This window comes from Phyllostomus hastatus, unplaced genomic scaffold, assembly GCF_019186645.2.
Source record: "Phyllostomus hastatus isolate PE091 unplaced genomic scaffold, TTU_PhHast_1.1 phas_contig_86, whole genome shotgun sequence".
NCBI classification, from domain to species: domain Eukaryota; kingdom Metazoa; phylum Chordata; class Mammalia; order Chiroptera; family Phyllostomidae; genus Phyllostomus; species Phyllostomus hastatus.
In genome coordinates this window covers 11,338,988-11,411,076 of record NW_025333977.1, presented here as the reverse complement: position 1 = coordinate 11,411,076, position 72,089 = coordinate 11,338,988, and the positions used below count along the sequence as shown (strand labels likewise).

The window sequence follows — 72,089 nt, the reverse complement described above, 5'->3', positions numbered from 1 at the left end:
GCTCACCTAGGTGTCTACCACAAAGTTGCCTGGTGACCTCTAAGCCCCAGGCATCCCCTTAATCAACCTCAGTCCCTCCTGTATCAACTCCCTCTGTGCTGGCTGCATGTAAAGAACTTGGGAAGGTTTGTGAATTTCTTTGTCCGTGCAAGACCATAAATTAAAAATCATAGAGGTATAGTGAGGTCCTGCAGCCTCTGAGAATGGCAGGAGAGAAAAGAGGAAAGAAGAGGCTCTTCTGAAAGAGGTAGCTCTTCTGGGAAGTATGTAAATGACTTTAAGAAGCCCTGTGACTGATGATTAATCAAAGCGAAGAACAAGAGGATGGGAAATCACACGATGTGTACTCGTCCATATTCAAGTAAAGGCTGGCTAATATTAATATCCAGGGAAGTTCAGGATCAGAACCATGACCACCAAACATTGAGCAAGCACCAGGTCCGTCCCACCAGAGGCTCTGCGGGTTTAGGGATTTTTACCACCAGCGGCTGCAGCCTCTTCATCTCCTCTCTCTGCCCACCATCCTTGAATCATTGAAGAGCTCTGGCAACATGGTATCCATAGCAATAGGCTCCCAAAAGTATATACTCTGGAAACCGTCTCCCAGTTTGATATCGGGAATGTGTCAATAGAGGATGCTGCAGTGGAACTGGAAAGGGGCCCGGGCCTGTGCTCATTCAGCCAGCGGGACTTAACACCTTCCTTGGGCTGCCTTTCTCAGGATGCCATGTTGTTCTGCTTGAGAGATTTGTTCTGAAGTCAGGCTGCTTGGGTTTGAAACCTAACTCCATCACTTACCTGTTCTGTGATCTTAGGTGAATTACTTAACCCCACTATGCTTTAGCTTCCTCATTTTTAAAAATAGGGATAATTATCTACTTGTGGCCATTTTTAAAATATGGCTCTCAAGTTCCTCGACACTGCTTTCATTGACAGGGGAGATCCAGTTCCCTTCCCCTGAAGCTGGGCGGGCTTCTGACTGCTTTGATCAATGAAATATGGGGAACATGAAGCTGGCAGGAAGGCCATGGATTGATAGCTTTCGCCCACTGCCCTTGAGATGTTCATTCTGGGGGAAGACAGCTACTGTGTCAGGGATCTGACTACCTTGGGACAGCCCTGCCTGAGAGTCACATGCAATTGCTCTGCTTAGTAGCCCCAGCCGAGTTTCCCAGACAACTGCCAACTCTGTGAGGAGGCCAGCGTGGGCACCTGGGCACTGTCTGTTCTTCAGACGACAGAAGTCCCAGCCAACATCTGATCAGCTGCACGAGACAGCCCAAGTCAGAATACCCCCCTACGCAGCCCTTCCCAAATTCCTAACCCACAAAATTCTAAGCTAAATAAAATGGTTGCTTTATCACCACCATTAAATTTTGGGGCTACTTATTTTGCAGCAGTAGTAACCGGAACAGTACTCATCCCTTTATTATAAATAGTTCACAGAAGTTGTGAGAAATCGTTAGAACACTGTCTAGCATATATTAACATTTAATAAGTAGTAATACTTTTTCTCCAGGTCTAGATACTATTGCAGCACTAGAATTCAAACTTTCTGCTTACATTTTCCTTTTAAAAAGTTGGTAAACTGAGTATCAACTTAAACATTTTAAAATACAGAACATTTTCCTCATACATTTAAAAAATCACAAAGGATGGCAGGTCCAGTATACTTAAGTACTGTTATTTTCAAAATAAAGTTGTTACATCACTGTCTTAAATGTATCCAATGGAATTTAAACCCCATAGCTATTTGATATCTATCATCACCCATTTAAAAAATTCATGAGCATACTCTTTAGCAGTTGGAAATTTTACATTCTTCCTTTTTCTCCCTGAACTTGTTTTTCCAGTCCACTTTTATTTTGGACCCAGAATTTTATTTTGATATAAAATATTTGTGTACTTGAAAATACTTTAGATGTCCCTATCAAATAATTCTCTGCAAAACATATGAATATAAATAAAAATGTTAACTATCTTTTCTATGCCCATAAGACTCTTATAAAATGTCTCAGAAATTTAATTATTATGATAATTATTATTGGACATAATTGATCAAAATTACATTTTCTAAATTTTGAAAAATTATTACTTAACATAAAAAGTAAAATATTATTGAAAGTATATCTCTTAATGACATACTGAGATGGAGCTGGGATTTTTTTCCTGAATTAGGTCATGTATCCATAGAGTAATATTATTTATTGGCAGACTGAGGCAAGATTCAGCATCACTTGCATTCCCTTGTGTTTTTTTTTTTTTCATTTTTAAAGACGCATGTTCTGAGGAACTTGTTCATATCAGTAAGTTAATGGGAAAAAAAAGACTTTTTATTGTAGTAAAATTATTTAGTCCTTTAACTGTCTAATCAGATATAAATAAAAATCACAATGATGTGTCATTAAAAATAACATAATAATAATTTACCTACCGACAACTCTGAGAGGGGGAGCTTTTAGAAGGCGGTGACAGAGGAGTGACACGATCAAGTTTATGTATGAAAAAGGTCACTCTGGCTGCTATGCTAGCACAGCTCTAGGGGTCCAGGAAGCAGAAGGCAGGCAGGTGGAAGCTGCCGCAGTAATCTAGGAGAGATGGCTTAGACCAGGGAAGGTTAAAAATGAAAAAGTGGTCAAATTCTGTGCACATATTTTGGAGGTGGGAAGGAAAAGATTTCCTGGTGATTTGGAAGCAGTAAAGCAGTACAAAAGAATGAGAGGTGTTGAGAATGACCCAAGGATTTTGGCCTGAGTCACTTGCTGAGACTGGGGAAATGCAGAAAGATCGAATTTGCTGGGTGAGGGTTGATGTAACCAGAGGGTCGACTTTGTCTGTATTCCCATACTCACCATTGATTCCTTCCTGGGGGTCCGTGTTTCCATCCATCATCATTTGCTATAGTCTGAAGAACTTCCCTGAATATCTGTGTGGGTCTACTAGCAACAAACTCTCTATTACCTGAAAATACATACGTTTATGCCACCCTCATTCTTAAAAGGCATTTTCCCTGAGTTCTTTTTCCATTATTTTCCAGACATTTTTTCATTGTCTTCTAGCCACTATGTTTTCTGACGAGAAGTCAGCGCTCAGTCGAGTCATTCTCCTCTTTGTGCAATGTGTCACATGTTGCTGGTTGTTGCCACCGTTTTCTCTTCACTGTTGGTTCTGATCGGTTGTGCTGCGCTGTGCCCAGGTTTTCTTTGTACCCATGCTGCTCAGGGCCTGTTGAGCTTCTTGAATCTGTCAATCACTGCCTTTCACCAGTTTTGGGAAAGTTTTGGCCATTACTTTTAAAGACTCTCCCCTCTTTTCCAGAACTCAAACAACACATTTATTAGATCTTTCGATGTTGTTCTTTATGTCCTTGAAGGTTTGTTCATTTTCTTCATTCTAATTTCTCTCTTCCTCAGATTGGATAATTTTATTGATTTCATTTGAAGCTCATATTGTCATCTCTGTTCTGCCCAGTGCATCCAGTCACTTTTTAGTGACAGATGTTGCATTATTCAGTTCTAGAACTTTCATTTGGTAATTTTCTATATTTTTATTATCCTGATATCTCTTACCTTTTCATTCCCTGCAAGTGTATTTTCCTTCACCTCAATGATCACTGTTATAGTAGGTGCTTTTAAGGATTCCAATCTGGTCTCTCTCTCTGAACATTCTAAAGTTTTATACAGTCAACATACTTGATGAATAAAACAAACAGAAAAAATGAAGTCAGAAGGAAGAGAAACCTGCTCTAATATACCTCTCCTTGGCTCAACATTATTCAATGTTTCCCTTATATCAAAGAATAATGTTGAAACTCATTAGATTGATTTTATTTTTTCCTTTTTAAAAAAAGATTTTATGTATTTTTAGTGAGAGGGAAAGGAAGGGAGAAAGAGAGGGAGAGAAACACTAATGTGTGGTTGCCTCTCACGTGCCCCATCCCAGGGGCCTAGCCCACAACCTAGGCAAGTGCCCTGACTGGGAATTGAACCTGCCACCCTTTGGTTCTCAGGTCAGCACTCAATCCACTGAGCCACACCAGCCAAGGCTCATCAAATTGATTTTAAAGGCCAATCACTATCTGTCTCCAGTCTATTTTTTTCAATTCCTATCCAGCTGCTTCTCTGAACAGAGTGTATGTTCCAAATGAATTGCTTTACTCCTGGTTTGTATGCTGTTCCCATAAAGTGCCTGCTATTTCACTACTACATTTTTATCACTCGTCCCCCGACCCCTTATCAATAATGCCTTCTATCCACCCATTTCCCACATTCCTCATGGGAATTCCAGGCTGTCATTAGGCTTCCTCTGACTCCTTCCAGCCTGAAGGGGTCCCTACTCTTCTCAACCCTGTTGTCTGAACTAACAAAAGTACACTGTTTACACATGACTTTGTGACAACTTCTTTACTGCTGTCTTGGAGTATTTTGCTCCCTTTAGTGCATGTCCTGCCCTCTTTCTCCTGCCCTTTGTCTCTCTCCTTTGAAGCCCCTTCTGAGGTATCGCCTTTTCTATACACCTTCAGTGTCCTACCCACTGGGTCTCCCCTTCACCACCAACATAGGTTCTTGAAGGCCAGTGACAGGGCCAGGAAGCTGAAAAAGAAAGATTCTGTTTTTCTTTAGTTCTTGAAGCTTCTTCTGTTTAAATAATAAGAGAGAAAGCTCAGAGAATAAAGTCATGAAGTGGAGAAGGATATTTGATCACCTGAGTATTATTTTCCTCCTCTCCCATCCCTTGGGCTCAAAAGAAACTCGAGACAAGATGACAGGGGTTGGAGTGGACTTGATTAGGGTTGAGATGCTCCCAGGCCCCATCGACCCCATATCCAAGGAGGCGTGAGTGGGAGGGAAGCACTGGCTGAGGGAGGCATTTGGCCATGTGGGCCAGAGGGGCCTTCCTGCATGTTAACGTGGCTACAGGATGTATTGTGAAACTGGGACACTTCTCAGACTAAAGTGCTTCTAATCAATAATAATGATATAGAAACAGCAGGCAAAAACCAGCAATGTCCCCCAAACCAGAAGGTGTCATCATGCTACGCACACCCCCACCATGTGATATAAAGCCTCAGTGGCCCCTGGCATCAGAATGCATATAGAAATGACTGGGAGAAGCCAGCAGTCATGAAAGCTGCGGTTGAGACAAAGGAACCACCAAGTACCCTGATGTGGACCCTGTTGTGAAGGGAGGAAGTCAGGGGACACGCAGCCCTGAACTGCAGGCCGCTGAGGACCAGGGATGGTCCCACACCAGACGCCCCTCCCATGGTCAAGGCTCTACGTAGGATGCCTAGTACCTTAGATCACCTGAGATCACTCCAAGGAGTGGGGAGGCGAGGACATAATCTGAAACTGACTGCATTCAAAACTGACTATTTATGTTGAACTGGCAGAATTTTTGTTCTGCTCTAAATGGAAAGGAACATTTTGTGAGCTAGACACTGAGGAATGAGTGATGTTTTTGTATTCCTGCCAGCCACCACTGTGTAATATTTAAAATTGTTTCAACCCTCATCCTAAGACTATTGATACTCCCATCAGCTCCAATGTCCCCTGCATCCTCTGAACCTGGGCGAACCTATCAGCCTATTCCCAGGTACAGGAAACACACATGCTGGCAGGCGGGCAGGGCTGCAGGCACAGGCTCTGACAGCAGAGCCTACAGGGAGGAGCCTGAGATTCAACCCTCAAGTCTCCGCAGGGAGAACTGTCAACCACAGCCTTTTCCCAAGGAGGGCCACTACTTCTGATCAGAGTAACAATACTTATCATAATAACAACACTCACGCAGGTGAGATTGTAATCATCGTCACATGCATTCTCATCTCACTCTCCATTTCAGATGAGGAAATGCAGACCCAAGAGGTCGGTTAACTGACTCCACTTTAAGCAGCTCGGTCATTCTTATTAACTTTTAAACACTTAACACTGTGCATCACAATGTATTCCTACAGCATTTCTGCTGTTTTAATATGCTGCACATTTTCTTCAGAACATTATCATTGAAAGGAAAACGCAGCTTCTCTTGATAGATTTTAGAACATTGCTATTTATAATGCATGGAGCGACCTTCTGTGAAAACATTCCAGTGCTTAGCAAACAAAGCAAGCACAATGAGACCATCGATGAAGTGGGTGCTGTGGGCCGTGCCGTCTCTGCCATCACTGCTGTAAGGCAACATCAAGAAAAAAACAATATCCTGCATGAGCCTTTAGCAACCTCTAACAGACCCTAGACACTTAGAAATCTACATTTTCTCTACCTCCTCTCCTTGGAAAGAGACGTTCCGAACATGGTCCCACAAAAAAAGGAAGGGAAGAGTAGAGAGTGTGCAAAGTGGGAGGTAACTTTTTTGTTGTTTTTAAAAGTAGATAAGTTCTGATGATGGTTAGGCAACCAGGATCAACGACATTTTGTAATCTTACTGGAAACATTTGGGAGGTCAGACCAACCATAAGTCTGCCCCATACTTTTCCCTTTATTGGTATAATTCACTCATACTTCTTTCTTTCTTTAGACCTTGAAAGACCACTCATGGAGGGCACTTCCAGTTTATGAAAATATTGTGGGGATTCAGTATCCGTGTCACTCCACCCATGTGGGAGGGTTGCCGCTATGACAACTTTGGTCATGTTCCTGTTTAGTTCCTGTGGCCTTGGTTCCCATCCTAGGGGCTGACTCCGATTCAATCCCTCACAGTAAAAGTCACCCACTGAGGCTCTCATTGTGTGGTTTGGTATGGACCCAGAGATTCCTGCAACCCCACATGGGAATGCAGATAATGGCCCTCCTTCCTGCTGCATGGATTCGACACTCCGCAGGCCAGCACTGCCTCCGTTCCCCAGTCAGTCCTGCTCCTCGGGATTGCCATTTTGTGTAAGATTAGACTCAACTAAATATTTTAAAGAAGCCTCTTATTGGTATTTTCCAGTGTGATGATCACATTGCCCCAAGTCAGGAGAAGCTTCAATAATAAAATCCACAAATATTATGAATGAGGGAGTAAACGGCCAAAGTTAAGGAAGACATGTATCTCATCAGCTGTCTGATGAGAAGGGAGCCTGAGAGGTCACTTAAACCTGGAGAAGCAGAAGTGGCTTGACGAGCTTGCACCTCAGACAGGTGGGTGGATCCAAGCTCGGCAGCACAGGAGCTGTGTGACCTGGGACAGTTGTTTAACCGATCTGAGCCCCAGTGCACAGATGACAATGTTTCTGTGAGCACTGGGACATTCATTGTAAGTGTTCTATACAACTATAGACAATATTATGATTACATCTTGTCATTTATTGCTACATTAGTTTTACTTTAATACTGTGAGTATATTTCAAATGTGTCAAAGCATCCACCCATGCCTTATTTAAGTGTAGTAAGTGTACATTGAATCATTGGCCCATTTTTTTCTAAGTCTAAAAGATGATTTATACTGTGATTGCCCACTACAGCAGATCCTGGAGTGGTGTCATTTCATTGGGTATCACTTCATTATAATGATAATGAGCAACCTGTGAGTATAACAGGAGGAAGAATGGATGCAGATGCAGGAGGGTTTAGCCTTCATGGGCGGAAGTTCAGGAGGTTCCCTTTTAGTGGCCTCTGTTCTCCATGTGATGTAAGAATGAAGGAATCGTTTCACTCCTGGGGAAATAGGAGTCCTCAGATAGCCCATGTGTGTGAGGGGAGTGGATGTGTTCAGTCACTTTCCAGCAGGGAATAGATAAAACACTCAAAAGAGTTTAACTAAGGGAATTAATGAAGGGGTAAGTCAAATAGATGTGAGCTGGGTTAAGGGAACAAATAGGGAATGTGAAACACTCAGGAACAAGCTACCATGGCCAAGAGGAAGGAAGGGAGCTCTTGAGAGCTGGAGCCATGAAAGGGGAATTGCCCAACAGAGACATTAGTCAGAGGGACCCAGCCCTCGCCAGACCCATGGGGAGGCAGGGAGAGAGCAGAAAAATAGAGAACCTGCCTTCCCTGTCCTCTGCCCTCTGATTCTTCTACTGGTGCCTCCCTTGAGCAAACCCAACACAAAACTGTTGGGAACCACCCCGCCTAGTTTCAGAAGCTGTAACACCCACCAAGGCTAAGGCTGAGGGAATGACCTTGGACTGTAAGCCACCAAGGAGACAAAAGCTTATCTCCCTGGCAGGAGCACCACTTCTGCTCCTTTTACTTCACCCTGCCTGGCCCCCAATGCTTGGTCAGTTAGCCAATGATGGGTAAGATTCCCTAAGGGGGGAATGACCTGAGACAGGCATGATCACGTGGGAGGCCCCAAAGGAAGGACTTTGGGAGCTACAGCAAAAGGGGGTAATGGACCCTCACCCTTCGGCTTTGACAAGGCCTGAGTCCTTATTGTCTGAGAGAAATCTCCTAATCTCTTGGCTGCCTTACTTCCCTTGCTCCACCTAAGCCAGAAACAATGACAGAGGGTGGTGCAGCCCTGTGCTGGAAAGGGCAGGTTCCCCGGGCAATCAAGCCTACGAAAGAATATGTAAAATCCTGTGAAACCTGCTTTGTTTAGAATGCTCTCAATGAAATGATAAGGGTCCAAGCAAGAAGTAAGTTTGTTCCTCAAAGTTTTACAGCTCTTTAGCTATCTGACCCTGACTCAAAATAGGCCCTCAGAGTTCTTTATTATCTATTGTTTGATCCTTACTGCCTGGCAATGATTAATGAGCTTTACCTGAATTCTTAAAGCCCCCTGAGGAACAGGGTCTTCGCCCTTCTCCTTTGAGAGGTCGGCCACCTTTCCTCCCCAAGCAGATCATGTCTTGGTAGACTCATTCTCATCCATGGTAGCCAGGGTGGGGGAGGGGGGTGCCTGCAGGCAAAGCCCCCCCACACAAAACCAGAGAGCAAGGATCCAGATGATGTTGCCTGCAGAGATTAGACAACCAAGGCACAGAAACAACATAGGTGGAGACTCCATCCACAAGAGAAACAGCAAATAACCAGCAAGTGGAGAACATCTGGAATGGCCACTGTGGAGGATGCATCAAAAGGCTGCCTAAGAATTGAGCTTGCAGGAGGTTTGAGGCCAGGAACTTATAGTGGCTCTTACTGGTGCAGGCCTGGGGTTTGCAGTTCATGTGTTAGCGTGGAGAAATGGGATAGTTTGGTTGAACTGGATTTGGTTTTCAGACAGGTGAGTTGGAAACACAATAGAGGTGAGGAAGTTGACACTGGGAAAGCATCCATAAAAAATAATGAAGTATCAGATCTGTGAATATGAAATTGGAAAGAGGAAGTTATGTAGGAAAAAAAAAAAAGGTCAAGTTCATGGAGGTGAGGCCCAGGGTTAACATTGGATTTCACAGTCTTTATGAGGTTAGTGCATCTTTGGATAAATGAAGGTTGAGACCAACCCAGGGATTTAACCCTGCTTCTGGTCCTCTGGTCATGGGCATCTCTTTGAGTTATATGTATTTGTTGGGTTTTGTATGGCACATCATTTTTGTTGCTGGTAAAGAACAATTCCTCTGCTCCATGTAGATATCATTGGACTATAAATCACAAGGCCACATCACCCAGGCCTCTGTATTTTGAGCACTGTGGTACATCATTTACATGCTACCCTGTGCTCGTCCAAGGAAGGAGCCATAACTAAAAGAAGCACTCAGAGCCCTTGCACAGGACTTGATACATGGACACAGAGAGAGATGAGGTCTATTCCTATTGGATTATAAGCCAAAGGCTGTAAGCCGAGGTCTGCCAGGGTCCAACCTGGCTCTCAGGTAGAGGAAACTAAAAGGCCAACATTCAAAAAGGAAACAAGAACAGAGAGATATAGAGATTGTCTGAGCCCCTCATCCAGCCACACATGGATCTAGCCCTTAGACTTCCTGCTTTCACGTGACAATCTCTTTAGCTGCTTTTTATTGGGTTTCAGCTGGTTTTTATGGAGCTTCTGCTCCTTTTCACCAAAAGGTCAAAAAATACAATAATCTGGACATGTCAGAAATGCCTCATTGGGCCATGGAATTGGCTGATCTTTCAGAACTCCAAATAGGATTTGGACTGAGCCTCTGGACTCTTCTTGTCCTCAGAAAGTTTCAGACGATTAGCCACCCTGAGGCTCACTTGAGGTGTCCCTAACCTCTGTTCTTCTGCTTCCCTCAGGCCCAGCCCCCTGGAGGCCACAGAGGCCACCCAGCTACTTATGGTCATTCCACCTCCTTTGACCTTGAAACCAATTCAGTCCAATGTTGGAGCAGCTTATGAGTGAACGGTGACAACATTAAGAACCACAGAATTGTAGACTTTTCAGACCCTGGGTAAACTGACACCAGGCTGGTCCTAAGAGGCTTGCCCATGATCATCTAATTAAAAAGCAGTGGAAGAGGCAAGGGGAAGGACCTAACAGTTGTTGAAATGTATTGAGTTCTTAGTGCATGCGACGCTCTGTGGGATTTACTTACATTTCCTCATCCTCCAAATCATCTTGCAACGTGGGCCTGTCACTGCCATTTTCTAGATGAGGACATCGAGGATGATGGGTTTTCAATAACTTGCCAGAGACAAGTAAACGGCTGGGCTGGAGCCCAAGCCCTGGTCTCTGCCCTAAAGCCTCCTGGTCTTCTTTAAACTCTGCAGTGACCTGCTCACTTCCTATTGCAGGGAGAATGAGTATCTGAAAAGGGTTGTTTTATAGCTTTAATTTGAAAACTTCTCAAGTGTTGTAGATACTGCCGGGATATAGAGGAAACTGGCCTTTCCCATGATCTCACATCCACAAAGTATTTCTAGTGGTGACCGTCAGGGAAAATCTTAGCCCACATCATGGCCATAAAGAGTAAAATGTGTTGCAAAAACTCCAGGCTTCCAAATAACTTCTTCCATCATTACAATGGAACAGGAAGGGGGAAAAAGAAAATAGAAGACTCCTTCACCGTCAAAATAAAATGTAGCTGACTTCTGCCAAGGCAGTTATTCCTGGAATGTCTAAATATTATAGCAGAGGCTGTGGCTGAAAAGTCAAGCATTTCATTCCCTATGTTTTGGCAAGAAGCCCTTTGGAACCTCAATTCAGCGACAGAGCAGGAGGGGAAATCCTTCTTCTGAGGACTGTGCAAAATTCAGTTTTATTTGAAAGAACATTCTGCCATCTCCTTGCCAGGAGATGTATAGCATGCATCATAAGTAAAATACAATGACTCCTAGGGCCCCAGTTTCTTCCTCGGGCCTCCAGGCCCTCCCCTTCATCTTCAGCCTTCTCCAGCTCAGCTCTAAAGGGCGTGCCCGGGACAGAGAACAGGTCAGAAGGGCACAGCGCTCACCATTCCTCTGACTCCAACAACCTTAGACATGTGAATGTTCCCAGTTCTATTATTATTATCTATCGTTAATATAACTCACCTATTATTCAACACTAACCACGTGTCGTGAGTTATGCTAAGCACTCAATGTACATTTTCTCATTTAAATGCCACAACAACTCTATAAAGGAAGTAGCACTATGATCTCCATTTTATAAATGAGGAAACTGAGGCTCAAAAGGGTAAGTAAATTCCTTGAGTGAAAACCTCTGTTTTGTGCCTCCTGGTGAGTCAGAGTGGAACTATCTTCTGAGGCCTCTTTGGAGAGAAGGGAAGGGAAGGAAGAAAGCCAACCTTTTTTTTTTTTTTACCATCTGTTATGTGTCCTACACCACACTAGGCACTTTGGTTCTTGTCTCTCTCCTCACAGCAAGCCTAGTTTATGTAAACAGCCCTATTCTCTATAAGAGTTAACTAAGAGAGAGATCAAGTAACCAGACCACAGTTAGTAGATGGCTGAGTGACAACATGACACAGATCTCCTGTTCTAAAGATCCCTTTCCACATACGTCATATGTGTGCAGATAATTTAAATCATGGCTCTAAAATATTAGCTGCAGGATCTTGGGCAAGTCCCTGATTCTTAGTTTTTCACTTTTAAAAGGAGTAATAACCCCTCCTGAATGAAAGGATAAAGTCAGCACCATTTGCTATCCTGGCACCATTTGCTGAGCAGGCCTATGACCTTGTTAAACATGACTGCCATTTTACTTTTCTGAGTTTATGTCCTAGGACTGGAAATTACTGGAAAGCTGGAAAGCAAGAGCAAAATGTGACTACTGCCCCTCACAGCCACAGGCAAAAGGTAACATTGGAGCAAACCACAGCTAATACAAAACCACCCAAACCTCCTGTGTTCAACAACCCCAACAGCCCAGGGGTCACAGGACAGCAACCCCCCCGCTTTTTTAACCCAACTATAGTCCAATGAAAGTTCAAAGCCCCCACCTCTCAAGGCTGGCATATCTCTCCACACCACGCCCCTCTCCTTTATTGGAAAGTGAATAAAATCTTTACTCTCTACACTTTCTTCTCTTTGTGAATTCTTTTGCAGCCTGTGTCACCAACCACCCATACACTGAAGGTCCACTAAGATCATATATGAGGATCCTTACTACATGCCACTTTCACACACACACCTCCCGTCTCTGGCTTCTGTGGCACCTAGTCACACCTGTCAGATCCCTCTGGGCAATTAGGGGCTTCTGCGTGGGGACTGTATTGTGAACCCTACACATTCTGCAGAACCCACATCTTGGGGTGGGCCTGGCATTTGCCTATAATTTAGTAAGTGTGGACGATCGAGGATCTACTGTTTCCAATCACAGGGACTAAAGATGTTTTTGGAAAGGCCTAATTTCCTTAAGGGATCATTCGACCTGCTGGTCACCTTTGGATGACTTCAGTGTCTATTACTAAAGAAACCTGGGCAGAAACTTTGCCCCCTCTTTATAATCTAAACTCCCAAAGCAATGCCCCCCATCCAAAATATCCATTATAGTTTCCCTCTGAAGAGCTACCTTCTCCAGCAAACACTTATTAGATTTTATTTTTTGAAATCCCATTTTTACCAAAAATTTAGGAAAATACATAAAGGAAAGGACTCTCATACTCACCTCCGTGGCGTTCGGCCACAGTAAGAACTAAGCGGTCCCAGAGTTGCAGATCCACTCTCTGGTCCTTGGGCCAAGCAGACATGGCCTAATATGTGTCTTGTTTGTGTGAACCACACAAGTGAGAAGCCCATTGCACTGTCTGCGCAGTCAGTCACTGATGGTGCAGGTCAGTCAGGTAGGGCTTTTACAGAGGGTCACTCTGTAGGATCATGCCCGAGTCAGTACCATTGGGTACATCTAGTATTTGGATGAGGAAATTTAGATCTGCATTTCTCTTGAGCTAAGCATTTTACCAATAACACAGAATGTAAAAACAAAAGTTCTCAAAGGGTTAAAAAAATACAACATGTTTTGCTCACAAAATATTCAGTTTCACACTAGTTCAGTAGTTCTCTGGCCAGAAGCATCAACATCACCTGGAAACCTGTTAGAAATTCAGATTCTCAGGCTTCAGAATCAGCATATATTTTAGTGGTCCAATCTCATGTCATTTTACAAGAGAAATCCTATGCTAGCCAATAGAGGCTCTGAATATCTGTTCACTGATGCCCTTCTAGAGCCAGGGACCTACCACAGAGCCTGAAAATAACCCCATAGTTGTGATCCCTGAAGCTCCTGGACATCTGGTCAACCCCAAGCACCAGGAATGGGGGTATAGAAAGTCAGGAAGCAACCTGAAGGGGACAAAGGGAGACCAGGACCTATGCCAAACCCAGTCCAGGCTCAGAGCACACTGCTCAGTTGCCACTGCAGGCCCTGGCTGGAACTAGGCACTGGAGAGGCACTTACACAATTTTGAGAGAGATATCTCAAAGCACAGGGACCCTTGAGACTGTATGAGGCATAGTGGGGACAGGAGCAGTGGGTGACTCGAGGAGCCCCGCTTGCCTAGGTCGAAGGACAATAATGCTGTTGGCTTCTGTCTACACAGACTGGCCCCTTACTGATTCAGACCAGCCTCTACTGCCCCAAGGCCAGTCTCTATAACCTCCACAGAGCCCAATATAACATGTTTCATGTAAGAAAAGCTCAATAAAATTTGTGAATTGCTCCATACATAAATCTTATGGTTGCTTTTACCTAAAGGAAAAAGCACATTATTTGTGGTCTAAATGAAACACCCTGACTCACTCTGGGAAGGCGGAGTCATAAGGCTGTCCCAGCAAGTCAGTAGCACACCTGAGGCCGGGAGATTACTAATCAGGTCTTTCTGACTCGAACACCTGCTCTTTCCACTGTACCATGCTGCTTTGAGACCACTGGACGTTATGGAGATTGGAGCCTGGAAAGGTGTGGAACCCAAATAGGGTATGATAGAAGTCAAAAAGTCTCCAGCAAAAATCTCTAAAATGATAAGGATCTACAGCCAAACTATGGCCACAATGTTGGGTCTCCTCTCCCCTCCTGCAAATATTCCCTCATTTAGACTGCTTTGGTTTTAAGACAAGTTGTTTGACACTCTTCCCACTGAAGATGAAGTCTAATTCCCCTCCCGTGAATATGGGCTGGCTAAGAAGTCTGGCTACCCTGAAGACACCTTACTGGAGAGATCACACAGACGTTGTGAGAGACGACCTTGGAGCTCCCAGGGTTCCAGACCCCATCTGTCCGAGTTTCCCCAGCACCAGCCACCAGAGACATGAGTGGGAAGTGTTCTGATAATTCCGTGCTTGTGTCTTTAAGCCGCTAGAGCTAACATCAAGTGGACTGGAAACAAGTTGTCCCAGCCAAGCCCTGGCTAAGTTACAGATTCTTAAGCAAAATATTGTCATTATTTTAAAACACTAAGGTTTTTTTTAAGATTTTATTTACTTATTTTTAGAGAGAGGAGAAGGGAAGGAGAAAGAGAGGGACAGAAACATTGGCGTGAGGGAGAAACATTGATCTGCTGCCTCTCGTGGGGACAGAACCACAGTGCAAGCACGTGCCCTTGACCGAGAATCAAACCACTTATACTTCAATTTGCAGGTCATGGCCCAACCAACTTGAGCCACACCAGTCAGGGCAAGACACTAAGTTTAAAAACAGTTTTTTTAACACAGCATTACATAACCAGAAAACAACCCAAACCAAAAGAGGTAAAATGTCACCTATGGAAAAGAAGAGGGAAATAGGCAAATGTTAGCACTTAGAGGGGTATTTTTCAGTATCTGTGAATGACATATTTTCGCCTCTTTAACCCCAGTAAAAGATGAGTGAGTATACTAAAGCCATTCCTTGCCAGGGATGTGAAGAAGTCAGTAAAACAGAAGAAGTATTGAGTGTGTATTTGAGATGCCCACAAAATTTGAATATTTCATTCTAAATGAGATTTTCACCTCCAGCTCACAATTACTATGAAATCAGTTCTCATTTGTTTTCCTCAAGGATGTCTCTTTGCTGGTATTTTTACAGGTTTTCCAGCTGAAGGAAACTTTTACTTTGGGGTCTATTTACAGATGCCCCTGTTGATGTTGTTTGCTTGTTCTCCTTAGAAATTCCATTGATTTTACACACTGGGACAGTCTCTGGTGTCCCCAGGCCCAACCTCTTGCATCTGACATGGCTACTGCCCCCTTCTCTGTCTTGTCCTGCTGGTGCCTCTTTTAGCGTGACTGGCACTCAGTGTTGTCTTCTCCACTGAGTCACTCAACACTCTGCCCTCCTTTTCAAAGCCCTGTCTCAGTATGACGCCATTCAGGTCCCTTAGGCCCCTGCCCTGGTCTAACATTTGTCCTTTTCTACCATCATTCCTCTTCATTTCTTTCATAAGTAATTATAATTGTCTCTTGACTGGTTCTGCTGTTTCCAGCACCTCCCACCTGAAATCCAGGCACCCTGTTGCTCTCTGATATACCTTCCTAACGAAGAAATCTCATCAAGTCACCAGTGTCTCTGGAGTCAAGTCCAAGCACACAATGGCACAAGGCCATTCGTGATCTGGCCACTATCTTCCTCTTAAGCCTTATCACACATACTTCCCTCTCCCCAGAGCAAAATTTCCAGCAATGCCATGGCGCACATGGTTTCCTAAGTACACCATATAGTGTTAGGCTCCTTCATGTTTAAAAATACTGCTCGCTTTCTCTCTCTCTTCCCTACCCTTCCTACTGCACACCCACCTATGGAACCCCTATTTATCCTACAAAATGCATCTCAACTGTCACCTCTTCTAGGAGGTCTTCCCTGACTCCTCCAGAAAGAGTTACTATCTCCTATATCTCGCACGTGTTTCCACTGCTGCACATGTCACTGTGAAGAAATCTGGATATTTACATGCCAGTTGTCCCTTCTAGACCTCAAGCTCCTGGAGAAACTGTCCTGTTCGTCACTGGGCCTCAGAGCCTAGTTCAGAGCCATCTATACCAAAGGGGCTCAGTAAATGTTTTTTCAATTAATTAAGACAAAACCAAATGAACAAGCATTCAGTGGTGAATTACCTGAATAACAGACCAAGTACCCTTGAAAACACAGCCTCTGGCAGCTAGCCAACAAACCTAAACTTACCGTTTGTATCACTATAACAACAAACTGGGTCAACAGCTCTGCGGGAAGTGACTGAGCTGATTAAGTCAGAGACGAAAGGATGAAGGGCCAACTAAACAGAAACCACTTCGAGAGCTAGTTTTATTACGTTAACAGCTCGTGTGATTCTGATTGGCATTACCAAGTACTAGGAACTGTAAGAACCAGAAAGTCTCCTTGATCTCTTCTTAAGTTTGATCAGGACTTTTCTTAGATTACTAGTTTCTGAATTTAATCTTCAAACTTTAATAAGAATGGAAAAACATTAAATTGGATCCAAAGAAGAAAAATCAATATGAGTAAGGTTTAGAAAATAGGGATGATAAGAAGACATGATAGATATTTAAGAAATAATTTTACTTATAAGAATTAACTAAGAATTTTGACAAAAGGTTTCCTCCAAGAAAGACTGTAGGAAAATTGTTTTAAACTGTAGGGGAGAAAACTGAAAACAACCTGAGTGACCAAAATAGGAGGTCAGATCATTAAACATCCATGTGTTTGATAGCCAAGATATGGAAGTGTAAACATGGAATTATGTTTATGGAAATAATTACATTATAGTAAATATGGTAAAATTCATTTTTTATAAATTTACGTATGTATAAATATGCAAGGAAAAACATCTGAAAGAAAATATAGCCAAATGTGGACAGTAATTATCACTGAGAGTTTGTTATAAATATTTATATTTTTCATTTTGTTCATCTGGATTTCCTATGTTTTCTAAAAATCAACATGTGTTACTATCACTTTTTAATTAAAGTAAAATAATGGTAGAAATGGGCATGATTTAGCACCACATGTAATTAGAAAATCTCTCAAATTTTCTTAGGAGCATAAAATAAATATAGTGAAATAGACATGAGGCCAAAGGTGAGCTGGAATGAAAGCATAAAGATTCTACAATGCCAGGTTGAAAAGTTCAATCTTTATTCTATATGCAGTATGGGACACTGAATCCTTTCTGTTCAGAAAAGTGACTCAGACACAATTGTTATTTAGAAAAACGATGAAAGAATTGAGATTGGTGGCTACTTGGACTGATGGAAAGAGAAAAACAGAATCCCACGTTTCCAATGGTAAAGTTTGATGCCTAACACTTGGGGCAGGCAGTGATGGCTGGGTCAGGCCTCCAGAAAGAGAAAGAACAGCTGGGAGACGCAGACGGAAGGGAGGATGAGAGGGACTCGATCACGCTCAGGCACGGGCCACTGCTCGGTCCAGCCGGGCCACTGCTCCTGGCTGTTCCTGGAAACTTGATATGGAGATTTGTCAGAGAAAAGACTCTTAAAATGAAGTATCTGCACGTGTGAAGTTTACACAGTTCTTATAAGCTTCGTGTTTCCTAGACCAATATTAGATTTTGGAGGCCAAATTTAACAGAAGGTTATAGTTAGAGACAGATTAACCTGGGTCTCTAAAGAAAAACCTAACAAAAAATCAGAAGAAACTACTCTTTTAAGCCTGAGTATCTAAAGCTGAAAAGGCATGCAAGGATCACAAATTTGATAAAATAGCAAAGAAAGTAATTTTTTAATCTCTTCATTGATATTTTAACAGGATTCTTAACTAATTTATCCTTTGCTCTTTTCCCAAAAGCTGGCTGGTTTTACCCCTTGAATGTATTCATCATCGTTTATAATTTCAGATAAGCTCTTTTTGTTCATTACAAACTGAATTTTGGCGAAAAAGAACTGAAGTGAATGCTGATGTGACTTCGTAGTCACTTCATGATCTCTATTCCAGGTTTGACACCTGGTACAATGAATCACCATTCTGTATAACCACTAACCTCAAAGGACATATTATTGATCAAAGGATGTAAGACTAGCCTATATCCTGAGTCTTTAGAAGACAGACAGGTGTTCGCACAGAAGAGTCTGTCTGTTTGTAAGAACTACGAGAAATTTTACAGAGAAGTAATTGATTGGTGCTCTGATGGAAAACCACTTTACACTGATACCTTGTGAGCAAACAACTCACCTACCACCCAACACAGACTGATTTAAAACTTAACATAAGGCTGAATTCATTTCCTCTTTATAAGTCTTACGGGAAGAAAGAAGCCTCCAGGCCCAAAGAGATTTTTAAGTTTTCATCATGAATACTATCCAGCCCCCTTTACATAAGCCAACCCAATGTTCTGGGAAAACAGATCTAGCCATCTGGATTTGCATAGAGGCATTTTGTTCCATGGCCACAGTAGGCCTGCCCTACATGTGTCATCAAAAAGCTGGTCTCCAGCAGAGATGTCCAGGAGAAGGTCTGAGAAGCATTACTCCCAAATGACAGCAGAAATGTCTTGAGAGTCCTTTTACACTGTGAAGGTTGTGGTGCTGGGCAGATCTCGGAGTTTGTGTTCATGTGACTGGGAAGCTTACTTGCTTTTTGAAGCTGCTTCTTGGCTGATGTCACCCCATGAGGACAGCAGGCTGGCACAACCCTGTGGGGTGCGGGGCACCTTACACTGACTCCAGTGTGCTGGGAAGACCCAGTTCTTCTGCACAAAGCTTTTTTAAATTTTTTTAAAATTATATTCCAGATGTTTTGAGCTATAACGAACAGATAAAAATTGTATATATCTAAGGTGATGTTTTGGTATGTGTATACACTGTGAAATGAATACTTTAATCAAACTAATCAATACATCCATCACCTCGCATGGTTACCATTTGTGTGTGTGTGTCTTGACAACATTAAGATCTACTCTTGGCACAGTTCAGGTGTACAGTACAGTATCAGTAACTCTAACTGCCATGTGGCACCTTAGATCCCAGAACTTACTCATCCGGTGTAATTAAAAGTTTTGTAAGCTTTCCCAAACATTTCCCCATATCCTCTGCATCTGGCAACTACCACTCTAATCTCTGCTTCTGTGAGTTCAACTTTTTTAGATTCTACATATTAGCGATATCATGAATTATTCACTTTTCTGTGGGCAAAAGCTTTCTAGCTATATCAGACTTGCTCTAAGTTTGTGAATAATAAAACATCTCATTCACCATCCTTGTAATATAGTTTTTATTTTTCTATATTTTTATAGATGAAAACCCTTTCTAATTGCACCCTTATATGGGCAACAATGTCATAAAATGATGATATCTACACATATAAATGCTTCTCACTTGTAAAATACTTTCACAAAAACTCAGGGTAAGTTGAGTATTAATTACATTATTACTATTTTACAAATTTTTAAAAACTGAGGCTCGACATTCTGGCCAAGATAGAGGTGTAGGTAGAAACCCTTCGCTTCCTCTCACAACCAAAGGGAAGATAATAACCAATCTAAAATCAATAAACAACCAGAAGCACCAGAAAATCAAACTGCATGGAAATCCGACAACCAAAGGATTAAAGAAAAAATCAACCAGAACAACCAGACCAGTGCAACAAGACAAAGAAATATGGCCCAAATGAAAGAACACAGTGAAACCTCAGAACTAAGCAATAAGGACACTGCCAACCTAACTGATGGAGAATTTAAAGCCCTGGTAATCAAAATGCTCACAGAATTGATTGAGCATGGTTGAAAAATGAAAGAACAAATGAAAGATACCCAAAATGAAATAAAGCAAAATATTCAGCAAGCCAAGAGCGACAAGAAGGAAACCAGGATTCAAAGCAATGATTTGGAACAAAAGGAAGAAATAAACATCCAACTGGATCAGAAAGAAGAAACAAGAATCCAAAAAAATGAAGAGAGGCTGAGGACTCTACGGGCCAACCTGAAATGTTCCAATATCTGAATTGTAGGGGTGCCAGAAGGAGAATAGCAACAGCAAGAAATTGAAAATTTATTTACAAATAATGAAGGAGAACTTCCCCAATCTGGTGAAGGAAATAGGCTTCTAGGAAGTCCAGGAAGCTCAGAGATTCCCAAAGAAGTTGGACCCAAAGAGGAATACACCAAGGCACATCCTCATTAAGTTACCCGAGATTAAAGACAAGGAGAAAATCCTAAGAGCAGCAAGAGAAAAAAAGACAGTTACCTACAAAGGAGTTCCCATAAGGCTATCAGCTGATTTCTCAAAAGAAGCCTTACAGGCAAGAAGGGGCTGGAAAGAAGTATTTGAAGCCATGAAATGCAAGGACCTACATCCAAGATTACTCTACCCAGCAAAGCTTTCGTTTAGAATGGAAGGGCACATAAAGTGCTTCCCAGATAAGGTCAAGTTAAAGGAGTTTATCATCACTAAGCCCTTACTATATGAAACATTAAAGGGACTTATCTAAGAAAAAGAAGATAAAAAATATGAACAATAAAATGACAACAAACTCATAACTATCAACAAATGAACCTAAAAGAAAAGAAAAACAATGAAAAGAAAAACTAAGCAAACAGCCAGAACAGGCACAGAGGGAGTTCAGTGGGGAGGGGGAAGGGAGGAATGGGGGGAAAAGGTACAGAGAAGAAGAAGCATAATTAGTAGGCATAAAATAGACCGGGAAAGATAAAAAATGGTATAGGAAACAGAAGACTCAAAGAACTTATATGTACAACCCATGGACATGAACTACGGGGGAGAAGAATGCTGGAGGGTTTGGAGGACAGGGTGGAGGGGGATAAAGGGGAAAAATTGTGAAAAATGAATAGCATAATCAGTAAAAATACTTTTAAAAAAACTGACACTCAGAAGCCATCAAGACTAAAGTCCCATGCAGCCAGGATGGGAACCCAGATCGTCTGACTTCAATTTCCCTGCTCTTTGCAGTGTACCACACTGCCCACCTTGCTGGGTGGGATACTATCGTAACACTGAGCCTCCTAGTTGTGTCCAATGCCAGCCTCCCAGTGGAGTTTCACAGTGTAGGCAGCCGGGCCCTGGGGGCCTTAGAGGGCTTTTGTGGCAGCTGGGACTACATCATGTGTTTGAACCCCCTCTCCCTAAACACAGCTGCTGCTGTGTGAGGATTTACAGTTTGCATCTTTGTAGATCATCTACAGACTGACACTCAAAGATGTGTCCTCCTTTGCTGGGCCTGGACATTGGGGAGGACTTGACCCCTATTTTATCTCCTCAGGGGACCGAGCAGCCTCCTTAAAATAGAAGATTAGAGTGAATCTATTATAAAAGTCCTACTCTAGCCATGAGCTAACATGTATAAAGGTATAACATCTGCACAATAATAGTTATTGTTCTAAGTATTGCTATTAATAACACAAAGTTATTGCTTGGCAAACAGCAAGCACTCAGTAAAATGTAACAGTGCTGCAAGGTACAATATCATGATGCAATTCTGCATGCATCAGCTCAAGAGTCTTAGGAGGCATTAACATTACTCCCATCTTATAGATAAGAGACTGGGTCTGTGGGGGCTAGATAACTTCACTGAAGTCACAGAGGCAGCACATGGCAGAGTCAAAATTCAAAACCTATCTATCTCACTCCCAACCCTGGAATGCCATTATGAGATTAAAAACAGACTCTGTATCATTGATTTCTGTTAGAGCAGTGCTTCTTTAAGATGAAAAAAAAAAAGCACAGAGTGATGAAACTTTTCCTGCTTTCCACAAACTTTCATCTCTTTTCCACAAGCTCCTGTCTAGAAGCTTCCAATATTAATTTGCCTTCCAGTCCTCTGGCCCGGGGAAGTCACTGAAGTCATGCATTTCTCAGGGCCATCCTACTGAGTGCCTGTTGACCAGAGCCCGTCAAAATGCCTCTCTGAGCCTGCTGGCTCCCTGTGATGCTAGTCCATGGGTCCTGGGTGCAGTGCACAGGTCCTCCTTGGTCCTCCTTAACACCAGGCCTGACCACACTGGTGCTCACCAGTCAAGCTGAGTCCAAGATTCCATCAATTCCCACAATGTGCTATAGGAATTCAAGGTCTGGGGGCACTCAGAGTGCACAGGTTAAGCCTATACCATCTCTTAGGGGTCTGCACATAGACTAACTACAAAATCCATAGGACCCGAGAACTCATGCCCAGCACCCTCTCTATCCTGACATCTACACCTGTGTACCAACCGGTCCTCCGTTCAATTTCATGTCTGTCCCCCTCCATCCCTACCCTTGCCTCCAGGCTCTGTTCTGTGTTGCAGGAGGCTGACACCTGCAAACTGCACTTCTTAGCCTCCCTTCCCACTGAATTCCACCTGGGTTCAGTCAAGGAGAACCTAGGGTTGCAGGTAGGGTCAGGGAGACATTGAGACAGAGGAAGGGAGAAGCCAGGGTATTTCCCTTAGGAGATTATAAGATATTCCACAGCCCCTTCTCCTCTGCCTAACAACAACAACAACAAAAACAAGTTCCCTAAGGACTTGCTTTAAACCAACCCAGGAAGGTACTGGGTCCAGTGGATTTGGGTCTTAAACATTCAGACCTCCTGCAGGTAGAATCTTAGAAGTTCTCCATACCCATAATCCCCTTGAATTCTCTGTCTCTGAGATATTTTACCCTCATAATGTTTTCTTAGTATGCTTTACTCTTCATGGGTACACTTCTTGAGCTCCCCCCTCCCCCATTATTACCTGGTAACATCTAGCACAGGCCATATTTTTTGTTCTACTATAAATTCAAAGCCATATGGTCAGCAACTCAGTAGATTTCAACAAATCTAATGCTGTTTAACATTCAACCAACTTTGTTCTCTCTCTCTGGGGACTGACAGATGATTCAGGATACCTGCCTCCCTCCAAAGACCAGCTTCCTGGCATCTGTCCCTGGAATTCTCTACAGAAATTAGTCTGGTACCTTACCCAGTGAGAACATAGTCCTGGCTTCTGGTGGAAACACCGTCACACTCTCATTATAACGCAAGTCCCAAGATTAGAGCTGTCTCCCCTTCATCCCTCTCCTTTGGAAGGGTATTCAGAACCTCTTTGCCATTCATGATGGATCCCGCAGTGTATTCAGCCGCCCCTCCTAAGGGTTTGGATGTCATGATGGACCATCCCTTTTGATTCAGGTGCAGCTGGAGATCACAGCAGAGTCCAATATTTCCAACACGAATACCAAACAGAAGGTATTCTTTCCTGAATACAGGAAGAGAGTAGCTATCTGCCAAGCCCCCTGAAGAGGGACAACAGAGAAAGCTGCGTGGCCATATAAGCAGAGTAACAAGGTAAATGCATTTATATTTGTGGAGTTTCAATTTTATTCAATGACTTGGAGAAACAAAATGAGATAAGTAATAATTTTATAAAAATTAACATGGCTATTAAAGAATAGAATAAAATTCTCATAAGTTTGTAAGATAAAGTGAGAGAGCTCAAAGGTAGGACAATGGCCTGCTTCAAGCTACATCCTTCATTTCCTCAGAAGCATGAATTCTTTCTTCTCCACTTGGAGGGGTACAGGATGGAGGCAGTGGGAACTTTTCGGGTGCACTCAAGGCTCATGCCCTCTCATGCTTTGGGGTCCAACCCTGCACTTCCTCCTAAGAAACATTTCCCACCACTTATGGCACAAAAAAATTGTAAGGAAGAAAAAGGCATTGGGTAAATGGCTCAGGAAACTCTCCACAGGAAAGAATTTTGTTTCTCTCTCACAGAGAGAAAATAAAAAATTCCCAAAGGAAGCCACAGGGTGTGGATTTACAGGAAAGGAGCCCCCTAGCCCTCTTCCATAGGGGCCTAAAAAGAGCCAAGAGCAAGCCAAGAAAATACTCAAGGTTTACAAATAGATCGGCCCAACTCATCAGGAAAGTACACTTAGGGGTCTGCATTGTTTGACATTTCAAGGCAGTCAATTCTTTGTTGGAGGGCGCTCTTTGGGATGCATATCCCTGGACTCCATGCACTAGGTACCAATAGAAGCAGATGCCCCATTGTCACAGCCCAAAATATCTACTGACATTGCCAGTGTGCCCACGGTTAAGAACCACTGAGTTGCAATAAAGAAACTGTTAATAACAAAACATTTGTCTTCTTGTAGCATTCTCCGCGCTACTTACATCACCCAGGACTCAGGGAGGTGCCATGGCCATAGGAGGTGGAGCAAAATTCAGGCTGCGAGGATTCAGACCCCGGTGCTGCCCACCATCCCGGGGACTAACACTACCTGAACTGAGAACCACAGTGAAAGTCAGGGTGCATCAGCATCACCAGGGCCAGCACAATCCCAGAAGGTGCTACTCACATGGACTGGGGTGTGAATGGTGCGTCCTGGAGTTGTGCCATGCTCAGCCCTGGATAGCACAGTATTCCCACTGTCTATCTCCGGTCTGGTAGAAAGAGTCTTAGGAAGGAGTAAGAATAAAACGACATAGTAAACACTATATATGGGTCAGGAAATCATGAGTCATGGTCTCAGCTTCCAAACAGGATCCCACTTCCAGATGGCATCACAGTCTCAAAAATTAAAACAGAGCTTCAAATCTAAAAAGTCTTGTAACAAAAATTTATGTTACATTTTTGCTCTGTTGTCAGGATTCTACTGGATTATTTGAAAACTGTAGAGAAACTGTATAGTACAGCGGCATGAGCTTGGGATTCTTCAGGGAAAGATCCAGATTGGATTCATGTTTTTGCCACTTAAGAGCCTTGAGGTGACTTTCTGGAGGCAGACTGGAGATACCCGTGAGCACCCCTGCCCTGGAGTGCTGTGAGGGTCAACAGCGAAGGGAGGCGGTGGCCGTGCGTGTGCACCAGGAAGGGCGCAGCACCACACCCTCACTGCTCAACCAGACCAATAGCGCGTGTCGCTTGATAGCTTACTGAAAATTTTAGCTTTTTAAAAAAATGTCAAGGACATCTGTTTTCTAAAAGATACCCATTTTAAATATTTTTGAGAATTCTCTACTCCATGTCATTTTAAATAGTTTTTTTCAAATTTCATATTATTTTATGCTTAGAGATCATAATGTTTCTCTTAGCTTGATGGCTGAGTATTAAAAGAGCTCTTTATAGAAGCCCTTTTAAAGATTACTTAGAGGAAAGTATAATTGCCTGCCTTTATCCTAAGAATCTTTTTTCTAATTATAAAAGCAATATGTGATCATTTTGAAAACACCCATTGACATCAATGGATAGATCATCCAGAGAAAAAAATCAGTGCAGAAACAGTGGCCTTAAATGACACATTAGCCCAAATGGACCTAACTAATATTTTTAGGACATTTAACCCAAAAGCAGCAGAATATACATTTTTCTCAAGTGCACATGGAATATTTTCTTGTCCAAAAAAATACGTCTACATTGTCCAAGATGGACAAGGAGGAAAAACAGATATACCGTAGATTGTAAATATGTGTAATATGTAGTTAATATATGCAAGTGTATCTCCTTTCCCACTCATCAAAACACAGCTTTCATCCCATGGTGTGTACACACATATACGTGCACTATGTGTACTGACACCTGTTTCTGGCCACATGGGCTCCAGTCATCTGCCTACTAGCCTAAGATGGTATGTACAAGATTTGGGCCCAGGAACTCATACTTGCTTGGTTTTGCAGCTTTCATTTCAATTGCATTCAGATGACGTGTTTTCCTGCAGTCCTCTCCCAAGAAGTTGCCCACCCCTAAAATAATATTAGCCCTTCATCTACCTCCAAATAACATACACCAGACTGCCTCTGCATCCCTCAGCATATCCATTCATTGAGAATGTTCAGAGATGCGCTGAAATGGGCCCCTATCAGATCACAGGAGGCAATGTGCATTGCTTCCCAATTCCACATTCAGGGATGTCACAATCATACTTTGAAATTGACCCGGTGAGAGTATGTATACCACAGAAACCAGAAAAAGCGACAAATCTGGACCCTTGTTTCCAGGGAGCCAGGTCAGCAGCATACCACGGACTAGACTGTCTCTGAAGGCCCCGAGGCCCGGGACTCCCCCACACAACTAACTCTGATACAACATGAGATTAAAAGGACCGTTAGCTAGACACACTGGTACTGCATCAACACCCAAATAAAAATGTAAATTGAAAACATGTAACCTAAGGAATTTTTTCTATAGTCCTTTTTTCTCTTTCTCTCCTTGGTAGCTAGAACCCTGGGAGCTTACTAAAATAGAAACTATCTGCACTAAAATCAGGTGGGGAAAAAAAAAGATGTTAAAAGTACAGCTTTGACCTAGAAGAATGTGACACTTTGGATTGTGATGGGAGAATAAATAACATTTTCTTGTATCAATCTCTGCCCCAGGGGGGTCTTGGGTTATTAAATATAACTGTCCGGACAAATAGTACTTCAGGGAGAACTGGTTGTTGTTCGGCTACTCCCAGGACAAACTACATGAAGCCTATTAACCAGACAGCCTGTGCCAGATTAAAACCCTCTCCTGACTCCTCTGGATACGACTAGTTAGTCCTCCTTAGCCACCTCCATTGGCCTTGTTGATCCGGAGCACAACACTAACTAAAAGTGACTCTGTGTGCTGGCTGGTCTGCCATGGGGTCTGAACACAGCCCCCATGGGCAGGGGGCAGGGGGGTTCCACTGTGGCAGGCACTTGGTCTTTCAGTTTCCAGTGGCCTTTACCCATAAAAGCCCTCTATTGAGGCAATTTGTTCAACCAGTCTCCTCTGGATCATGGGTGCCCCCAAAATTTAGCCCTAAAGTTATAGACTTAAATCCAGAAAGAGTCTCAGGGATATTTTGCTCCGATCTTCCTCTTACAGGTGAAGTCCAGAGAAAGAGGGTCACTGGCCCAAAGCAACAGCAGAGCCCTCACCAGGGTAGAGCAGGAACTCAGGACTGCCCAGCCCAGGGCTCTGTCCACCCTCTTTCACTGTCTCCCTTGGAGGTGGGAGAGAGAGGTGGCACCCTTGAGGGAAAAAGGACAGCAGCTTTATTACCTATACCTGACAGCGGTCACAGGTGTCACGGATCGCTAAATCTGTGAGAACGTCAAAGGCCCCCACTCAGCTAATGAACAGAGATTTCATTGAATTCAATTTGTGATACAACTATTGTATTTAATTGGTTGAGTCATTTCTTAAAAATCTTTCTGATGGGACTTCTGGCCAAGATGGAGGCATAGGTAGATGCACTGTGCCTCCTCGCGCAACCAAAACTAAGGACAACAAAAATTTAGAAACAAAAAACAACCAGAACAGAGAGAAGTGAATCGAACCAAAGTCTGACTAACATTCATCCAGACCGGTAAGGAGGGGCGGAGTCGGAGGCCTACGGAGAGGGGTCGAGGGGTCCCAGCAGGAGGAAGTGGTGGCTGGCAGATACAGGCGCGCAGGGCACAGGTGGCAATTGGCGGACCCCAGAAGCCCAGGGGCAGCTGACGGACCAGTGGCAGACCCTGGGCGCGGGAGGCAACGAGCAGACCCAATGAGGCGTGCAAGGCAGCTGGCTGTCCACAGCCACACATTCGAGAGCAGACAAGCTAGGTGGAAATGGGCAGCGACACAGACCACACAACCCAGGGACCCAGCGCCGGGAAACAAAGTCTAAAGGCACCAATTGGAAACACCTGTGGGAGTTGAGGCTGGAAGCATCTCTCAGCCTCACAGGAGGCTCCTTGGGGAGACCCACAGAGTCCGAGAAAGTACACAAGCCCACCCCACCTGCCTGAGAGCCAGCACCAAAAGGGCCCAATTTACTTGTGGGAAGTGGCAAAGGGGACTGAGGTCCTAGAGAGAGCGGAGCGGGCACCATTGTACCCTCTCGGACCCAGCCCCCACATACAATGTCACAATCCAGCGACTGAGGTGCCCCTCTCTGGTGAACACCTAAGGCTCCACCCCTCATACATAACAGGCGCGACCAGACCAAAGGGTGGGGGAAGATGGTTCAAACAGAATTAAGAGCCCCTTGGCCAGTCCTTTTAAGCAAACAAGATATAGCCAACCTATCAGATGCACAGTTCAAAGCACTGGTGATCAGGATGCTCACAGAATTGGTTGACTTTGGTCATAAATTAGATGAACAAATGCAGGCTACGATAAGAGAAATGAAGGAAAATGCACAGGGAACCAAGAGTGATGGAAAGAAAACTGGGTTTCAAATCAATGGAAGGGAGAATCAACCAGAAGGAAGAAAGGAACAACCAAACAGAAAAGAATGAAGAAATAAGAATTCAAAAAAATGAGGAGAAGCTTAGGAACCTCCAGGACATCTTTAAACGTTCCAACATCCAAATTATAGGGGTACCAGAAGGGGAAGAGGAAAAACAACAAGTGTAAAAGTTATTTGAACAAATTATAAAGGAGAACTTCCCCAATCTGGCAAGGGAAATAGACTTCCAGGAAGTCCAGGAAGCTCAGAGAGTCCCAAAGAGGTTGGACCCAAGGAGGAACACGCCAAGGCACATCATAATTACATTAGCCCAAGGTAAAAATGAAGGAGAGAATTCTAGAAGCAGCAAGAGATAAGGGGACAGTTACCTACAAAGGAGTTCCCATCAGAATGTCAGCTGATTTATCAAAAAAGACCTTGCAGGCAAGAAGGGGCTGGAAAGAAATATTCCAAGTCATGAAAGGCAAGGACCTACATCCAAGATTGCTCTATTCAGCAAAGCTTTCATTTAGAATGGAAAAAGGAGATAAAGTGCTTCTCAGATAAGGCCAAGTTAAAGGAGTTCATCATCACCAAGCCCTTATTATATGAAATGTTAAAGGGACTTATCTAAGAAAAATAAGATAAAAAATATGAACAATAAAAAAAGACTTCAAACTCACAGTCAGTAAAAACCATACCTAAAACAAAAGCAAACTAAGCAAACAAATAGAACAGGAACAGAACCACAGAAATGGAGATGACATGAAGGGTTAGCAACAGGAAAGTAGGAGGAGGACAGAGGGGGAAAAGATATAGAGAATAAGTAACACAGACAATAGGTAGAAAATAAACGGGAGGAGGGCAAGAATAGTATGGGAAATATAGAAGCTAAAGAACTTATGACACATGGACATGAAATAAAGGAGGGAATGTGAGTGGGAGGGGGTGGGCAGGGTAGAGGGGACTGAAGGGGGAAAATGGGACAATTGTAATAGTATAATCAATAAAATGTATTTAAAAAAAACTTTCTGATGCATTCCCCAAGTAATAACTGAATTACAAAGCCACAAAGAAGAGAGAATTTAATCAAAATATTCTAGTGGCTCCTTTTCAAAATAATTCAAGGACAAATAAATAGGAAGCCTTACTTCTTTGCCTTAATTAAATAAACTTCTCAATAAATTCTTCCATCATCCTAGCAACAGAAAATAGAATCCTCTATTGAATTTTTCTTCTTTCTATTTTTCTTCTTCTATTAAGAAGTATAAAGTTTCTAAGCAAAACAGACCTTTAAAAAATCACTGTAGCCTCAAGCTAGCTTTAAAAAGGAAAAAATGTTACATTACTTAATGTTACTGCAAGTTCCTTTTAGAGCACAAATCATAGATTGTAAGAATAGATTTTCATGTATGGCAATATAAACATTTCATGAGAAAATAGTGGATCTATGCATTTGTTTATTTATTATATGAATTACATTGGGATAGCTCCTATTGTCTGCACAGAATGAGCTGGTTCATTTTTATATTATGTATAGGATTTCCAAATTACAAAGCTAAATGGAATGTGCATCGTAAGTCCCAGAGACTGGCTCCCTCACCCTTCAGATAAGAAAAGCAACACACAGGAAGGTTCTGGGACTCGCCCAAGGTCACAGAGCTAATTAGCTGCAGAGCTGGAAATAGAATCTCCCCAGAATGTATGACTCCACAGAATGTACACTGCTGATCATTCTCACAAAGTTTATAAAATGTCTTTTAACACCACAAATTCCCATGTTTTCATTAGACACATGAAAATTATAATAGTGGTTCCTAATAAATGTTTTCTCCTCAGTTATATATGCTCTTGGTATATACATGTGTAACATCAGAATATTTATGCTTTGTCAATGACTGTCCCCACTGGCCTTAAAAATATCATAATGCTTGTAGGGCAGAGCGGGGAAGCTCAGGTTCAGGACTCGGAACAGAGTTTGAACCCCAGACTGTTGAGTATAAGAAAAATGAAGCTGGTTATTTAACCTCCTAAAGCCTTTCAGCCCCAACTTCCTCATCTAAAAATGGGACAGTGAATGACTGACTACTTTGGTGAGATGAATGCAAAGCCCTGAGATAAGTGTCTGGATTTTGGGGGCTGAGGAGAGAATAACTTTTGACATTTGAAATTCACAGTATTTCTAGTCTTCCTAAACTTACTCATTCATTCACAAAAAATTTATTAGGTACCTTCTTTTTTTTTTTTAAGATTTCATTTATTTATTTTTAGAAAGGGAAGGGAGGGAGAAAGAGAGAGAGAGAGAAACATCAATGTGCGGTTGCTGGGGGCAGTGGCCTGCAACCCAGGCATGCGCTCTGACTGGGAATCGAACCTGTGATACTTTGGTTCGCAGCCCGTGCTCAATCCACTGAGCTATGCCAGCCAGGAGCTATTAGGTACCTTCTATAGCTACACATTGTTCTACATTCTGGAGATACAATAGTGGACCAGATAGACAATACCAGATAGCCAGTGGGTGCTGATGGCCCTGAGGGGACACAAAATGAAGTTGGTTTTATATGTGTTAGAAAAACTGCAAAGTAGACTCTGCCACTGCTAAGGGCATGAACTACTGCAAAGGAGCATTGCTAGGATGACATTCAGAATCAAAAGACAAACAAGAAGCAAGTCCTTCTCTTTCCTCCAACCTTTAAACTCCCTCTAGTGCCCCCTGTTGACAGAGTCTAACAGAGAGCCAGCTAGCAAAGCAGAAAGGAGATTTGCATCAACAGCCCCAACATCACAAAGCAAAGCATGAAGGGTAGGTTTGAGTCTTAAAGACAGTATCTTAATAACTGACATAGCTACTGAGGAAGCTATGCCACCTGGCTTCCTTTGGTCTCAAGTCCAGATGAGTGGGTCTCAGTCTATCTCTGCAAGTTTGGAAAGAACACTTTCCAACTACTGCTTAGAATTTTAAACCTTTTATTGCAGAACACCAACTACTCAAAACAGTGCATACCTGTGTGGTCTCTTTTATTTTTCCAAGGAAACATCTCTCTGTAAGTTTGTTCATTCTAAAGTGTTTTTATATTACAATAAATTGCTAGAATGGCAGGTGAGGAAAGGAGAAAGGAGTGAGAGATTCAGAAGGTAAGAGTGGGGAAATTTGGGAAATGGCAGCTGAGAACTTTGGGAGGAGAAATAAGTTTTACCAAGAGGAATGAAAACACTAGTCTTATCCATCTCCCTACAAAATCTACAATAAAATTTGCATCACTCATAAATGTGTTGTGGACTTGGATTTTATTATTACCATTATCATCATCATTATTAGAATAGGTAATTCATACAACGGTACAGAAGACCAAAGGACAAAAGAACGTATAATAATTATCTTTCTTCTACCAGTACCTCCCAAGCAATGAAGAAAAAACACGACAGCAGATGTATTGTGTCAGGGCCAATTTTCGGGATACAAAACCCATCTGATTAGCATGAGCAGAATTGTTGTAGGTGTTCAGTTCTGTACCAGATTCATTGGGAAGGTGAACAAAACAGAATCTAGGCTGAGTTTCCAGGAACACCTCCCAAAGCCTCAACACAGAATTAGGCCACCAGTAAAGCATCTGTTCCTCTCAGAGTCAGGAAAGTGCCGACTGCTTAAATGCTCCACATTTGTCACAGTCTTCACCAAGGTGAGGGCCAGACATGGCACCTCTGCTACAATTGCTGTAGGAAAATCAAATATGCTCTCCTCTCTCCTCGCCAGAACAGATGGCAAAGAGCAGCCTCCAAAACACTGAATCCCACTTTGCCTTCTAAATATTAAATGTCAAACAGAAGTGCAAGTGCAAGAGCATCTGTGCAATGTAGCTGTCAGTCTCCCCACTTCTGAAAAGAATTGGAATGGGTGCTCAGGGAGCCTCTATACCAGACCTGCCACAGCAGAAACCCTCTACACAAGAGCAAACATACGAAAGTTTCTAAAAATAAAAACTGTATGGTACTAGCAGACAGAAAAATAGGGCAAAAAAAAAAAACCCAGAATCCAGAAAAACATTCATGGATATATGAACATTTAGTAAAAGATAAATATAGCATTTCAAAGCAGTGGAGAAAATATAAGCTATTCCATTAAATTGGTATTGGAACAACAGGTTAACCATTGTAATACAACTGTAAAGCTACAGCATCCACACACCACACACAGAAAGAAATTCCAGATGTAGTTAATAGCTAAATGTTAAAAATTAAAACTACGATAAGATAATTGCCAATGTATAACCTATCATCCTAAATGATGGTAAGTACCAGGAAGCAGGGACAAAGCTTTGTCTTGATACATCTTCTATGCCTAACTCTGAATCTCGTGCACACCAAGCCTTCAGTGATGAATGGAAGGAAGGAAGGAAGGAAGAAAGGAAGGAAGGAGGGAAGGAAGGAAGGAAGGAAGGCTATTAGAGCACTAGAGGAAAAGGGGGATCATATGAGCCACATGAAATCAGGAAAATAGAAAGCAGGCTCCAGGAATTGCAGAAGTATACCTGGATTGTGTTATACGGATGTGGGCAGGAAGGTGGCAGGTGACAAATGTTGAAAATAGAAGATGCAAAACTGTTACTAGGGTTTTGAGTGTCAGGCTAAGATAGCTGAACTCATGCTTTAGAGAGCAGAAAGCCACAGGAAGTTGAGAAACAGGGAAGGGCTGAGATCAGAACTGTGCTTTAAGGATACTAACCCGACATTGAGAATATCTTTTTTTTAAATATATTCACTTTATATCAGAAATCTTCTTTGCCTTAACCCAAAAGAACTGGTTTTCAAAAGAATTGATCTTATGGTGTGGATTTGAGCAGCCCTGATAAACATTCCTTTTTCTAAAATAGTACAAACCATCTGTGTGACACAGAGATAGCCAATATACATATGAAAAAAATGCTAAATGTCACTAACCATCAGAAAAATGCAAATTAAAACCACAACAAGATATCATCTCAAACCTACCAGAATGGCTACCACCAATATATGAACAAACAACAAGCGCTGGTGAGGATGTGGAGGAGAGGGAACCCTTATGCACTGCTGGTGGGAACGCAGACTGGTGCAGCCGCTGTGGAAAACAGTATGAAGCTTCCTCAAAAATTTAAAAATGGAACTGCCTTTTGACAGTGGATCGCTGTCACTTCTAGGAATATATCCTCAGAATCCCAAAACACCAATTCGAAAGAATATATGCACCACTATGTTCATAGCTGTGTTAATTACAATACCCAAGATTTGGAAGCAGCCCAAGTGCCCAACAGTAGATGAGTGGATAAAAAAGCTATGGTACATTTACACAATGGAACACTACACAGCAACAAAAAAAAAAAGGAGGAACTCTTACCTTTTAGGACAGCATGGATGGACCTGGAGATAACTATGCTAAGTGGAATAAGCCAGTTAGTGAAAGACAAACACCTCACTTAAGATCTCACTTATACACAGAATCTAATGAGCAAAATAAAATAAAATGGTGAACAAAATAGAAACAAAGTCATGGACACATGGAACAGACCGACAGATGTCAGAGGAGAGGGAGGAGGGGGCACTGGGACTAGCCAAAGAATGTGTATGCATAACCCACAGACACAGACAGCAGTGTGGTGGCCTGAAGGAAGGATGGGCGAGCACTGGGTAGAGATGGGTAAAGGGGGAAAAATTGGGACATCTGTAATAGTGTAAATAATAAAGTTAAAAACAAATAAATAAAACAGTTTAAACCTACGTGCGTCTACATCAGCCTTGAGTAAAGTGTTCTGCAGTTTTTTTCTTTCAATCAATTAGTCCTTATGCTCCTCCACAAGCCAGCAGCTGCATTATTTTGATGCAACACCCTGAAATTAACTCTGAGCCCCCCCCACCCAAGGACTCGCCTGCAGTTACCAGCAAATGCTCACCCAGAGCAGGGGGTGTCACTAGTGACTGACTGGTCTATGAGATTCTCTTATAAGGCAAGATTTGCTGATAGAAGTTCCAGTCTTTTTTTTTTTACTAGAAATATTTTTTAAATGATACATTCATCATAAGAGAAATTATCTTTTAATGTTATGAAAAACATTTTACTACTTGATAAGCAATTAAATACAAAGAATAAATCAATACTAAAAATTAGACCATCATCCTTTGACAACCACATATTATTTAATTTGTCCGCCAGAAGCTGGTTTCTATGACAATGAGCGTGTACTAAATCAACAAGCGATCATTTTAGACCATTTTAGATAATAGTTGTATCTTCAAATGGTAAAGTTGTACAAGTAAACATTAAAATTAAACATGCAAGTTCAATTAATATTTTGTTTTTAATAACATTTATTTTCTCTAATTTCCCAAACATGTGCTGATTAGAGAAATAAATAGCGAAGAACACAAGTCCAGTAAGACAGTATTACTGACCCATCTGGTATGAAAAGAGATCATGAAAACTTTGATTCTGCCCAGATGGGCTTCTGGAATTGTCTTTTTAGACATTGTAGGTTCAATAATCAACATTTTAGAAAATAAATGGATTATTCATTTTCCCATTGCTTGATATTTTGGCAAACCATCCTTTTTTTTTTTTAATTTTCTTTTAATTGTTGTTCAAGTACAGTTCTCTGCCTTTTACCCCCATCCCAGCCCACCCCCCAGCCCTCCCTTCCTCCCTCCCATTTCCACCCCTCTTGTTACTGTCCATGTGTCCTTTATACTTGTTCCTGCAAACCCTTACCCTTTTCCACTGAAATTCCCTCCCCTCTACCCTTTTCCAAAGTCCATCCCTAGGTCGAGTGAGGGCACAAAGGATGCAGTTTCCCCGCTCTCCATGCTTTTCTAAGAGTCCAGGCTGTGAGGAAAGCACTGTAGCAGTCTGGGAGTCAGCCGGGTGAATAGATGCTGTCCCAGAAAGTACCAGGATGCTGTTCACCCTATGACAAGTGAGTTTGCTTGGAGCTTTGCTAAACCTTGGCGTAAACATCGTACTTAAATTACAGAATGCATATCTCCATCTGGTCTGGAATGATCATTCTTTAACAATCAACACATAAAATCCTCATAGACCTACCCACAAGCCTGCATAAATCTCTGTCCAGATTGGTTAATTGATATTCACAAACGTTATTAAGTTCTCTTGAAAAGAGAGCTCTTTCTGGTCCTGTTGGTTTATTAGGGTCAAGTTTGCACTGGGTATTTGGTTTATCAGCATTTCTACAACTTCCATTTTTCCACACATTTAATTTATATGCACATAAATATATATAGGTCATTTTTAAAGATTCATATCTGTAAGAAGGTTGCAAATATTTTTAAAAAATAGTCCAGTTAACACTGTATAATTGGAGAGCAAATATCTATTATTTCATTTATCCTGAAAAATCTTTAATTCTAATGCCTACTCTAGGTAAGCATTTGCCTTTTTTTTTTTTCTGGCCTTCCCAGTATTCACTGTATAAACAACTAATAACTGCTTTGCTGACATCTTAGCTTCCTTCATTTTCATTTTTCAAGTAGAAGAATGTTTTGAAACTCAAATACTTTATTGCATCTTTCCGTGAAAATGTGAAGCAGGTAGGCTTTGCCTCCCCCCCCCCCCCGCCGGGGAGAAACATGCGTATTCCCAATCTGAACTCAAGCAGGAACTAAGTTTTGTTCACATCTCAATTCCGTCAATATTCTCTGTAAGCCACAGAGTCCTTTGAAACATAAATTCTCTTACCAAATGCCTTGTTCCAAGAGAAAGTTTGTAAGCTGTAATTCTGACCTCAGTCATAAAAAAGCTGTTTATTCCACGGAAGCATCAACAGAATATAGAACAAGATGTCTCTTTTGGTTCCCACAAGGTAATTTTGTTTAATGTAACTTTCTAGATCAGCCACTCATGATATTTAAAAAACTGTACATGACATCAATTTTTTTATCCATCACTTTAGATTACTTGTGCCTATCATATCCTCTACTGTACTCTCCTTATACCAAAGCATATGAAATGCTTGAATGAAGTGGTTTACAATTTTGGTAGGAATGGGTATTCTAATTCATGACAAATGGCATCTTACAGTATGAGAGTTCATACACCATGCTAAGACTATACCACCAGGACTCAAATCCTCAGCAGTACCCCAGAGCATCAGGCAGGTGCTGCAGAGACAACCTGAAAAGGAATGTTCAACCACATCACCACTGAAGCTTTTTTTTTAATTTTTTTATTGACTTTATTGGAGTAACATTGGTTAATGAAATTATATAGGTTTCAGGTGTACAATTCTGTAAGATATCATCTGTATATTGTACTGTGTGTTCACCACCCCGAAGTTGTCTCCTTCCATCACCATTCATCCTCTCTTTACCCTCCTCTACCTCCTCCACTGCCCTTTCTTTCTGATGATCAGCATACTGCTGCCTATGTCTACACCACTGCAGCTCCGAACTCACAGCTCTATTCTTCCAGAACAGTTGACACCCGGTATTGTTAAGCTCACTGCTCACAGAGGCTGAAGTCAGTTGGATGCTCTTATCTATAGTACTGACTCTTCCACCAACAGTTTAGTTTCATGGGTGTTCCTCTTTGGCCTCAGCAAAATAATGAAGCACTGATGAGCAAATATACAACCCCATAAACCATAGCCAGATGCAAAGATTGCAAATATTCCACAGCCACTTTAAACTTGCCTTTGGTGCTCAAATAAGCAAGAATAAAAGAGATCCAGACCATGAAAAAGACCAGCATCCCAAAGGTGATGCATTTTCTTTCCTAGTAACTATCAGGCAACCAGAAAGCCACAATTGTTGTAAGAAAGCATAGCAAGGGCAGAAAGACATCAATTCCAAAGATAAAGCATAAAAATTCTATAGAATCTTCATCACATTCCAGAATGATCTTTACATTTTGACCTTCCATGTTCTTGTACACCCTTGGGGGTTTCAATAGTAAGTAGGCTGTGCATACTCCAATCTCAACCAGAACAGAGATTAGCACAATGATTTTCCAATAAAGGGGGCAGATGGATATAATTCGGGTTTTGGATTTGGAAATTCTATAGGCTAAAAACAATGAAACAGTCTTTCCAAGAATGCAAGACAGGCACAAAGACAGGCCCAGAGCCAGAGTGACCTGGCGGGCCATGCAGGACCAGTTGTGTGACTGGCTAATGAAAAGCATGGAAGACAGCAGCGTGATGACAAGAGAAACCTGAATGAGAAAGCGCAGCTCCGGGCATTGGCGTTCACCAGTGGGGCGTGCCCGTACGTCACATACACAGCTGTGAAGGCCAAAACCACAAGCGTCCCAAAGATGGAGAGAATGACAAGAGTAAGCCCCAGGGCCTCATCATAAGCAAGGAATTCCACTTCTTGCAGCACACACTCACTCTTTTGTTCATTTCACTGATATTCTTCACCACATTCATTACACTCTCTTTGACCTAAGAACAAAAAACAGAGGACTGACTGCAAGGAAATCCAACCGACCCCCTTTGGTGCTGACTAGCCCAGAGCAGCCAAAGGCCTGGTGAGATCCCTTTACAAAGACTCCATAATCTCTCCAAAAACGCAGTGAGAAAATGGTCTTGGAGTGTGCAGCTAACATTATATATTGAGAATTATTTTCACTCTTGGAAATTCAGTCTCCCTTCTCTGTTTCAGCCCTTCCTGCATGGGCTTTGTGCAGAGTCATACCTTTTTCTTCCTCTTCCAATTATTTAATTGTGTGTATCCTCATAAGCCCCAGAAAAATTCACAAAGTATTTCCCGTATATGAGAAAATTAAAGCTACCAATGTGAAATAATCAAAAGGATTATGACAGGGATAAGACTGATTAAAATGTGAGTGTTTTCAGTCTTCCATTTGACGCCACTCCTACCTACTGAAGAGAACTTGGTCTTTGCCTGCTCTGCTCTGCCCTCCAGAGGCACCCTCTGGACGCGGATTAGAGAGAAGTAGCGAAGTCCTGAGAACAAGAAGGGAAACAGAAATAACAACCATGTTGACTAAGGTTGAGGAAACGTTTGGGGCATTTAGCTGGGCAAAGGATCTAAGGGAGAATATTGTGAAATATAAAAAAGTTCTTTGAGATAAAGTTGTGGTAGATTAGGAAAGAGAGCTCTTCCACATTCTTTGAAAGATGCAGATACAGACTGGAATTCCCTTTCTATTGCTCTGGCTGCTGGACTGGCCTTCTCCTGATGTGACTGTGCAGGGACTGGGCCACAGGGGGAACAAGGGATTATTCAGGTGACATTATGCTTGTCTTCCATTTGGGGAAATTTTAATTTTTAAAAATGTTCTTTTAAACAAATGTTTATTGAGTGCCTTTTGACAAAAAGGCAAGTATAGTTTGTATTATCTTTAACAAAAGGTAGAGATTAAAATAAGCCTCCTCTGGCATGCTTCATAAGGCTAAATATACCATGCCCAACTAAAATTCTGGTCATGAAGAGCAACACACTCAGCAGGTGTAGTGAAGAATTCATGGGGCAATAGCCACTGGACTCCTCGGTCCCACAAACCTACATAATGATGGTTTTAAGTCAATTGTCTTTAGGGATGGAATTCTTGATCTTATAGTTCCAAATTAGAAATAATTTAGTAAAACAGAGTTAAAATTCATTTATTTTTCCATCTACTATTTTTCATAATTAATGTTTAATATATTTCAGAAACCAAAATAACTTTAAATACTTTTTATGAATTCATTTATTCATAGTTCACATTTTAAAAAAATGTCCTCTAGCCCTGGCTGGTGTAGCCTAGTGGATTGAGTGCCAGACTGTGAACCAAAGGGTCGCTGGTTCTATTCCCAATCAGGGCACATGCCGGGTTGTGGGCCAGGTCCCCAGTGTGGGGGCATGAGAGGCAACTGCACATTGATGTTTCTCTCCTTCTCTTTCTCTTCCCCCTCTCTAAAAATAAATAATTTTTTAATTGTCAGAATAAGTTTCCTCTCAAATTCATGGATGCGGGTCTTTTTCCCAGCTGTTTCAGCTTTAGAACTAAATCCCGGTATTTTTTTTTTCAGACCGCACAGAACATCCAACAGTCTGATGGACTATAATGATATTCGTTATAAGTTGTTCATACCTATTTTCATAGCAGCTTCCCAAGAATCTTTTGCCAAAGCATGTTTAACCTAACTGCATTTTTATGTCAATGAAAAAAATGACCATCTGTACCTGGTTCCCGTGAACACGTGTCCACCAGCACCTGGGACAGCGTCAAAGCAGCACATTGGTTCCCCTGATGAATCCTCTTCCGGGTCCCGGACGGCACACATCGGTGCACACGGCACACATCCATGCACACGGCACACACCCGTGCACACGGCACACATCCGTGCATGCCGAATAGGGAAGCTAACAAAGGCAAAAATGGCGCATGTATTTGTCATCACCACTTGTGATGCCAAGCGAGCTCCTGTCTGGTTTTCTGTGGAAGTCTCGTGATATCTTGGGAAACCCAGGACAGCTGGGCAAGGACAACAGATACGGGGCATAACAACATGAACTGCCCAAGGAGGAATTTTGCTAAAAAGTCAGTCATGAGGTTGATTCTGCATAGGCTAAGCTACTGCTAAAGCTAGCTCTTTCCAACTTCAGGGACTCAAACTAGACTCTGTGCCCCTGGAACTCTGCGGAGGGGACAATTTGACAAATTTGTTCCTGTTTGGGAGGGGCTTGTGACCCCAAAATTATCTTGAGAGCCTGAAAAAGATTTCTTCTCACAACGTCGTCCCAGGATAATCTGAAAGCCAAGGAAGGATGCATCATAGCAGAAAAGAAAATGAAAGATCTGTTCCGTGGGAATAACTGGCACACCAAACAGGAAGAACGCACAAGGCACAGCCCCGGGCTGATTTCTCACAAAACGTGTAGACATCTCAATGGCCCACGCAGGTGCCCTTGACATTCTCCAGGGGCATGCCCCTGGAGCCCCAGTGCAAACACAATGTCTGTAAATCCGTTTACAATGGGATGTAAATGAAGGGCTTCCCATTTAAAAGGGAGATAAGATGTATTTTCTTTTTATTTTTATTGAATTTATTGGGGTGACATTAGTTAATGAAATTGTATGGGTTTCAGGGCATGCTTCTATAATCTACCATCTGTATATTAGAAAAGATTTATTTTGGAAAGTGAATAATCACATTTATATTTATTTTAGAAATCGGAATTTTCTCATGTAAAATCTGAATTGTGTAACAATGCGACATACTAGAAATCTCTGAGTTCAGTTATGGTGTGTAACATTACTAAAATATATATATTAGTACTATACACGATAGATAGGCTTCTTACAAGATGTGCGTGTCTGTGTCTCTGCAGAATGAACCGGATTTCCTCTCCCCTGACACAGTCTTCTGAAAAGAGCGCTCAGAACGATGAGTGGAGGCCTTTTGTTTCATCTCTCAGTATCCCTTCCCTTCTCCACTCCCATCATCTAGTTTTCAACCTAAATCAGGTCATGACTCTCCTGTGTCAAGGGTCTCCTGTGGTCCCTCTTTTCACTCAGTGGAAAAGCCAAAGTCCTTTACTATCCAATAAGCCCTGCGTGACCCCCTTCTCTTCCTCTTCTACTATCCCCGCCCCCTTTCTCTCATTCTTTCCAGCTACTCTGGCTTTTTGGGTGTTCTTCCAAAAAGCCAAGCACGGCCCTGCCCTCGAGGCTTAGAAGTTGCAGTGCCCTCTGCCTGACATGCTCTTGCCGAGATAATGCAGGAATTCGTGTCCTCATAGCTTTTATTCCAATGTGCCCCCAGGAGGCCTTTTTCACCACATTATGTGAAATTGCAACACTCACACCGGTACTCTCTAGCTCAGCCTCTGCTGTTTTTTTCTCTGTAACATTATCACCCTTTAAGATAATATATAATTTATCTACTTATCTTGTTTATTTCCTATTTGCTCCCACTTAAACGTTAGCTCCATTAGACAGGGATTTGTTCTGGTTCGTACACTGACGCACTCCCAGTTCCTAGAACAGTGTCAAGCACATATGATACTGTACTGATAAGTATTTGCTCACTCACTTCATTAGTTAGGTTGTAAGTGCTCTGAGGACAGCGGGTTCTTCTGTAATGCTGAACACAGAGGTGAACTCTTAGTAGGTGCTTCGCAAATTGGTGTTGAACTGCATTTCAACCAATTTTATTATGCAAATATATCCCCAATTTCAATAAAGAAAATGAGAAAAATAATATTACTATGCTCTAATGAAGCAATATTAAAATAGAAATATATTATTACACTTTATTATTTTTCCATCAATTTTTAGTAGAAGGAGCAGTCTATGTATTTTTGTATGTACAAGCGGTAACAACTTCTACTTTTTTTAATGTTAAACAGTATATTGAATATCTACTACATGCCTAGTATTAGGAATACAAAAGTTTCAGGCTCCACTCAGCGAGAGGGCTCTGGGCCACAGAAGATGGTTTATAGTTTGGGTCTGGGGCAGCTCTGTCTTTCTGCAGTGACAGAAGTTTTAGGTATCTGTGCTGCCCGATATGGTAGCCCCTAGCCACATATGACAGCCCCTAGCCACATATGACTGTTGAGCACTTGAAATGCAGCTAAGGTGACTAAGGAACTGCATTTTTAACTTTATTTAATTTTAATTAATTTAAATTTTAAAAGCTACCTGTAACTAGGGGCTACTGTATTGGGCAGCAGCTCTAGGTCAAAAATAAAATGCCCCTACAGTGGCAAACACTAATAAGGTTTTTATCTTTATATCCTGTCATTAGTATTCAAATGCTGCTTAAGAGTGGGCCAAGAGAAAAGTAGTGTGCATGTATGCATGTGGGTGTGTGCTTTTGTGAGCATGTGTGAGTTTATATATGTTTAGCTACCCAGGGAAAGCAAAAAGAAAAAAAAAGATTAAGAGATTTAAAAAAAAAACGTTCTCCTAGGTGTCTGGCACAGCATGGCAGCTCAGAAATCCTAATTCCCTTGCCACTTTTCTGTGGAACCTTTCCCAGCATAATTTGAAAGACTGTAGGTCTAAGCCCTCGGGTCAAAAGGGCCACACAATTAGAGGGGAGATAAATAAAAAACAATATGGTAAAAAGACACATGCCCTTTAAAAAAATGCTATTTAGGCAGCAAATTTAAAATGCTGGCTATCCTGACACTCACTTTCAGCTAGTGCTCAAGCTCATGCTCTCTCTCTCTCTCTCCCCCTCTCTCTCTCTCTCTCACTGGTTCCTTTATTTTGAGATTCACGTGGAAGATTAAATTGCCAATGTTTTTCCACCACCCTATCATCTTACTGTAACCCACAGGTCACCCTGTAGTAAACACTAAACTAGAATATCAAAAGCACTATAATCCTACTCTCCTACAACTAATATTTCATTAAAGGTAAAAAGTTCAGCTGTCTGGTTTCTTCTTAACTTCTGGTTAGTGATCAGGCTTCTTCCTGGCTTTCCCCAACACATCTCTGGGTGTTGTCTCTACATTGTATACCCAGAGGACCCCCATCTTTAGCACACCAACCACCTCTCAGTCCTACATGTCAAGATCTGCTTTTGCAAAATAAACAAACAAACAAAATAGAAACAAACTCACAGAGAATAGACTGATGATTGCCAGAGGGAAGGGGGGTTGGAGGACTGAGTGGAAAAGGTGAATGGATGAAAAAGTACAAATTGGTAGCTGCAAAATAATCACGGGGATGTTCAGTACAGCCTAGGGAATATAGTCAATAATATTGTAATAACTATGTATGGTGCCAGGTGGGTACTGGAAATATCGAGGGGGAGTCACTCTATAAAGCATGTGATTTTCTAAACACTACGCTGAACACCTGAAACTAATACAAAATAATATTGAATGTCAACTGTAATCGAAAAATAATTTTTGAAAAAGGAAAGCTCTCCTGTTGGTATAAGAAGAGAAGGAATAAAATTGTAATAATAGCTTATAAATGTCTAATCATTGCATTGTTTACTGGAAACTAATATAATATTGTATGTCAACTGTAATTAAAAAAGAAAAATATTTTTTAAAATAAATTCTAGCCCTGGCTGGCATAGCTCAGTGGATTGAGCGCGGGCTGCGAACCAAAGTGTCCCAGGTTCGATTCCCAGCCAGGGTACATTCCTGGGTTGCAGGCCATAACCCCCAGAAACCGCACATTGATGTTTCTCTCTCTCTCTCTCTCTCTCTCTCTCTCTCTCTCTCTCTCCCTCCCTCCCTTCTCTCTCTAAAAATAAATAAATAAAATCTTTTTTAAAAATAAAAAAATTAATTCTAAATATTAAATAATTAAAAATAAAATATTCTAAACAAACAAGTTCAATAATTAATAATAAATAATAAAATAATTAATTTAGTATTAATAATGAATCTATGACATAACAGCTTTTTATCTAGGGTAAATACTTTATATCCAAAACCAATATATTTAACCCACAGGCCTTATTTCTGCTACCTGTCAGAAAATTTTTAAAAACAATACTTTCTTAGGATTTTTAAAGCTTATTAAACTCATCTTTCTCTCCTATACCTCTCAACAAAAGTGTTTTGAGTGACACATGAAAGCTTATTGACATGCATGTGTGACCATACATGTATGAGGTAGCTAGTGTTCCCACCTCAAATTATATTATGAATTGGTAAACTTCCTTCCCATTCTTTGACCGTGGAAATACAGCAGAAGAAAAAGGGAGGGAAGAAATGAAATCTCTCTAGAACTACTGTCTGAGAGAGTAGGAGGGACCTCTGGGTTGCCCCAGGGAAATGGTAGCTGGTAAACTGTGCATCACTATATACATCCTCTGAAAAAGATCATACATAGTTTTAAAATTTTAAAAAACCATCTATGACCTGCAACTGCAGCATCATAAAGAGCCTGAGAATATCATTAACTTTATACAGAGACCAGCACAAATACTGCCCCCTTTTTATTACAAAATCCTTTATTACAAAATCATAAGCATGTAATTCTGTAACATAACAACATCACATTCAAGCATACCATATGACATTTAGGTGAAATGAAATGTTCAAATTGCTGCCCATCTCATGAGAGACATTCACACACCCTAGAAACCATGCTCAAGCAAGTCTTACTTCTGACAGACCCTGTAGTATTTGTAAGTAAAAATATACCCACTAAATTCCAGCAAAACCATCTCTAGAGTCCCCTGCTCATACCTGGATGTGTGGGAAATGAGAGAAGTCCAGGAAAACTGTCAGGGAAGAGGAAGAGTGAGCAGAGAACCTAAGGTTTATGGAGAGCAGACAAAATCAGCCCTGGAAAGAAAATGCCCATCCCACATTAAAACAGGTCCAAAGTCTTGTAGAGACAACACTGGCTATAGGGAAAGTTCTTGCAAGTAGGACTCATGGGGACAGTTTCAGGAAGGGACCAGAAGGTGCAGAGAGGGAGAAGTGCCTTTTGAAGATGTGGTAGAGAGGGAAAGAAGAAAAAGGGGAATTTAAGAAATCCTGCAGAAACAAACTGCTGTTCATTTGACTAACAAAGGAAGGCAGTGAAATAGGGACTTGTAAGACACTCAAAATTCTCATCCTTGGCCATAGAAATAACCTACAAATTGTGCTGTGATAGAGGTTTACTATAGGTAAAAAACACAAAATGAAAATCAAAACATTCCAGCAGATTAAGATTCCCCTCCAAAACAAATGCACACGTGATTGGCCAGAAGAATACTATAGCGCAGCATGTTAAATAAATATACCAGCATTACAGTTAAATATTCTCAGAAGAGCATTTGGAGATGAGCAGGAATACCTGACTCGAAATAAATCAGATATTTAAAATGAAAAACATAAATGGATATAAAACTAGAAGAAATTTTTAAAAGTTTATTTTTCTCAGAAAAGAAACTTAAACGATAACAAAATTGTTTTAGATATTATGATAAAAGTTATAAGGAATTAAAAAATTATTCTATTTGAATAAAAATTTAATATGGGGCATTGAAGAAAGTAAGGAAACAACCAAGGGAGTGAGGATGTGATAAAGACAAAGGCAAAAATTACCAGAGAGAAAGTTGAACAAAATGGAAGACAAAGGGAATCAAATACTCTGAAGAAAACATAATAGAATTAATACTTAAAACTATAATCCAAGAAAATGTCCCCAAAACAAAAGATCTGAATCTATATATAGAAAATATATGTGCTGTACTTGGGAAAATTGACTCAGAATAATCAACTCTAGGTGTCTAATATTTCCAAATGCCTGAAACAATACGGAAATGCAATTCTCTGCATATGTAAACAAAATAAGATGTCAGAGTAACTAACCTCTGATGATTGGGTGTTCCAAAATACGGTCACATCCTTTTTCATCACAAGTTCAAACTCAGAGTCAGTGAATATATATTCTCCAACCTTCAGAAGCAATCTCCCCATTGTCATCTAATTGCCAGTTTAGAACATCATAGTATCCAGTCCATAGTATCCAAAATGGAGATGAAAATTTTCATCAATTTCATTCTCCTCAATTTTCATCAATTTTCATCAATTTCTCTTCTCATTCCATTATGAGTAGTAAACTTAAGTGTCTTCAAATAGTATGTGAACTACAAAACAAGAGGGGAAACAACAGAGAGAAAAGCAATTTGTAAAAATTTGCCTAGAAAACAGATTCTATAAAGAAAACAATCTCAAAAGTAATCCAAGTCATGAGATTGGATATTTTTTTGTTTTTCTCTCTCTTAACTGTCTAATATGACAACCTCTAGCCACATGTGACAATTAAAACCTGAAAGTGGCTGGCCAAGTCAGAGAAAGACAAGTGCCACATGACTTCACTCATATGGGGAATCTAAAACTGAATTAACAAGCAAAACGAGACAGGCTCATAGATAGAGAGCAGGCTGACAGCTCTAGGGTGGAGGATTAGAGAGGGAGGGATTGAGCAAAAAGGAAAAAAGATTTGTGAACAAGGACAACATTATGGTGATAGCAGTGGGGAGGGAGGTATCAGGGGACTGAATGGTGATGGAAAAAAATAAAATTAATAATCATTTAAAAAATAAATAAAATTAATTTTTCCTGTTTCAAAAAGAAAAAGAGGAAAGATGAAGGAAGGGAGGAAGGGGCTGGTCAAATTGAGATGGGCTCTAAGTATAGAATACAAACTGGATTTGCAAAGTTTTAGTTCAAAGAAAATGAAATTCTCATTAATAATTTCATGTTAATATTTTATATTATTATATTATGACCACACGTTAAACTATTATTGGGCTTCATATAAAAGATAATTAAATTTCGCCCTGGCTGGTGTAGCTCAGTGGATTGAGCGCAGGCTGCAACGCAGGTTCGATTCCCAGTCAGGGCACATGCCTGGGTTACAGGCCATGGCCCCCAGCAACCTCACATTGATGTCTCTCTCTCTTTCTCCCTCCCTTCCCTCTCTAAAAATGGATGAACAAAAATCTTAAAAAAAAAGATAATTAAATTTAATTTAATCTGTCTCTTTTCATTCCTTTAATTTGGTTACTAGAAAAATTTTAATTACCTGTGTGGCTCATATATTTCCATGGGACAGCTCTGATCTATACTAAGGCAAAGTGGTGCCTAATATTTCCTAATGCCCCCATATCTAGGGAAGAAGGATATGTTGACTTGTCTCTTAGATTTCTTTCACTTACAGGTACCAGTCTACCCTGTTACCACCATTCTCTTCCCTAAAGGTCAGGTGCTAGAGACGTGAAGAGCAACAAAATCCATTCCCTACTCTTGTCACATTATTAAAAGAGATAGAAAACTAAATGCAATTGGAATCGATCTAGAAATAAAAATACAAATGAAGATGCAGTGGTTCCAGTTATTGTGGGCTTGTGGGAGTGACAAGCAATTAAGAGTTGCTGGAGAATACAGTGCTGAGGGTCCCAAAAGAAGTGGTAAAGTCAGAGGTGCTGACAGGGCGCAGAGCACGGGGTGGGGGCTGACAGTGCCAGGCCAGGGATGCCCGTGCTTCATGCTTTCCGGGAGGAGGGGACAAACTGAAGGATGTACACAGAGGGGCACTCTGATTAGGTGTGCATCTTGGTGAGATCATTCGCACTACTGCGTCCCAAAATAAATTTCTGGGACATCAGACCTGAGACAGGAGATATGAAAGCTGCATTTTCAAGATGACACCCGATAATCTCACCTCCAGGCCTCATGCCCTTGCGTGCGCCTCCCATCTGCATAAAGACTACACATTTCTGTTTCCCTTGCAGCTAGACATGAGCGTGCAACTAAATTCTGCCTAATGGAATGTCAGGGGAATTGTGTGTAATTTCCAAGAAATATCCTTAAATGGAGAGATGTACACATCTTTGTCCTTTCTTAATCCTTGTGGTTAAAGCGCAGACATGATGGTGAAGCCCACATAGCCACTTGAAAGTGTAAGGTGAATCCACATATTGAGGACAGTGAGATGAAGAAGTGGTAGGAACTTGGATCCATAAGCCACTTTTTCAGTCTTAGAATGCTAATCTCTAGTCCTGACTAGTGTGGCTACGTGGATTGGGTGGCATCCTGCAAAGCTTTTGCCAGTTCAGTTCTCGGTCAGAGCACATGACTGGGTTGCAGGTTTGGTCCCTGGCCAGGGCATGTACACAGAAAAAAAAAAAATGCCTATCTTGTTTAATGCATTATTTTGGGGGGTATTCTTTCCTGGAGTCACAATAAACCTAATAATAACTCTTTGTTAACAAATGAGAACTTAAAAATGCCCATTTAGGTCACACAAGAAAGCCATTCTTTTCAGTGAGCATGGGACAAAATCATGTGTATCACATACAAAAGCAAATCAAAGGTTTTATTAGTATGCATTCTTTTCTCAAACTATATCACGAAATAAAACAAAAACAACAGCTTACCTCCCAAGGTTCAAAGTCAGGTACACATGCACAGTGGTTTCCTGTCATATACAGCCCATGTCCTTCTCCACACCGACTTAGACCATCCAAGGTGTAAGCCAGAGAATAGACAGCTTGCTTGACATTGTTTATAATTCTTAGCTGAGACACATCCAGATAAGCATTTTTAAGATCCTCCAACGTCTCCTCTCCAGTACAGAATGTATCAGGCATGGCATACAACCTGTCCCCTTTACCAGTCATATTCACTCTGTGGTCAGTGCTGTGTGGAACAATACTATCGCAGCAAGTACAGTTGAAAGCAGTTTGCCAAAATTCAATGGTCAGAACATCCTTTGGATCCATGACAGGATGAATATCATGAAGAAATTCTTTTAAACCTGGTATATCGGCTCTTGGTATTTCAAATCCAATGCTTCCACCTAAATATGGGAAGTATCCAGGCTTCGCTCACTGTCCACATTCTGCCAGGTATGTTACAGTAAACCATTTCTAGCATGAAAGGACTAAGTTCAGTATCAGATGCATAAAGTACAATGACTCTGGCAGTGGATTTCTTTATAGCATCAATAGCTTTTTGTGTTTTCTTATTGGAATAGACTTTGGGGAAGGTTTCAGAGAATGTGATACAGAGGTTGGCATGCTCCATTTTTTCCTTAAAAGTTTGTACTCCAAGCCCTGGCTGGTGTAGCTCAGTGGATGGAGTGCAGGCCTTCAAGCCAAAGGGTTGCTGGTTCGATTCCCAGTCAGGGCACATGCCTAGGTTGTGGGCCAGATCCCCAGTGGGGGGTGTGCGAGAGGCAGCCACACAATGATGTTTTTCTCCCTCTCTTTCTGTCTCTGAAAAATAAATAAACAAAATCTTAAAAAAAAAGAGGTTACCTGTAGCATCGGTGGTGCCTCTGATTAGTGCACTAGAGCCAATTGTTAAATATTCTGGAATTCTATGAATGATTTGTTACAAACTCAATATCTTGAAGTTGGCCATATGGGAGTATTTACATCACAGGAATAAGGGAGCCCTACAAATCAGAGCTTTAAAAAAATTATAGTCCATATTTTCCACAATCATCATCAGCTGCAATTGTGCTGACCCAGACCCAACCAAAGTGTTGGATAAGACTTACCAAGGCCTCCAGCTGGAACTTATCACTGGCTACTGTATGAAGATAAGATAGAAGCTGATATTTGTCACTAAGCATTGAGGAGGTAGAAGCATAACCCACCTACAGTTGAAAATATGCATGCAGTTATTAGAAAGCAATAACACAATCTCAAATTACACAATCTCCGAATATTTTTATTGGTGAGGGACAGAATTTAACAGTTCTTCTCCCTTTATTCTCATGTCCTTCCATCAACAAAAAGATTTCTGCTCTTCTCCCTACTCAGTGGGTGGGGACTATTGAGGGAACACTTTGGGCTTCCTTATCCACCTTTTCCCATCTCACCCAAGGGAGGTGGAAGAGCTAATTATTGAGATAATTAGCATTCATTGCACCACTTTTCACAGGTGGGCTCACCGCATTCATTCACCCGCCCTTTCATCTCTCCTCTCCTGAGACTAGGTGTGTGAGCTGAGCCACCCAGACTTCCTCAGATCTAACTCATCTCTCCCTCCCCTCTTTCTCTCTCTCTTTCTCCCTCTCTCTCTCCATAACTACTTTCCCTCCTTCTCTCCCCTCAACTTTCTTTGCTTCTCTCTGCCAGGACTGTTGAATGTTTAGGTTACAAAACTCAGACTGAGAAAGGTGGTAGGAAGCACCACTTCAATCTCAGGTCTAAGTCACGTTCGGCCAAGTTACTGGAAGTCCTCATTTTATAGGTACTGCCTAGATAAATATAGAAGCATTTTTTTTCTTACGCCAGTGATCCCTGTGTGTATGTGTCACCAGTGAGAACTTAAGGATTCAGTAGCATGACTTCCTGACAGTCTTACATGCATTTCTGCTGCACTTTACTCTCACTTTCCCTGATACTACCGTGAAGAACTTAGGTCACATTCTCCCCTAACCCGCCCCATTCCCACTCCATGTTATTAAATCATACACCACCTCCAATAGGACCTCCTATGTTATAACTCCACAGTTTCATGACTATCGATTCTTTCACAAGTGACATAATAGTCCTATTTTCTTGTTTCTCTACCCTTTGTCCTATTCCTATTCCTTTGGCTGAAGTTGACATTCTTTGGAAACTCATAAGCAGCAACATCAGGCAAGTCATATATAGGGGGATCTCATTTAGGATGCAGAGACACCTGATTTGTAATTCTGGCTGCATAATTAGTATAAGATTATGGCCAAGTCACTTGAAACTTCTGACCCTCAGTTTCCCTACAAGTAAAATCTGAGTAATGATATCTATATCTCAAGCATATTAAGTATGCTTAATATATATTCAGTATATTATAAAGAATAATATACTTGTTATATAAAATACATGTTATGTATTTTAATGATTTGATATACTCAGTACCTTAAGTGAAACAACAAATGTAAAAGTGTTGAATAAAAGATTTCTTTTACCTTTCCTGCAGATTTACATCAAGGATTTAAATGGGGAATCTATATTCAGAGGCCTCTGGCCGGTGCCTGGGTGACAGGTGTCTGGTGGAAGGCAGAGCTCACAGCAGCCGCAGTCTGAGCTGCAATAGTTCCACACCCACGGCATCAGCTGTACCACCCAGCCCCTCCTCTTGGTTCTATTTCTCAGTGTTTTCCTGCTGCTTCTGCAATTTGAATTGGCAGGCCTCTAAAAAATACTATGCTATGTAAATGCCCCTTTTCACAATTATTTCAAATCCTCCCAGTACTTGGTAATACAAATAAGCTTAATTATCATTCATATTCATAAATCTTGACTATTGATACTATAATGAGCCATCCATAGAAATTGTAGAACTTTATATTTTCTTAATAACCCATTCTTCCTACTATTATCTATTCTGAAGTTAAAACATGTCACTGTCTCTGAATTTAAAACAATCCATAAAGTTATCCTTCTAACACTCTAGCTGTCTTATAAAATTTCCAGGCTCATTTCTATAGGGAACCTATCTTCATGGAATGGCAAATGTAGCTCAGCCCTATGGGAAAGGCCATAGGCGTGTGGTGGCACTCAGGACACCAAACCCACGGATCGGCTCTCCCAATGGGAAACCAGGCCTGCATTATACCTGGGCTGCTTTGTGACTTGCTCTTTCTAAAACTCCCTTACCCTGAGTCGAGGCAGCAAATGCTTACTGTATACCTTTAAAGTAACTTCCTGAAGTCTGCTAATTCTCCCAAGGACTGAAGTGTAACCAGACCAATTACTCTTATCGTTCCCCTGCATTTGCAACATTTTTTCCATGTTAATCTGTAAGAAGTAGTCAGTAACATCCCTTCCATTGCTATCTGTTAAAAGTAATTACCTAAAGCAAAGCTAAGTATAACGAATGAAAACCTCCTTTGATGTACATATGCTATTAATAAAAGCCTGTCAAAGCAAGGGTCAGGGTGCTCTCCCCTTGAGAGAGTGGCTGTGCCATCCCTTTTCCTCCACAGGACTTTGGTGGTCCACGTGAAATTGTCTCGTCTCATCTACAATGCTGAAGACACTGCGGGCCGGTGTCTGTGTCACATTTCAGTATGTTAGAGTATAGAACAAAAAGGGTCATTAACAATAAGCATTAATACAGACAAGAAACAAAATGCATTGTGTATACCACAATCAACCAACCAACCAAGCAGTATTTCCTCATCACCTACTCTGGGCTTCACCCCCTGCTACAGTATGTAGTGCCTAGTGAGACGTTAACATACTAATCATTAGATCACAGCCCCCAGCCAGAAATGAAGGAGGAATCCAAAGGAATGTAGAGGAGTCTGAAGCCACCTCCACATAGGCACCAAGTCACACTTGCTGAGGCAGGATCCAGCTCAGTAATCAGGAGCAGCCGCATCACCACCATCCCTGTTTGTCTCTGCAACTTATCCCAGCTCACCTGAGCTCCTTGCTATTTGCTATAATGTCCACAAACAGAGCTGTGTTTCTTTACCAATTAGTACCTAGCACAACAACCTGAGGTACCTGAGGTGTATAATACAGCCCAGGAACTCCTGAAGAAGCCGTCGTTAAGGACGATCCACTTGCTCCAACAGTTCCTGCCAGAAATGCTCCAGTACTGTTTCCGAAGTTGGGCTTGTTTTCTTCCTGCCCCATAAGGACTACGAAAGCTGCTTTCACAGACTTGGGTATACCGAAACACAGTTCAAAGACCTGATAGCCCAAAGTGATGATGGGTAAAATGCCCTTTTCGGTAATCTCCTCGATCGTGTGAATCATGGTTTTCATAAGGCAGAACCCCCTAAAGTTAAACCTGAAAAGGACATAGCTTTTGTAAGGCTCTTTGGGGTAGACCTTTGTGGGGAGGGGAAGCAGATCTTAGTCAGGGTTGGTGTGAAGAGCATTTTGCCAAGATATCAGCAGGCACTGCACTTGGCTGAGCATGTTAGTATTTCACAAGTGATGCTGCAAACTCTAAGGCTTCATGTATGAATCATATGACTTATTGATTGGTTTGGGTTGTGAAGTACCTTTTGGGACATTGCCTTGCTTCATATATTTTTCATAAGATGTAATCTCCCTATCCAAACTGCTGATTATCTCTTTTCACAAAAATATTCTTACAGTCTCAATTCTCTCCACCACCCACACCCAATAGTCCCTCAAAATACATTCTCCATTCATTGGAAGTTCCCGGTGCCATGTGACTCTCCAGCCCCTCCTCCTTGTTTCCTGTAGGTCTCTCTTGTTTTCTTCTGGGCACTAATAATAATAATAAAAGTTATGTTAATACATAAAAATACTAATGCTAGGAGTAGTATATCAAAGCTGCACATAAAATTTATATAGACTATGTATACCATGACTCAGAAGTAATTATTTTTCCTGCCATGATTTGATGGTTGAGAGATTTTTGCATTAAAAAAGGTCTTCTTCTTACCATTCTCACATATAATCACGAAAAAGATGCCTCTTTCTTTCCATTCCCTAGCCATTAAAGAGGAAAATATTTCTCTTGCAGTCTCTCACCACACTTTTTTTATTTCTTCTCTATAAGAATATAATTATTCTAGTCCTAACTCTTTCTTCACAGTTTTAACCAAACTTTAACCTATCTGAAAGCAAAGACTTCAAGATTTTTTCTCTTAATATCTTCCTTGTCTATAGTATCAAATTCCATGTCTTCTACTCAATACATATTTTTAATTAAATGTGTAACAGCAAATAGCAGATTAGACATCTTCTCCACATCTTTTTAATTAATTAGTTTAGCTGAGATTTGTTTTTCATTTAATATGCAGTTATTCAGTTCCACTGGTGCTAGACCTATAAATACAATGGTGAATTAGCTAGACACTGCAATGTTGAAGTGGAGGAAGAGAAAAATAGCCAAGTGATGCATCAATTGATTTTGAAAAAACAGTAATGGGGTAGCCACAGAGACCATGAGATACAAAATAGAGGCACCTCATCCTGGAGGATTGAACAGCTGGGGCTTGAAGGGTGACAGAAACAGGAGATGAGTGCTGCAGGCAGAGAGGAGAGTGTGTGTGCAGGCAGGACACAGAGCGGACCCGAGACACTCCAGCAGTGGAAGGTCGGTATGTTTGGAGGGTAGAGTACAAGTGCACATGGCCCCGGGAAGGGGAGCCCAGAAAACCAGGAGGTGCCAGAGCGTGAAGGGCTTCATCGTCCTAAGGTAGTTGGTGTCCACACTTACACAGGTGGTGATACAAATTCAAGTGCACATTTTCAAATAATTGCAGCAATATTTTTTTAAAGGTAATATAGCATTACATTGCAAGAGCTGGAAAATTATTCACCTGCTTTGAATGAATAATTCTACTCCTGAGAATTTATCTGAACAGACTGTTCTTCCCAAGGGAAAAAGCTATGCATGTCCCAAATGGTTCATCAAAAAATTATTTAGAATATTGAAAAACTGGAAAGAACTTACATGCTCAATGATAGTCAACCAGGGCACATTGACTTGATGGAAACATTTTCTATCATTAAAAAGCTATAATTAGTGAAATTACACGGCAGCATGCTTATAATATTAAGTGAAACAGACCTTATGCAAAGGTGCTCCCATATTATAATTAAAACCACATGTAAATTATGTGGACATTTGGATAAGTATCAACAAGGAAAAACATTTCATGAGCACAGTAGAACCACTGGAAGGGTGGGGTCTGGCATGCTTCTCTTCCATTCATTGATTCTCGTTATCATATTGACAGCATTGCTACACAATGTATACCTTTTTGTCCCCAGAAAATTTTTCTAAATTTTAAATTTGTTTAGATCAACCAAAACAAAAATCAAAATACTCCTTTTCCTTCCATTTCATTATCTTCTCTGCTCTGAATAACACTGTCAAAATAATAGAATAGCTTCCTACCCAGTAAAATTTAGCTGATGGATAAACACAACTAGCATACTGTTTAAACGGTGGGTTTCAAATGAGACTCCTCCAAACCCCAGGCTGAATTTCTAGATCGCTTCTAGGAAAAGGTTAATGATGCCAAAATGAAATTCTGTGTGGTTAGACCCTGAACCCCACCTAGGTCAGGCCTTCTGCAAGGGCTCTCCCACTGGGAGAGGCACATCACGTGGAGGAACATGAAGAGGTTTGGAGAACTTGGGGTTGGGTACATATAGAGAGAAACTGATGACAGTTATGGGTGGAAATAAATTATATGGGTCTAATTTTAAAAATATATCAAAAAAATTTAAAATATTGAACACTGTTGATTTCCAAAACATGCAGGTATATGTAGGATGGACTGAAATGCTGGGGGAAGTTTTAGCCTCATAATTCATAAAGATGAGTGGTTTGGGTTTCAGCGAAATCAGACTGGGAAACCACCAAATCCCCACAATGAAACCTAGCATTACTGATTCACATTTAGGACAAGGAACTGGCTTTTTGATGCCCTGGACCACATGAAACAAGATCCATACAAGATATCAGGAATCAGAATGTCATCAGATTCCTCAGCAGCAACACTGAAAGTCAGAAGATACTGAAGAAATCTTTTCAAAGACTTCTCAGCCTTCGAGTTAAAGCTAAGATAGAGTGAGCACACGCCACCCTGACTGTCCCAGTGATTCCAGTGAAAATCACTGGACAGACACATAAAGCAACTATCAGACTCCTCTGAAAATTAAGCAAGAACAGGTGGGCTGGGTAGGGAAATCAAAATGCCCCCAGGTGAGTGACTTACTTACTGTTAAAATGGGGTGGACTTCTCACTACTATTTCAAACACAACAGATATGCCAAATTAGTGTTTTAACGAAAGGGTTGAACTTTTATTAAAAACATGTATATTGGCTGTTTCATTTAACCTTGCTACAAAGATAACCTTCAGAAGTTCTGGTGAAGGGTGAAGAACAAATTAAAAGATTCCATTTGCAAAATATTAGTGCACTGTAAAATGACAAACTCCAGTTTTCATTTTATGTCACTAGGGATGAAGTAAAAACTTCTGGGATTATGAACTGACCCCACGATAATGAAGCTGTGAGCGAAAACCCTTCTTACCCCTCTTTCCGTTCATCCACTGTAAAAATATAAAGGATTAGAAGGTCCAGAAAAGAGGCAAGAAGGAAATAACTGCACTCCTTTTCTTTTGCAAACGACATTATCATTTATTCATCACTCATGATATTTCTAACATGTAGCATGAAATATGATCAAAGGAAAATAGTTGTGATAAGTAAACATTTCACTGTGTAAAAAGTTGGTAACAATTTTGCAGCATGCATTTACAGGTATAATTACCACGGAGCATCATGGAAATGCTTACTACAGCATAGAATGTAAAATGCCCAGTAAAAAATTGTGTGCAGGCTATGGTCACAACTATGTACAAATTATGGCTGCATTTGCATAAAGGACTGAAAAAGAATAGAGAAAAGTGAAAAAACTGCTTTGATATTGTAGTGAAATAGTGAATAGCTGTTTTTCTTTTTAATTTCTGGCATGTTTCATGTCTAAAGATCACATGCATGTGTGTTTGTGTGTCCATACAAATACACTTCACACCCAGAAATCCAACCCAGGTTTGCCTTTCTTACAATGGATTAATAGCAAATTCAGATTATCAGTCATGGATCCCATTCTGTGACACGACAATTTTGGGCAGAGGGGAGTAGGGCAAGAGCCTTCCAGCTGAAGGAATCTTGCTGTGCCCCTTAACTCAGAAATAAATCAGTGTTCCCACACTGCATTTTCACTCGAGGAGAGTTCAGTCTAAGAACAATTCATGGTAAAGCCGCACCCCTGCATAATTCTGCATCTGAGCTTCTCAGACCTTCATATATACCTGAGTCAGCTGGAGGTCCTGTCAAAATACAGACTCTGATTCAGCAGACGTGGGACGCAGCCTGAGATTCTATGTCTCTAACAAGCTCCCAGGTGATGTTCCGGTCATCCAAAACCTGTTTTTTCCTTTCTGCGGCATAGGTGTGGGAAAGGACCCACGTGGGCCCGAGCTTTTCTTGTTTTTAAAATATCCTAGAACCTCCACCTTGGAGAAACTGAGGCCCAGAAACAGGAAGTACCTAACCTGAGTCAGATAGTCAGGGCTGATGTCATGGCTCCAGGTGCGGAATCCGACCCCCACAGTCAACACTCCTTCATCCCCCCCAACAGGGAACCGATGTGGAAAGGAGACAAACAAAAATGGCTTACCCTTCACATTTTACTGGTACTGGCTCCGAAACAGACTCATTTGCTGGGATGATCCTGGAGCAAACCAGAAAAAGTCCTTCAATAACAAGCAAGTGATTTTTGGCATCTACATACCCATTCACATCGAACTTGCCCAGCAAACAACAGGTCTGTTCTTTCTCTTTGCCTTCAATGCCCAATTTGGCCCATAAAAAAGGAAGAAATCCTAGAACCAAGCAATACTTCCTGCTGGTCATTTTAAAAAGGTGAGTTCAGGAGAAATGACCAGTATTAAAAGTTTTAGCGGGACACCTCGATGGAGAGTTACAGTAAGTGTGTGCCACATCCTGGGGACTCAGCTGGCCACTATTTGCCACATAATTGTCATGCTTCAGTCAATCACAGAGCTCAAACTCACCTGCGATTTGTGGATCTGCATTAGGAGCTGAGTAATCCGTTTGAAAAGAGCCCCATAAAGATTTCTTTTGTGCTTAACAATAATATATAATAAAATATAGTGTGTTTAGAGTTTAGAAGCACTTCATTTTGCAGAAATTGTCCCTTTCTTGTTAATTGTTCATCAGCCTCAATCATTCTCATTTCCCTTGTGGGAGCTGCTCTAGCCTCAAAGGTGAGGAAAGACATTCTCTTGTATCACAAATATAAAGCTCTTTTTTACAGAAAAAGTCAAGAGGAGAACCCTGGGGGATTTGGACTACAAGAAATCATTTTGAATCTGTGTTCTGTGCCACTTGTATTAGTGTGATAGTAGGAAAGTCACTTAACTTCTGTGTGTCAAGTTCTTCCTCAGTGACTAGGACGGTAATAAGCTTATTCTAGAAAAATTTTATAAAGCTCACAGGAGTTCAAGGAACATCTTTCATGGACATCATTTGCTTTCACCTCCTCTTCAAGGTCAAGTGTTGCCCTCAGCTGACTTTGCTGACTTTGTCCCAGGTTCAGGCACACACCCCTGAAAATGGCTGGGTTCCTTCCTTAGCATCATGTCTCCTGCCTTCCCTGTGAGGCTCCTCTTGCCAGACGCTCCCAGTCTCTTTCCCCAGGTCCCCGGATTCTCAGGCTCCCAGGCTCCCTCTTTGCCCTTCCTCAAGCATCCCCCCCGGGAGTAGAAATCCACAGAGTATTTTCTGAACACAATCCCACATCATGTTTCAGGAGCAGGAAAAATGTCTATGCCTCTTGATCACGTGATTTCACTTTGCAGTATTTATCTCAAGGAGGGGGCAATAGAGATCCACACAAACATGATGTTTATGAGTACTGAGTAGAGTTTTATTTATAATAGTAAAAAATGAAACCAATTAAATGGACACAATAGAGAATTCCTAAAAATTGGTTATAATCTATCCACATGATGGAACACAAAGAAGCCATTTAAATCATGTTTTAGAAAATATTTACTCACGGGGAAAGAAAAGCTCACAATATGCTTAAAATGAAGATACAGATAACAATGCAGCATGTACAATTGCATTCTAAATTTATAAAATTTATAGCTCTTCAACTATGTATTTCCATTAGACACACTAGAAGAAGACATTGCAAAATGAACTCGAAGAAAAGCAAGAGACAAAAATTCCATTTCCCACTATTCTAACAAACCAGCTGTTGTCATGTCCCCACGTCCATTTCCAGGCCAGATTGATACCCACAGCCTTCCTAATTACTTGTTGCTGGTAGATTGTGGGTGATTTTAATTTTCTTCTCTGTATATTTCTATATTTTCCCACATGTTGTAAAATATCCTTGTATTTCTTTTATAAAGGATGCTACTGCAAATTTTAAAAATCCCCCCTTCTCTTCTACAACTCCAACACCCTCCACCACACATACCTCGCATATTTACCACCCTGATATCATTAGCATTGCCAGTGCCCTGGGTCCCACCAGCCCTTCCACACAAAAGCCGTTCCCTGCCTCTCATTCCCACATTTGTTGGTCACGTGTAATCTCTACCTGACCCTGAGAAACCCACAAGAGAGGCTCCCATCACCACTGCCCTGGTGAAACTGCAGGCCCGTGCCTCAGTCTCCCCATAGCCGAGCAGCCTTCATGGGTGAGCTAGCAGGTGACACGCCCCTGGCCCCTCCCTGAGTGACAGCTCAGTCTGTCACGTGTCAGACTGATCTTAGTTTTCTAAATTGTGCCTGGTCCACAGGTTCTACTGTCAGATTTTCACAATGATTCTGAAAAGACTTGAAGAAAAAGACACTCCCAGGATATCTGACACTTCTCAGATATGCTCCAGACTCTGGCTTCGCCCACACAAAATGGCACTCTGAGGCACAGACCCACCGACAGCCTGAATGAAAACCCCTCCCTTGAGCTCTTGTGGTTTAGTGCCCGGCCTTTCTCGGAACTATTTGGAACTATTCCTCACTTCTCTCCACTCTCCCTTTCTTACCAGAAGGCAGCTGCCTCTAAGCAATTGCCCCTCTTGTTGCCAAGGGCTACCCTCGAACAAAGATGTGTTTACCAGCAAAGCTGACTTGCCTTAATCATCTCGGCAAAACCTGTGCTACGGACCAATGAAAAATCATTCAATCAGATTAAGTTACAATAATAACAAAACCCAGCACTCTGTAGCATTTTACATTTCACAAGTTGTTTTCACATACACTATTCTTCCTCCAGGTCAAGAATTGGATTCGCGTTGATGAGGCTTCCAATTTGCGCGGCAGCGTCTGGTACCCAGCGTGTCTGTAATTCCCAGGATGTGAGCACACTTGACCAGCGCCACAGCGATTACACCCTCCAGATGGAGAACCAGTCATGAGAGAGGCAGGGAATGGGAAAAACCACCTCTTTGCTCGTATGCAGAGCGTTCTCATTGAGTTCACAGTGACAGAGGCTCAACAGCATGTCTTGCCCTCATAACACCATATGTGACTGGTTCTGTTTTGTTCATTTTACAAAGGAAGAAACGTGAGTCCACAAGGCTAGTACGTGTGAGCGTGCAGATGCCAAAGCCCATGTCCTTTCTGATGCCTTGTGATACACAGAAAAGACACAGACCACGTCCAGGAAGGTGGGTCCTAAAATCCAGCTTCTTTCCTCTCTGGCCCCCCTTCATCACTTTGGACCACCAGCTCCTTATTCCAGAACAGGGGACTTTGGACTAACTGGCCTTTTTTGAAGTCTATGAATCCAAAGGAGTCAGTGATGCTCTGATGCTGGATGAGCCTTTTCAAGGCTCAAGTTCGATGATAGCTTAATGACATGCTGTCAGAGCAAGCAGTAGCTTGTTGTTCTGTTAACTATGCTTTGAACCTAATTACCACGTCCACAGGTCTCTGAGTTAAAGAACCTCTGATCAAGCTGAGAGACACCAGGTGAATGTTGGTACAAATGGCCTTTGGTATTTAATCCCATGTGTCCACACCCAGGCTTTGAGATCTGCATCTGTGAGCTGTATGTTTTCACCACCGTCCCCCACACTTGTTTGATCCTTGCTGTTCCTCAAGGGCCCTGGTGAAGGTCAGGCTCCTTTCCAGGAACAATAACACCTTCTGTCCAGACGTGGCTCTGCCTTCAAGCAAAGGAAAACACCTGAGCCCTTAAAGGTTACAAGAACCATCTTATTAACAAAGGCTAAAAGAGTATTTGAAGGCTGTTACATGGTTTCCAGGAAAAGCCCAAATTCCATATCAAGTGCGTTCAGCTTCCCAAGCATTATGGCGAAGACAGTGGACTCTAGGCTGGGTTATAGTCTGTTGGTCAGGCAAAGCCTGCCAGATGTTACTTGGCTTTTATATTCCTCTATGTCGTTCCCTCGGCTTTTTAATCATTTAGAATCCCACGTACTACTCACATCATACCATCCGATGAATGTATACACTAACCTACTTCATCTTATTTTCTAAGCCAGAGCCATCCTCTAAAAAGCCAAGAAATGAACACAACATCTAGTTATATGTGTTTAAATTGTTGTTTTCACTTTATATAATTTTTTAATGTATGTCTCCAACAGCTAAAATTTTACTACCTGCATTGAAATTTGTGACATTATGACATTATGGCTTGACTGTATCTTTATCATGACAAGGAAGACTAAAAATAAATCAATTTTCACAGATGTATTGGTATATGAAGTACAAGTTATTGACGAGAGGCCTTGGGATATGTAAAGAGCAGGGTTTGGGGTTTTTTTTTAACACGTCAGCACAGAAGGGCCCCTTGTGTCTAAATAGAGAAAGCGCTCATTATAGCCAGGGAGAGAGACACTGCAGCACTACAGGCTGCCTCGCTGAGCTGAGAAAGCCACAGGTTACTAACTCTTCTGCTGCATCTATTTTCAGGGAAACAGTGTGACAGCCTGATGAGTCTCCTGCCTCTAAATCAGCTGACTTGCTAAGCAGCAAACTCTCACCAAATAGAACCGAAAGCATCTTTTCCCCATGGACGCAGTGTATGTGGCATAACGTGGGCCATGGTGGTACTGCAGGTGGTGAGAATGGTAAGCAACTGACTAGAGCTGGGAAACATTACGTTCATCATCTTGTAGAAAACAAACATCCATTTTTAATAAAGTTTAAAATTTCAGAAAACCTAGCCAGCTTTTAACTCTTGTCTGAAAAATGGAACGTGCATGCCTGCTCCAGTCACACCTCACTTCCATTCCTACACTGAAGAAAACTGGGCATGCCAGTCTTAAGGCCATTTAAGAAAACTTTGTACAGCTTTATTGAGATATAATTCACACACTATAACAAGTTGGAAAATATCCTAATATCCAACAGAAGGGACTAATTGGAAACAACCTAAATATCCAGTAAGACGGATTAGTTGGAAACAACCTAAAAGTCCACAGGGTGGGACTGCTTATAAAACTTTCGATAATTTTCAAAAGAATAGGTGTGGTTTGGTCATTTTTTCAAAATGTATTCAAAGTGATCTGGAAGGCTATCTATGAAGTTAATAAGGTGCATAGGCCATGGGTGGTCTGTATACTAAGTCAATGAAATAAGCTTATGCAGTGAAAGAAACAAGAAAATAGAGAGAAAAATTGGACTTTTTAAAAGCTTGATTAGATTTGATTTCTCAATTTCTAATTTATATGCATTCAGCTTTTCCTGTCTTATTTGTTCAGCATTGTTTTCAATAACTTCTCCATCTTGTAAGTTGGTTAAAAGTGAGTGCTTCTAATTTCCAGCTCATACGTTTATAGCTTTTCTACACACCTTATGTATCATGCTATAACCCCTGCCACAGGAACGCGTATTTGTCTGCCATGAGATGTAGTGCTGGTCTAGAAATGAACATTTTGATGATGACCATCATCATTAAAACTAAGTAAAATAATTAGATAATGAGGCCATATGTAATAAAATGTTGAGTTCTACAGCTTAGGTTTTAAGAGCGTGATGATGTGGTGTTTCATGAAACCAGACCGACAGCTCTGCGTGTGCTCAGGTTGTTTATCCACACCAGGGTCTCCCAAACGCTAGTTCAAAATACACCCATTAATAACAGGCAGCCACAATGATAATAGTACTAACACTACCCATAATGGTGTTGCTTTCCATGGTATACTTGTCTTGTTGTTCACCAGCCCTTACAAAAACTATATGCAGCAAATGCCATTTTATGTTTATTTCCACTTTCTAGATGAAGAAGCTGGAGCTCAGAAAAGGTAAGCTATATTCTCGAGGTCACAAAGGTCCTTAGTGGCTTTGGTGAATTTTCTAGTCAGTGACCTACCCATGGGAGTACACACGTCTCAGTGGTTATCTGTCTTTAAGATAAAAAAAAAAAGAGAGAGAGAGAGAGAGACATTACCGGAGCTCTGCCCCGGTCTCTGGGGGATTTCCAGTAAGGAGGAAGATGTGGCCAGAAATCGCTGGCTGACGTCCGCCCGCCCAGGTTCAAGGAATTTGCAGGGCCTAAGGGTCATGCTGGTCAGATTGTTTTTGAGGGAAATAAGTTACTGCTCAACTTGCCAGAAGTGACTTCCAATACTTACATCTTACATTAATATGACACAGCAAAACTGGAATTTATAATGATTCAAATGTATACTACGTGCACCTTTATTTCCAAAACTGCTCTCATCTTGCTCCAACCTTCTCTGGCTCCATTTCTCCTGCCGGCCACTGGAGGAGAGTGGAGTTGGGGTGACCTTGCGGAGGAACACTGATTCTGCCCAATAAAGGCAATAGCATCTCTTCCCATTGCAAATCGTCTCTTAAGTTAAATAACCAGTGTATTTCAGATTAGACTCTTCATCATGGGGGTTTCTTTCCACTCAAGAAGACTGACCAATCAATTTCTTTTTCCTCTTAGTTCAAGGGAAAGTTCAGGACAAGGTGGGGAAGACCCTGGGATCCACACGCCCCGGTCCTTCCTGGCCTCAGCCCTGTGGATCATCCTTGCGGGTCTCCTGTTGGTCCCCACCGGCAAGGCTGTGGACCTCCAGTCACACCTCCATCCCCAAGACCCCTCACTCTGCCACCTCCTGTCCACGGCTCCAGGCTCCTTCTAGCCTCTCAGTCCTCACCACTTCCACATTCCTCCCCGCTCCACATTCTTCTCTACTTCCACGCAGTCTGAAAACACTTGTGACTCTCTGGTGTGCCACGGTACAGACCACAGAGAATAGGGGCACCACTAGGCCCTCCCTGACCTCACCTGTGAACTGAGCCCAGACAGTGGCGCCATGTTGAACAGGTGCCATAGGAAGCTCAGGGCTTCCCTCCACCACTTCCAGTCTGCCCAGCCTGGACACTGTCTGACAGCCCCAACCCTGTTTAGATGTTTAACCCTGAGGACGTGGAGAACCAAGAAAGTCTTACCTGGCCCTCATCTTTCTCAGTCCCTTTCTTCCTCTAGCACCAGAAGTACTTTCTACTTACTTTCCCTTTTGGAAGCAATTCTCCTTATGTCATGGCTTCCTTCTTACCAATCCCGTGAGCTTCTCATGTACAGGTAAATATCTTTCCCTTACTTATCACAAAAAGCCTCATGATCTAGCCCTAATGGTAGAAGGACTGCAGAAAAAAAAATTTTTAATTACCAAAAGTCAAGTAATACATTAGAAATTATTTCAAAAATCTTAGTTTCTTTACAAAGCAGGGATTAAGTGTGATGATCTGTCTCCAGGATTTGGAAGCCTGACTCTACCACTCACTGTGTGACCTTGGGCAAGTCACTTAATGATTCCTTGGGCAAGTCACTTTAGTTTCCTCATATGTAAAACATAGAGATAATACTAAATTTGTTCTGAGGAACAAATAACTGTGAAAAAGCAGGTGTAACACTCAATAGAGACACTGGCACAAAATAAAGTGCCTTGCTAACATTCGAAATTAATAGTGTTTCTTTGTCCCCTAGCTAGTAGAGTAGTCATTAAGTCAGGTTATTGAATTTCATATACAGAAAAGGAACACTAAACAAACAAAAGATATGGATTATTTCCTTTTCCTACAACACCCATAAAATTCCACCTTCAGTGTTTTAGATTCCCATACAGAATGCCACTGCTGAGATGCCTGGCTACCCCTGGGTGCACAGTTCCACTGGGTAGAATTCATTAGGACCTTAGAATGCGGGCCCTGGCTTTCTAAAAAAGGGCACAGTTCAAATCAGCCTGACAAAATCTTAGGTTAAAATGTTCTGTCACACACGTACATATGAAACCAACCAGAAGATATATCTACAAAGGTATTTGCACATCTTAAATGATCTATTTAACACTATCTGTTTTATTAGCATTGAAATATATACATATTTATATATATATATATATATAAAAGATTTTATTTATTTATTTTCAGAGAGGGAAGGGAGGGAGAGAGAGAGAGAGAGAGAAATATCAATATGCGGTTGCTGGGGGCCGTGGCCTGCAACCCAGGCATGTGCCCTGACTGGGAATCGAACCTGCGACATTTTTGTTCGCAACCCGTGCTCAATCTACTGAGCTACGCCAGCCAGGGTGAAAAATATATTTTTAATACTTCAATAAGTGCTATTATCAGTACATAGTTTTCTATATGCAATGGTCAAGTGTTCAGTAACATCTGATCACTGTGACTCAATTGTCAAAGTCACTTCTGAATGGTTTGGAAGCACTCTGAAACCTGCTGAAATTATTTATCTAGTTGTTCACATGCAGCGCAGTGAAACGAGCTAATAAATTTACTTGGCTCTCGGGCATGCTCTCTGCGCTAAAGCTTGTCGAATAACAAAATGTTATCACACAACTGCCTTGAGCCAATAATTCCTTAGAAATTACCATTATGGAGATTCAGGGTATAAAATTTTTTTTTATTTAATTTAGTGACATACATATAATAAATCAAATGGGAATACAATATTCCTGTCACTTGTTCACTCACTCAGACTACGGTTGAGAGAGATCATCAAAATAAGCCAGATTTGCAATTTCATTAACTCATGCCAGAGTGCACAATTTTTCCTCTCAGAACTCGGCGGTCTAAATAATAAATGTGTGTTTAATATTTATCTAAATATATTTATCTAAATAATATTTCTAACATGTCTGGAACATAGTTACTCTTATAAATATAAATCACTACCAGCACCCCAGACATTATTGGAGTCTTATTTATAGTATTAATTTTCACCATCTCTGAAGAAAGCGTTGGCGGAGCAAACCTCAGCCTAACGCCTGTGGAATTAAGGATGGAATCTTAATGGAATTAAGCCTGAACTCAGGAGACTTTATAGCCTTTAGAACCAGAGGCAGAGCCAGTCCGTGAAGGATATCTGTCTTCAGAATTGACATTGCCTACTCTTTGGGTTTTGCTGAGTCCACACGGGAGGAAATGTAAACAATATTCTGCCTAGTAAATGGTGGGGGAGGGGGTTCTTTCAAAGGAGAGAGCTTGATAAAGACTTGACTGCCTCTCCCGAGTCCTAGTGCCTCCCTCCCCCCCCACACCCCCCCCCACACACTAGGATATGTGGAAACTCCCACTGCAGCAAATACACACAAGGAAGAATCTGACCGATACTACTTCTGATATGTTATTCTTACTTTGTTAAATTTCTATTTTATTTCCAAACTCAGGAGGAATTCTGAGGCTCTTCTCCCCAGTTGTGTTTGGTAATCAATTCATTCCATTTGCTTTGGTGTGGGAAAAGAGTAGCTAATGCTACTCTCTTTAAAAATTATGAAGTTTCGCCCTGGCTGGCATAGCTCAGTGGATTGAGTGCAGGCTGCAAACCAAAGTGTTGCAGGTTCGATTCCCAGTCAGGGCACATGCCTGAGTTGCAGGCCACGGCCCCCAGCAACTGCACATTGATGTTTCTCTCTCTCTCTCTTTCTCCCTCCCTTCCCTCTCTAAAAATAAATAAATAAAATCTTAAAAAAAACCACATTACACAAAGAAAAAGGGGGACAATCCAACAAAAGGATATAACCCTAGTAAACATTAAAAAAATATGAAGTTTCTTCTGCCTTATGTCTCTTCCTCATCCCTTTCCCCAAATTTTAACTTTTCCAAATAAAATTCAATTATTTTTCATCATAGATGCAAACATTTGAGCACCCAATATACATGCCTTGCACTGACATGAAAAATAGCAAAGAAAGGACAAAGAAGGGAGAAAAAAACAGGTGAGAAAAATAAAGTCACGTAATTTTTTCAAAGAAATCAGTTGGACATAAGCAGTGTTTTATGAGTCATTTCCTATTCACTCCTCCTCAACAGTCCTCTTCCTCCCCACCCCAGCTACCTCTCCTGATTGCAACTGCAGATTAAAAAGTTTTAAGCTTTCTTTCATTGTGTGTGTGTGTGTGTGTGTGTGTGTGTGTGAGAGAGAGAGAGAGAGAGAGAGAAAGAGAACTTAAAAAACCCAGGTAAATCGGTGTAGATAATCTTTGTATCCAGGAAAGTAAGAAATTCTTCAGGTTAAGTGGATCAGGTAAAATAGGAATATTAATTTATTTTAGTAAGTAGTATATCAACTTTTTCTCTGCCTACCATACCCAGTGAAAAAAAAAGAAGAAACCATCATTAAAAAGAGTTGACTGTTTTTAAAAAGTGTCATATAGTTTATCATAATAAATACTTTGCTCTCTGACTTATCCTAAGAGATGAAATAGAAAATAAAAATTAATGTAAAACAAGTCACTGATAATTATGTGATTAGTATGTATTCTTGAAGTCAGTGAATGTTTTTTACTGTAATTTTGATTTGGTCATTTATCTCCCAGAATATAAATATTAGAAGAAAGTTATGATAAATTTTCTCCCTTTTCTCTTTTAAAGACACATAATCATAAGTATAGGTCTCAGGCAGAAACACACGAATTTTAACAAACATTTTTCTGAGCTGACAGGAGAAAGATGTGAAAACTTTGAAATGGTCCAATAAGATCATGGGTCCAAGGCATCACTCTGGGTTATGTCTGCCTTTCATTGCCTTCGAACTACCCTGCAGCTCTCTAAGTGTGGATGGCCACAGGCAATGAGCGCTGGGCAGATGAGCTTTGTCAGTGTGAATTGATGGCCTTCTCTCCCAAGAAGCCAGTTTGCAGTCAGTGGGCAAATTCTTCTTAACATTCCTCGTTGTCTATATGGGTGTCTCTACTTTGAATTCTCTAACGTGTTCCCCATTAATTAATGAAGCAAATAAAGTAGGAATTTTTCACTTTATATTTGTGTGAGAATCATGATTTTTAGCTTTTTATCAAAATCATCTTTTAAACAGATTCAAGATGCCTACACCAGCCCCTTACCAAAAGGAAATGTGGAATTTCCCTTCCACATTTCCTAATATCCCTTCCTAAAAAAGGAATATTAATTCTAAAATCACGCCTCAGAGAACATCTCCGGTGGCAAATGACACATTCCACCACCCCGCCATTTTTTGGTTTTAATAATTTAATTAAAAATCATTAACCCACCAAGGGTAAATAACATATGTGTAAAAAGCGAGGAGTGACAATTTCTCCCCAAATTCTTAGGTACCACTTTCCAGCAGTAACCAGTGTTGCTAGTTTACCACTCCCATTTGTGTGTAGATAAAATAAGGATGAGAATAAAGACTGTGTATGTAGATCTAGACTCTAGGGAAAAGGACTCACAGGACGGTAACAGGGAGGGGCAGGGGATAACTTGGCCTTGGTGTTCAGAGGGAGTCTGGTCACCGCTGGATACAAAGTTGGGAAACAGGAACTCAGGGCACCTCTGTGGCCTCTCTCAGGGACACGTGCAGACACCGGCCCGCGGAGCAGCTGCACCTGCCTCTGCAATCGCTGGGGGCTGCCCCCCATCCACTCACCCTCCCTGCGGCTCCACTTCTGGGGGCCCCGTAGTGCTTGATGTTCCCCCTTTTGGTTCTGTAACTTAATTCTCATTTGTTTTACAGCCTACAGAACCCAGTTAGAGACCCTCTGTCTTAGTGGTCAGGCTGGGCACACTTCCAGAGTAGGACTTCATGTTTTTCCTTCCAGAAAAGGGGGTGCATTAATGTACATAAAACCAGGTGAGGAAGCAGCCCTGCCAGCGTCTAGGCTATGCTGTTGCCAGCTGAACAGAAACCACACTTACAGAACAGAAACAACGTCTAAACCAGGCTGCTCCACGACTGGATTTGGAATCAGACCGACAGAAGGCCACTCTGCGACCACAAAAATGGTGAAACATCCCCCCCTTCTGTCTAATAGGAGAGACTGCTGCTCCTTAACCAGGAGCACACCCATCCTGTGCTGGTCCTCCTGACTGACACACAGCCCCAAAACTGATGCTGTGTCCGGAAACATCTGATCCACAATCGGCCTCCACAACCCTAGGCCCACCCTGAATCACCCAGCACACACCCACATCCTACAAGAAGCTTCTCTCAGCTCCTCATGCTTCCTTTGGAGTGCTCGCAGTCTTGCTACAGCAAAAAAAAGAACCCTAATGTCTTGTCCCGACAGTAAGTGTGATCCTGATGGCTTTTGTTGGTGGGCTTTAACAGAGAATATAATTTTTACTTCCAGGACATATTTAATTTCATTCTGATCTTCTAGGAACCCTTAAAAAATACTTCTCTCTGTATGCTTTATATTCTTCCATTTCAAATAAAGAGCCTTCTTGCAATGCATTTTCCCCACTTTAATCTAGCATCAAACATGTAAAGCAAGTAAAATAAGTATTTTTGTCTCCAGCACCCGCTGAGGTTGAGACGTGCGCTAGTTCATCCAGGGAGCTGTGAATAATGCTGTGCAGAGCTCTGACTTCGCCACCTCAGAAAAAATCAACACAGGGAGAGAAAAGAGCCAAAACTGCATTTACCAAAAAGTACATGGAGGTGCAGGAGCCCCTAGAGGGGCCCTCTGTTGACTGGCTGTGGGCTCAGGAACAGTAGACGCTGACACCTGAGCCGTGGGCGACCCCGCACCAAGGGGAAGGCTCGCCAAGTAAGCTGCTCCTGTTTCCGTAGGTTGACGCACACACACACACACACCACGCCATTAGGGACGGCCAGACTGCGAGACAATGGAGCTGGAGGCAGAACTAGGTCTGTATCCAAGTCCCAGTTTTGCTGTGGATTTCTGTGTTGACTGTATCTCCAAGGGTGGGGAGTGATGAGGAGTTCCCCAGCCCCTGACTCCAACACTCCATCAGCCCTTTCTTGAGTTGTCACTCATCTTGAGTCCCCTTTTTCCCAACCCTTCACCCACCATGTCCCACCTTCCAATTTCACTAATGGAGCTGAAGCTCACCAGCGCTGCCTTCAGGCTTCAGAATAAATAGCACAACCACCCCAGGAGGTGATCAAAGAACCTGCAGCTACACGGGTGGTGGGGGAGTGTCCTGTGTGTGTGGCACCTGCCACTTTGGGAGATGCAAAGTCAGCTGGTCACCACGACTTCCTCCAAAGTGTTGTCAAGCTCGCCACTAAAGAATAAGCCTTGAGGTTCCAACTTCAGATACCAGCTGTGTCTGGAACCATCTCTTCCCGCAGATGATCGAAGTAGTGGCATGGGGCTGGGGTCCACCTCCCGAGGCAGTGTCCTTTGGGGAGGTCCCAGCCGGTCTTACGCTGCTCACCATTGGAGACAATTTTGATCATCAGAGATGTTTTAATAGCAGTTCATATAAGAAGAAAGAAGTATCAACCCTTGATCTCGGGTTCCATGTCTCCTATGCAAAGGTGACCACTTAAATTCCAGCAAATTTTGAACACCTCATTCCAAGGGATATGGATTAGAACCTGCCTCATTAGCTGCAAAGCTCTTGCTTTTTCCACTGAACCTGCTGGCATAAGACCAATGAGGATTTTCAGTAACCGCTTCAGAAGTGGCCCCTGCTAGAGATCCCGGACCCAGCATTGACCTGCATGGACCTAGTACTGTCAAATGACACGTTCAAGTTCTACTGCCAGGACCTGCACCTCAGAAAGCATGAAGTCATGTAAATGTAAGGTTTTCAATTATTTTAATAGAAAATATAGCAGAAGAAATCGCGTTTCGGTGTATATATATTGAACAGAATCTTTTCAAACAGATTTCTATTTAGATAAGTATTTGCAAACACAAGAAATAACATGTTCTATGAGCATTCACCATGCGAATCAAACACTCGCACAACTTTCAGCTGGATGTCTTGATGGAGCCCTGATCGTGACAGTTGTGTGTGTGTGTGTGTGTGTGTGTGTGTGTGTGTGTGTTTGAGCCTAATTCAAAACTAGAGCGTAATTCACCTCCCCAAAGAGGGTTGTTAGTATATAAAAAGCTTTCTGGACATCAAGTATAGAAGCACTTTTTGAGAAAAACCCATTTTCACTTCCAGAATTGGTGTAATGAGGTATAAGTTAATTCATGCTATTTGATTTCTTCTCAGAGGTATGTTCTCCGCTAAGCTGACACAGAGGCTGTGTCTCATCTTCCTCACAAGACTCTCAGCTCCTGAGGATCCACCCAGGACTCTCTACCCCCTTGTCTTCCTCTTGGGAGGCCACAGGAGGTGCTGACACTTAAAGAGCATCTCCTATGTCCTAAGCATGTATCGTACCTCACCTAATTTTTTTTAACATTTCTATAATTTTAGGTAAACTGGAGCACAGAAATTTAAGACACTTCCCCAAGATCACAAGGCTAAATAACAGCAAAGTTGCTGCTTGAGCTGTCGTCATGTGAATCTCAGGTACACCCACATACGACACTGCAGCGTAACACACTGCCACACGCTATGCTGTCCGAAACCACAGCACACGGTGACAGGCCTCACTCCAGCACAGCGTGAAAAGCAGGTGACATTTACTAAAACCTGACAGTCCAGATTACTGCTGAGGGAGAAGTTATGTCCGTGAGAAGGCACCGATATTTCTTCCGTCTTCCAGAACCTCAACTCCCTATTCGACAATTTGAAAAGCCATGTAGCGAATGCAGAGCAGTCCAAAAAACGCAATACACATCTCACCACCAAAGGAAGAGAACAGCCTAACAATTACCTGGTGAGAGTTAGAGCCACACACCTACCACATGTGTTCAGCAAGTTCCTGCTGAATGCATGAATGACTCAAAACTAAGCTACAACTTTTGCTCTGTTAAGCATACATTATTGAAAAAAACTGAGGAATAAGAAATACTTACAGACTCACTTTTATTTTTAGTCCCCCAAATCCCAGCCCGGTGCGAAGGCCCTCGGTCTGAGGAGGGAAGCCCAGGAGGCTCCAGCAGAGGCCGCTGTGCAGCCAGCCGCTCTGGCAGAGCTCGCCAGCTGTCTTCAGCCCCCGGGGACTTAGGCTGCAGTGTTCGGATACAGTTCAGCTGATTTTCTGATCTTTAAAGACTGGACTAGTAACAAGTATTTGGAAATCTAAATGGTGAGGGAAAGTGAAAATCCAATAAATCCAGCCTGTCGGCGAGCCTTCCCTCCCACCCCTTCCCGAGCGAGCACCCTCTCTAAATATCACAGTTGCTGCAAAACTTCAACGAGGCAAAGGCCAGGAGGGCCTCCCCAGACTGCAAACCAAAGGCGCTATCACTCCGCAGAGACCCAGATTCGGGTTTATCACTAACGCGGTTCCTAGGAGGGGTCTTCACCCATTTAGCGAGGTCGGTGTAGACAGGATTAGCGTACAAATGGGCTGAAAATGAAGGAGGAGGGTAAAGGGCCCTTGTAAAATCCAGCCACCACCTGCCACTTCAGATCCAGCAGCACTAAGGCAGTTTAATCTGCAGGGATTT

At 41.7% G+C, this 72,089-nt stretch overlaps 1 protein-coding gene across 1 annotated transcript; it reads right to left on the bottom strand.

Annotated features, from left to right (window-relative positions):
* Positions 1-30,240: 30,240 nt before the first annotated feature.
* On the bottom strand, positions 30,241-57,180 carry LOC123826940 (vomeronasal type-2 receptor 1-like). The gene is given in 16 exon segments (XM_045851159.1): positions 30,241-30,339; positions 36,711-36,899; positions 36,902-36,999; positions 37,002-37,568; positions 37,571-37,774; positions 38,213-38,299; positions 39,522-39,701; positions 40,071-40,089; positions 45,621-45,714; positions 45,716-45,769; positions 45,822-45,898; positions 48,194-48,632; positions 48,634-48,867; positions 49,250-49,419; positions 52,268-52,556; positions 56,945-57,180. Coding segments are annotated over 16 exon segments (3,036 nt in total).
* Between the last annotated feature and the right edge of the window lie 14,909 nt (positions 57,181-72,089).